The sequence below is a fragment of the Bos taurus genome, unplaced genomic scaffold (assembly GCF_002263795.3).
Source record: "Bos taurus isolate L1 Dominette 01449 registration number 42190680 breed Hereford unplaced genomic scaffold, ARS-UCD2.0 ScbfJmS_848_142, whole genome shotgun sequence".
NCBI classification, from domain to species: domain Eukaryota; kingdom Metazoa; phylum Chordata; class Mammalia; order Artiodactyla; family Bovidae; genus Bos; species Bos taurus.
The window spans coordinates 362,177-434,265 of record NW_020192290.1 but is presented as its reverse complement, the minus strand read 5'-3'; the positions used below and the strand labels follow the sequence as shown (position 1 = coordinate 434,265).

At 43.5% G+C, this 72,089-nt stretch overlaps 1 non-coding gene and 1 pseudogene across 1 annotated transcript in view; both read left to right on the top strand.

Annotated features, from left to right (window-relative positions):
• LOC786718 (LINE-1 retrotransposable element ORF2 protein) overlaps positions 1–1,583 on the top strand; it is a 4,711-nt gene extending 3,128 nt beyond the window's left edge. Inside the window, exon 2 of the transcript XR_009493772.1 lies at positions 1–1,583. This exon is cut by the window's left edge and continues 2,566 nt beyond it. This is a non-coding gene — a transcript (LINE-1 retrotransposable element ORF2 protein).
• Positions 1,584–27,946: 26,363 nt separating this feature from the next.
• Positions 27,947–29,406, top strand: LOC112445799 (transcriptional adapter 2-beta-like; annotated as a pseudogene).
• The last annotated feature ends 42,683 nt before the right edge of the window (positions 29,407–72,089 follow it).

Below are 72,089 nucleotides of genomic sequence, written 5' to 3'. Positions count from 1 at the left end.
GTGGGCCTTAGAGAGCATCACTACGAACCAATCTAGCGGAGGTGATGGAATTCTAGTTGAGCTATTTCAAATCCTGAAAGATGATGCTGTGAAAGTGCTGCTCTCAATATGCCAGCCAATTTGGAAAACTCAGCAGTGGCCACAGGACTGGAAAAGGTCCGTTTTCATTCCAATCCCAAAGAAAGGCAATGCCAAAGAAGGCTCAAACTACCGCACAATTGCACTCATCTCACATGCTAGTAAAGTAATGCTCAAAATTCTCCAAGCCAGGCTTCAGCAATACATGAACGATGAACTTCCTGATGTTCAAGCTGATTTTAGAAAAGGCAGAGGAACCAGAGATCAAATTGCCAACATCTGCTGGATCATGGAAAAAGCAAGAGAGTTCCAGCAAAACATCTATTTCTGCTTTATGGACTATGCCAAAGCCTTTGACTGTGTGGATCACAATCAACTGTGGAAAATTCTGAAAGAGATGGGCATACCAGACCACCTGATCTGCCTCTTGAGAAATCCGTATGCAGGTCAGGAAGCAACAGTTAGAACTGGACATGGAACAACAGACTGGTTCCAAATAGGAAAAGGAGTACGTCAAGGCTGTATATTGTCTCCCTGCTTATTTCACTTACATGCAGACTACATCATGAGAAACGCTGGACTGGAAGAAACACAAGCTGGAATCAAGATTGCCAGGAGAAATATCAATAACCTCAGATACACAGATGACACCACCCTTATGGCAGAAAGTGAAGAAGAACTAAAGAGCCTCTTGATGAAAGTGAAAGTGGAGAGTGAAAAAGTTGGCTTAAAGCTCAACATTCAGAAAACGAAGATCATGGCATCCGGTCTCACCACTTCATGGGAAATAGATGGGGAAACAGTGGAAACAAGTGTCAGACTTTATTTTTCTGGGCTCCAAAATCACTGCAGATGGTGACTGCAGCCATGAAATTAAAAGACGCGTACTCTTTGGAAGGAAAGTTATGACCAACCTAGATAGCATATTCAAAAGCAGAGATATTACTTTGCCAAAAAAGGTCCATCTAGTCAAGGCTATGGTTTTTCCTGTGGTCATGTATGGATGTGAGAGTTGGACTGTGAAGAAGACTGAGCGCCAAAGAATTGATGCTTTTGAACTGTGGTGTTGGAGAAGACTCTTGAGAGTCCCTTGGACTGCAAGGAGATCCAACCAGTCCATTCTGAAGGAGATCAGCCCTGGGATTTCTTTGGAAAGAATGATGCTGAAGCTGAAACTGAAACTCCAGTACTTTGGCTGCCTCATGCGAAGAGTTGACTCATTGGAAAAGACTCTGATGCTTGGAGGGATTGGGGGCAGGAGGAGAAGGGGACGACAGAGGATGAGATGGCTGGATGGCATCATTGACTCAATGGACGTGAGTCTGAGTGAACTCCGGGAGTTGGTGATGGACAGGGAGGCCTGGCGTGCTGCGATTCATGGGGTCGCAAAGAGTCGGACACGACTGAGCGACTGAACTGAACGGAACTGAACTGAACTATTATCTTCATTACCTCCACCATAGTTTGGCCTCAGGTCAAATAACTGGGAGGGAACACAGCCCAGCCCTTCAACATTTCTTACAAGTAGTACCCAAATCACAGGATTTCACAAGATTAGGAAATAAACCAATGAAAAGAACAGAGGATAATTCTTGCTTCTATTAATCTTTGTATCAGTGGTGGTTGTAGTGGTTTTGTTATTAGTATCATCACCAACAAAGCCACTATCAAGGCCACTACCATCATCATCATTTCCAGTAGGCTAACTGGAGAAGCCCCAACCAGTAATGCTGAAGAAGCTGAAGTTGAACGGTTCTATGAAGACCTACAAGACCTTTTAGAACTAACACCCAAAAAAGATGTCCTTTTCATTATAGGGGACTGGAATGCAAAAGTAGGAAGTCAAGAAACACCTGGGGTAACAAGCAAATTTGGCCTTGGAACAGGGTATGAAGCAGGACAAAGGCTAATAGTTTTGCCAAGAGAGTGCACTGGTCATAGCAAACACCCTCTTCCAACAACACAAGAGAAGACTCTACACATGGACATCACCAGATGGTCAACACCAAAACCAGACTGATTATATTCTTTGCAGCCAAAATGGAGAAGCTGTATACAGTCAGCAGAAACAAGACCGGGAGATGACTGTGGCTCAGATCATGAACTCCTTATTGCCAAGTTCAGACTTAAATTGAAGAAAGTAGGGGAAACCACTAGACCATTCAGGTATGACCTAAATCAAATCCCTTATGATTATACAGTGGAAGTGAGAAATAGATTTAAGGGCCTAGATCTGATAGCTAGAGTGCCTGATGAACTATGGATGGAGGTTCGTGACATTGTACAGGAGACGGGGATCAAGACCATCCCCATGGCAAAGAAATGCAAAAAAGCAAAATGGCTGTCTGGGGAGGCCTTACAAATAGCTGTGAAGAGAAGAGAAGTGAAAAGCAATGGAGAAAAGGAAAGATATAAGCATCTGAATGCAGAGTTCCAAAGAATAGCAAGAAGAGATAAGAAAGCCTTCTTCAGCAATCAATGCAAAGAAATAGAGGAAAACAACAGAATAAGAAAGACTAGGGATCTCTTCAAGAAAATCAGAGATACCAAAGGAACATTTCATGCAAAGATGAGCTCGATAAAGGACAGAAATGGTATGGACCTAACAGAAGCAGAAGATATTAAGAAGAGGTGGCTAGAATACACAGAACAACTGTACAAAAAAGATCTTCACGACCAAGATAATCACGATGGTGTGATCACTCATCTAGAGCCAGACATCCTGGAATGTGAAGTCAAGTGGGCCTTAGAAAGCATCACTATGAACAAAGCTAGTGGAGGTGATGGAATTCCAGTTGAGCTATTCCAAATCCTGAAAGATGATGCTGTGAAAGTGCTGCATTCAATATGCCAGCCAATTTGGAAAACTCAGCAGTGGCCACAGGACTGGAAAAGATCAGTTCTCATTCCAATCCCAAAGAAAGGCAATGCCAAAGGATGCTCAAACTATAGCACAATTGCACTCATCTTCACTATTTACTTTTATGCATTGGAGAAGGAAATGGAAACCCACCCCAGTGTTCTTGTCTGGAGAATCCCAGGGATGGGGGAGCCTGGTGGGCTGCCGTCTTGTGGTCGCACAGAGTCGGACACAACCGAAGTGACTTAGCAGTAGCAGCACATGGTAATAAAGTAATGCTCAAAATTCTCAAGCCAGGCTTCAGCAATACATGTATTGTGAACTTCCAGATGTTCAAGCTGGTTATAGAAAAGGCAGAGGAACCAGAGATCAAATTGCCAACATCTGCTGGATCATCAAAAAAGCAAGAGAGTTCCAGCAAAACATCTATTTCTGCTTTATTGACTAGTCCAAGGCCTTTGACTGTGTGGATCACAATAAACTGTGGAAAATTCTGAAAGAGATGGGAATACCAGAGCACCTGACCTGCCTCTTGAGAAACAGTTAGAAACTGGACATGGAACAACAGACTGGTTCCAAATAGGAAAAGGATTTCGTCAAGGCTGTATATTGTCTCACTGCTTATTTAACTTATATGCAGACTACATCATGAGAAACGCTGGGCTGGAAGAAACACAAGCTGGAATCAAGATTGCCGGGAGAAATATCAATCACCTCAGATATGCAGATGACATTACCCTTATGGCAGAAAGTGAAGCGGAACTCAAAAGCCTCTTGATGAAAGTGAAAGAGGAGAGTGAAAAAGTTGGCTTAAAGCTCAACATTCAGAAAACAAAGATTATGGCATCCAGTCCCATCACTTCATGGGAAATAGATGGGGAAACAGTGGAAACAGTGTCAGACTTTATTTTTGGGGGGCTCCAAAATCACTGCAGATAGTGATTGCAGCCATGAAATTAAAAGATGCCTACTGCTTGGAAGGAAAGTTATGACCAACCTAGATGGCATATTCAAAAGCAGAGGCATTACTTTGCCAACAAAGGTCCATCTAGTCAAAGAGTCAGACACGACTGAGCGACTGAACTGGTCTGAACTGGAGAAGGAAATAGCAACCCACTACAGTACTCTTGCCTGGAAGATCCCCTGGACTGAGGAGTCTGATAGTCTGTCCTACCATGGCAGGCAGTCCATGGGGTCACAAGAGTTGGACATGATGGATCGACTTCACTTTGCCATCCTGATAAAACTAGTGTTTGCATAGAATAGGAAAGCAGTATAAAAAAAGAAAGATATCCCATTTCAAAGGCCTTGCCTTCAAGTGCCCAATATCACCAATTTCTGTGTCACTCACATAAATCAGAGGCAAGCATGAGGTTGAATCAGATAACTTATTTGGAAGACCTTGTAGTATATTACCATTCCTAACTGAAAGAAAACATTCACTAAATACATGGCTCAGGATGGTATGTGACAAGGCAAGCCTAGGGATCAACACCTGGAATAGCACAGAGGAGCCAGGACACATCTGACCTATACTGAGTAGTGTCCCTTTCACTTTTTGAAGAGTATGCCAGTTCTTGAGCCTGCTGTCAATTGGCAAATACCCTTTTAGAAAGCTCTGCCTTGTGACTGCTTCCTACGATGAAAATAGTCAGCAGAAGTACCCATGAAATAATTCACTGAGGCCTTCCCCACAGCCCATCCAGTGAAGAGACTCAGGATGACTGCAATGTGATTGGCAACCTGCACTAGCCTGTGGGGAAAGGAGAGAAGGGGCCACCATAACTGTTAAGTTTCACTACTCTTTTGACTAGCAAATGAGCCAGGCTTGGTCACCATCATGTCTCTGCTGAAAGAACACAGACTAGGGAAAGCTTTCTCTTACTATTATATGTTTCAGTTTCTTACCACATAAGGAATCCACAATGACACCCATCATCCAAGGATTTGAAGTAACTATGAAGAAAGCTGAGCGCCAAAGAATTGATGCTTTTAAACTGTGGTATTGGAAAAGACTCTTGAGAGTCCCTTGGACTGCAAGGAGATCCAACCAGTCCACCCTAAAGGAAATCAGTCCTGAATATTCATTGGAAGGACTGATGCTGAAGCTCCAATACTTTGGCCACCTGATGCAAAGAACTGACTCATTGGAAAAGACCGTGATGCTGGTAAAGATTGAAGGCGGGAGGAGAAGGGGATGACAGAGGATGAGATGGCTGGATGGCATCACCGACTCGATGGACATGAGTTTGGGTGAACTCCGGGAGTTGGTGATGGACAGGGAGGCCTGGCATGCTGTGATTCATGTGGTTGCAAAGAGTCGGACACGACTGAGCGACTAAACTGAACTGAACCCATTACAGTTATAAACCAAAACAGTATGAATGTTAATGTGCTGGGAAAAGGTCACACACACTGGTTTCCCATCAACAAGGAAATGTGCAATTTGAATGTGGGTCAGTGAAATACACGTTCTATGATGCCAGCTTCTGACTGAAACTTGTACCACTAACAAAGCAGAGGAACCAGAGTTATCTATTGAGACTAAAAGTTAGAAGGCTCTTTGAGAACATTTTAAATAGTGTAAATTTCTGTTAAACACTTTCCCCTCCCCTTTCAGATGAGCAACTGACCTCACCTGAATGTTGATAAATTAATCACCACAAAGAAAAGTAGTAACATTATGTAGAAAGAGAGAGTAGAAACCTTTCTGGCACAGCCAGGTAACAGACACCATCTGGCCTGCACTGGGTTCACACCAGGAAAGTCCTCACAGCTGCAGAGAGAAAGCCATGTCAGCCTCCATGTGAGGTGTCCAAGTTGAGCAGAGCTGAATGTCGCTCCAAGCAAGGAAAAGCCTGGAGTCCCGGGCTGCCTCTTGCTTCACAACAGGACTAAAGACGTGGTTTGCAATGAGATGCTTGAGTAACTCCTGAGGTAACTTGGTGGCCCTGTGAAAGGAAACATGCATGTAGAAGAAATGATGCCAAAGTCTAAAGGGCTGGGGCAGGAAAAGGAAACAGTGGCCATAAAAGGAGTTGAACCAAATGCCATCCCTTTCTGTTCCAATAGGTGGATTCACAAAATGGGGGACTACATTCTTTGAGCACCACCTGTGACTTAAGTCCTTAACAAAGATTATCACACTTGATTCTCACAACATCCACGACAGCATATGAGATATCTCATTGTGCAAAGAAAGAGAGAATGGAGCTCAAAGATGATTGTAAGAGAGAGCCGAGAGACTTTCAGACTCAGATATTGGAGGCTGTTTGTGAATGAAACACTAGGTATGGTCCCAGCAATATCTACAAGCAAACACATGGCAAAGAATTACTGGAACAGTGAAAATTTCAAGGAGTATTGACTCCTGACCTGGTAGTTACTTCCACTGTATTCTCAGGATCCTTATCACGTGTGGAAGGTGTCTGGGAAACAATCATTTACCACCACCCACTTGGTCCACACATCCCATTTTACCGTTTTTTATAGACAGAAATGTTTTCAATTACCTTCAGATCCATATTGTCATATTAGGAAAAAAAGGTACCCAAGCAGCACAAATTCCAAATTCATGAGGTTTATTTTCAACAGGCCAATCCAGTCCATCTCGCTGCTGCCAGCTACTGCAAGAGTTTCCAGCCAGAATAAAAAGAAAGATCAACCCTTTGATGGTAAAGTGTCAAAATCAGTTGATTTTGAAAACTGACATTCTAAAAGTCAATGTGTCTGCAACACAGGCACCCACAATGAACAGAGGAACATGATTAAGGACTGGAAAAAGATACCACTGTCTTGTTTAATGATCTGATTCCATTAACAGTCTCTACCACAGAATTACCAAGCCGTGTCCAGGGAGACACCTTGACATTGTTCTCTTAGAGACCCAGAAAAGGCATTTTGACACCATCTTCAATTATGTTACGGGTGATGGGGAAGGAGTCCTACCCTATGAACAGCACCTGTGGCTACACATAACATAACCTTGATCTTACTTGTCTAGTCGATCAGGTCAGTTGGTTCCAGATCCACTCTTTACTTGACAGTACCCTAGGCTGAGCAGTACTGGGCTTATCCATCACAGGTCCGGAAAAAGATCTGCAAGAAGATTGCCAGTGGGTAGACTGACTAGTGTAACTGCTGGAAAATTAAGTAACCTGGAAATGCATATAGGTGGGTGTCTGTGGCAGATACTCCATTTCTCTTATTAGAGAAGCTTCCAAAATCATTGAACTCAGGAATGTAATCATGCTACCTCTGCCCATTAGACTAGGCCAAATGATATAAAAGGTAACATAAGGTAGAGACTGATCTTCAGAGGTATGGCTGCCCCTACAAAATGAACCACTGGTTCATCCTGCTTAAACAAAACATCACAGAGTAATTATGGAACATTACAGCAAAAGGCCATGACCCTTGTTTGAAGAAGGACAGTCTCAGAGAACACCATTTTCTTTTTACACAGCTTGGGCCAGTGTACAACTTGATGCCAGTCACTGTTGTTAAGCAAGGGTTAAATGCCAATTGGAAAACTTTTTCCTTATTTATGCCAAGAAGATAATTTAAAATGTTTACAGAGATCTTATGAAACAGCCCAGGACCCATATTCAACTGGCTTAAATGATATCCAATGTGTAATTCTTCAACAAGACAAAATCCTAAATTTTGTAAACAGGTGACATAGTCAGATGAAAGGAATTCAGTGTCATAACACTTCAAAAACAAAGTTACAAGATTATGTTCTGCATTTATAAATCAAGACTATTCCCCAGTGTTTATTCTCAAGGAGGTTTATGAACAGGGAACAATAGCAGAATATAAACAAAATAACTCTATCAAACAAGAAATTATAATACAAAATAAAGCATAATCAGAAGTGAAGTTCATTTCCTTTAAATTGAAATTTGCACAAAACCATTTAAAGAAAATTCTGGGGAACCACAGGAGCAAGTTTTTTTTTTTTTTTTTTTAGGAGCAAGCTTAATTGAATACAGTGAGATAAACATGTAAAAAAAAATGTTAAGAGCATTCAGTCTTGGCTGACAAGATGAGCTCATGCACATCAACAGTGACTGTGTAAACTCAAGCACCAAGCCAGTCAGTCCATTCAATTCAGAATATGCCAACTGACAATACGTTTATTTGAAGAGTAGTTGTCCAGTTGAGCTATTTCAAATCTTGGAAGATGATGCTGTGAAAGTGCTGCACTCAGTATGCCAGCAAATTTGGAAAACTCAGCTGTGTCCACAGGACAGGAAAAGGTCAGTTTTCATTTCAATCCCAAAGAAAGGCAATGCCAAAGGATGCTCAAACTACTGCACAATTGCATTCATCTCACACACTAGTAAAGTATGCTCAAAATTCTCAAGCCAGGCTTCAGCAATATGTGAACCGTGAACTTCCAGATGTTCAAGCTGGTTTTAGAAAAGGCAGAGGAACCAAAGATCAAAGTGCCAACATCCGCTGGATCATGGAAAAAGCAAGAGTTCCAGAAAAGCATCTATTTCTGCTTTATTGACTATGCCAAAGCCTTTGACTGTGTGGATCACAATCAACTGTGGAAAATTCTGAAAGAGATGGGCATACCAGACCACCTGACCTGCCTCTTGAGAAATCCGTATGCAGGTCAGGAAGCAACAGTTAGAACTGGACATGGAACAACAGACTGGTTCCAAATAGGAAAAGGAGTACATCAAGGCTGTATATTGTCACTGTGCTTATTTAACTTATATGCAGAGTACATCATGAGAAATGCTGGGCTGGAAGAAGCACAAGCTGGAATCAAGGTTGCGGAGAAATATCAATCACCTCAGATATGCAGATGACACCACCCTTATGACAGAAAGTGAAGAGGAACTAAAGAGTCTCTTGATGAAAGTGAAAGTGGAGGCTGAAAAAGTTGGCTTAAAGCTCAACATTCAGAAAACGAAGATCATGGCATCCAGTCCCATCACTTCATGGGAAATAGATGGGGAAACTGTGGAAACAGTGTCAGACTTTATTTTTCTGGGCTCCAAAATCACTGCAGATGGTGACTGCAGCCATGAAATTAAAAGACGCATACTCCTTGGAAGGAAAGTTATGACCAACCTAGATAGCATATTCAAAAGCAGAGACATTACTTTGCCAACAAAGGTCCGTATAGTCAAGGCTATGGTTTTTCCAGTGGTCATGTATGGATGTGAGAGTTGGACTGTGAAGAAAGCTGAGCGCCGAAGAATTGATGCTTTTGAACTGTGGTGTTGGAGAAGACTCTTGAGAGTCCCTTGGACTGCAAGGAGATCCAACCAGTCCATTCTAAAGGAGTTCAGTCCTGGGTGTTCATTGGAAGGACTGATGCTAAAGCTGAAATTCCAATACTTTGGCCACCTCATGCGAAGAGTTGACTCATTGGAAAAGACTCTGATGCTGGGAGGGATTGGGAGCAGGAGGAGAAGGGGACCACAGAGGATGAGATGGCTGGATGGCATCACCAACTCGATGGACATGGGTTTGTGTGAACTCCGGAAGTTGGTGATGGACAGGGAGGCCTGGTGTGCTGCGATTCATGGGGTCACAAAGAGTTGGACACGACTGAGCGACTGCACTGAGCTGAACTGTGAAACACAACTGAGATCACAATTATGCAAAATCAAATGATTGCAATGCCCTGAAAAGGCCCACACCTAATATAATGTATAATGAAAAGGAAAACACTGGGTGCTTGATTCCTTCCTGGGTTTGAAAGAAAACAACAGACAAAGATACTGCTGTTTTCTTATTTGTAACCTGCAAACATTACCAAATCTTTTAAGGGTTAGGGTTTTGCTTGAATAGAATAAACTTAAATACACACAAAATGCAAAACAGCCTTCAAAGGTGACTGAAGACCATATCCAGGTTCTGTGAATGAGCCCCGAGCCAAACAAGCCATCTGTTTACTCAATTTTCACATTAAAATTCTCAGAATTTGTGTTCTGTTTAAGGCAACACGTGAAGAAGACCATTCCAAAAGTTAACAAACAAATGATATTAAACTTAAAGCTATCAGTTCAGTTCAGTTGCTCAGTTGTGTCCGACTCTTTGCGACCCCATGAACCACAGCATGCCAGGCCACCCTGTCCATCACCAACTCTTGGAGTCTACCCAAACCCATGTCCATTGAATCAGTGATGCCATCCAACCATCTCATCTTCTGTCAGCCCCTTCTCCTTCCACCTTCAATCTTTGCCAGCATCAGGGTCTTTTCAAACGAGTCAGTTCCTCACATCAGGTGGCCAAGTATCGGAGTTTCAGCTTCAGCATCAGTCCTTCCAATGAACACCCAGGACTGAACTCCTTTAGAATGGACTGGTTGGATCTCCTTGTGTCCAAGGGACTCTCAAGAGTCTTCTCCAACACCACAGTTCAAAAGCATCAATTCTTCGGCGCTCAGCTTTCTTCACAGTCCAACTCTCACATCCATACATGACCACTGGAAAAACCGTAGCCTTGACTAGACGGACCTTTGTTGGCAAAGTAATGTCTCTGCTTTTGAATATGCTATCTAGGTTGGTCATAACTTTCCTTCCAAGCAGTACGTGTCTTTTATGGCTGCAATCACCATCTGCAGTGATTTTGGAGCCCCCCAAAATAAAGTCTGACACTGTTTCCACTGTTTCCCCATCTATTTCCCATGAAGTGATGGGACCGGATGTCATGATCTTCGTTTTCTAAATGTTGAACTTTAAGCCAACTTTTCACTCTCCTCTTTCACTTTCATCAAGAGGCTTTTGAGTTCCTCTTCACTTTCTGCCATAAGGGTGGTGTCTTCTGCATATCTGAAGTGATTGGTATTTCACCCGGCAATCTTGATTCCAGCTTGTGCTTCTTCCAGCCCAGCGTTTCTCATGATGTACTCTGCATAAAAGTTAAATAAGCAGGTTGACAATATACAGCCTTGACATATTCCTTTTCCTATTTGGAACCAGTCTGTTGTTCCATGTCCAGTTCTAACTGTTGCTTCCTGACCTGCATATAGGTTTCTCAAGAGGCAGGTCAGGTGGTCTGGTATGCCCATCTCTTTCAGAATTTTCCACAGTTGATTGTGATCCACACAGTCAAAGGCTTTGGCATAGTCAATAAAGCAGAAATAGATGCTTTTCTGGAACTCTTGTTTTTTCCATGATCCAGCGGATGTTGGCACTTTGATCTCTGGTTCCTCTCCCTTTGCTAAAACCAGCTTGAACATCAGGAATTTCATGGTTCACATATTGCTGAAGCCTGGCTTGGAGAATTTTGAGCATTACTTTACTAGCGTGTGAGATGAGTGCAATTGTGCGGTAGTTTGAGCATTCCTTGGCATTGCCTTTCTTTGGGATTGGAATGAAAACGGACCTTTTCCAGTCCTGTGGCCACTGCTGAGTTTTCCAAATTTGCTGGCATATTGAGAGCAGCACTTTCACAGCATCATCTTTTAGGATTTGAAATAGCTCAACTGGAATTCCATCACCTCCACTAGCTTTGTTTGTAGTGATGCTTTCTAAGGCCCACTTGGCTTCACATTCTCAAAACACCAAGGCAGCCAAGGGCTGTCAGCTCACATAATGTGGCACATGCTCCCTCAGAGACTCACTTTCTCGTTTCACAGGGAAAGTAACAGAAACATGCTCAATGGTTAAGAAAGGTCACAAAAATGGCCAAGATCAACATTTGAACCAATACCCAACAATGATATATCCAGCCCAAATGCCGTACAGTACAAGGCAGAATCAGCTCCATGGTGACCAACGGTCACCCAACTGTCCAGCACCCCCACACCATTCAGCCAACCACACGCACCCTTCCGTCACATTAAGCAGCAAGCACTACAAAACATTAAGGTCATTCATGGGAAGTGGGTCTCCAAGACCCACAATTAAACCAAGAAAATCTTCAAGGTTCATCAGGCTGTTACAATAAGCCCCAACACCAAACCCAGAAGTGCCTGAGAAACCTCTGCCATCCACGCAGGAGCCCCCGACATGTCTGTCAAGGTGTCCATTAGGACACACCATTTTCCGGACTCTCCAAATCACACCACAGACAGCCAAATATGAATAAAGTAACGAAAACTTATGCTTTTGAGATCTCAGGAAACGGGCCACCATGATAAATCCTAACCAAAGATTATGGTCGACAGAAGCCCCACAGGACAATCCAGCCAGGAACTTAGTCTCCCACTGGGTCTTTTGCTATGGCTTCTTCTGCAAGGTTTCTATAACTGTGCTTCCCAATGTCATCATGGGTGGGCCTGTGATGGTTTACAGGGAGATTGGCCATTTTTCTCAGGTAGTTCTACTGGTGGGAAACTGTCCTTTTCCCAAGGCCCAGCTCAAGTAATGGAATCTCTATGCCTTTCCATATCTGTCTCCATCCCTCAATGCCCACCTCTTCAACTTAGGTCTTTGCACAGATCTTTTCCTTTGTTTCTTGTCATCTTAGATTTTGGAAAGCATGAATATTCAGTTTACCCAGGCCTAGGTCAATTACATCCCTCTCCAGGAAGCCATCCAAGCTGAACTTCTTCCAGGCACAATATGAGTGCTTCATATTAGATATGGACATGGAGATATATCAGAGCAGAGTTGCAGAAGAACTGTTTATGAGCTCTGGGATCAGACAATACTGTGCTGGGCACTGTGTGCAGGAGCCAAGGTTTGCACTTGGAAATTTGGCAAGTCAGTTCAGGTTGCAGACATTTGGGAAGACCAGGGAACACTGACAACAAGCTAACTCATAGAAGCCTCCTTTGATTGGTACCACCCTTCTCAAGATTTTCATATCCTTTCCTGCTTTTCTATCTGTGAAAATATTGTCTTCCCTACAAGGCCCAGTCATAAATCTCTTCCTACATCTCTTCCTGTATTCATGTTCCCACCCCAACCACAAGAAGCCTTATTTCTCCTGTTGCTATAGGAAGAAACATATGAGGACTTCATATCTCTGCTGTAAATGTCACTAAACTTCATGGTTATTTAGAGTGAGACTGGAAGCCCACTTCTTTCCCTGGAGGCCTCCTGCTGAGAAATCTCTACACCTGCTCTCAATTTGTGAGTTCTACAAACAGGAAGGTGCAGCTCCCCTAGGCTTGACTACCTTGAGTGTTTAACTCATCTATGCTCTACAGGGTGTTTGGACCCCATAGCCCCTGGTTCTCTTAGCTGGACTACATGGTCACAAGTTGCACAGTGCTTCTAAGAAAGATGACCGAGTGTTAGCACTGTCCTTCACATGGGTTAGATCATTTAGGAGGGTGTTTGAGGCTTCATGGTGTGAACAGTGTTATGCTGTCCATGATGTTGCCCTATGCACTGTGATGGCCAATTTTATGTGCCAACTTGCTGGTCATGGAACATCCAAATAAATCATTATTTCTGGTTGTAACTGTGAGGGTATTTCTGGATGAGATGAGCATTTGAATTGGTGACTTAGTAGAATAGAAGGCCTTCCCCAATGTGGGTGGGCATCCTCCAATCTGTTGAAGGCCCAAATGGAACAGAAGGCAGAAAAGGAAAAATCCTCCCCTTTTTCCTATCTCATTGTTTCAGATAGAAACATTTCTCCTCATTTTCTACTTCTCCTCACTAGGATTCACACCATCAGAACCCCTGATTCACAGGCCTACAGACGGACAGACTTCAATCACTGGCTTTCCTAGCTTTACACATGTTAGACAGGAGATTGTGGAATTTCTCAGCCTCCATAAATAGGGAACTACATTCCTCAAGATAAACTTCTTCATATATATATATATATATATATAATATATATATATATAAACATATATAAAATATATACATTATATATATATACACACACAGAGAGATATAATGTACATATAAAATATCTCTTAATTGGGCTCTGTTTCTTTGAATAACTCTGACTGATAAAGCTGGATAATTGCAGACAGTTTCTTTTATTATATTTGGCTTCATAGTCCTCAAATAGAACTTAGAAGAACAGCAAAATCAAATACATGAAAATTAGTTCCAAACTACTGGTGAGGAAACTAAGAACACCAGAAACAGACAGCCAGATATTGGCCCAGAGGGGTTCCTTTTCCACCAGGATTAGCTGTTCTTGGCAAGTCCAGGGAAAGCTTACAGGTGAGCTCTTCCAAACCTGGGATTGTTGGGTGAGCCTTTGACAACTATCCTGAGGGCAGGAGAAGTTGTTGCAGGATGTGTCTAGTAATCCATAAATAATGATTAATCCACATGGGGAGGCACAACAAGGAAAATTGCAGCCATTTGATGTGAATCCTGTCTCGTGATATGTCAATGTCTTTCCCATGTGTGTACTAGGCCATCTCCTCTAGAGGGGCATCAGCAGCTTGTATATATATGTGACTGGGACCTCTCAAGACCTGGCATATGCTGATAGCGCAACTTACCCACACAGATCCTATCTTTCACGTACATCAGTATCTCTCCATCTGTGGCTCACTGTTCGTTTCATTTTTTTTTTTTTTGCATGTGTCCATCTGTGACAGCCTTTGTGGGCGCTGCTTTAGTTCTGCACCGAGGGGATCAACCCTGGGCCCAGCAGAGTCAAAAAGCACTGAGAATTTTAGCCACGTGGAGACCACCAGGAAAGTGCTGCACATTCAATTCTGTGTCTTATTTATACTTCATTCCTACCATTATGGCCCTGTCTGTAGACAATAATGACTTCTATTTACTGTGTACAGTACATGGGCTTGAGGTATGCTGTTTGGATTCATACCATAATTTACCATAATCCTACCAGGTGAATATCCTTCATTGGTTTTTTGTGCCTCAGTTTCCTCATCAGTTAGAGTGAGGAATATAATAAGAACTTATGTCATCAGGCTGCCATGGACCTTATCGAGTGCTCATGCAAAGCATTTAGAAGTACCTTACAGTCCTAAATGTTCATTGAAGGACTGATGCTGAAGCTGAAAACTCCAATACTTTAGCCCACCCTGATGCGACGTAATTACACACTAGAAAAGACCCTGATGCTGGGAAAGATTGAAAGTGGGAAGAGAAGGGGCCGACAGAGGAGATGGCTTTGGCATGGCATCAGTGACGTCATGGACATGAGTTTGGGTAAGCTTCAGGAGTTGGTGATGGACAGGGAAGCCTGGCTTGGCTGCAATCCCTGGGGTCGCAAAGAGTCAGACACAACTGAACGAGTGAAGTGAACTGAACTAACATACACTAAGCTTTCATGTAAAGTTAACTAGGACTGTGACTTTATCACCATGCATGTTTCTGGTCAAATACACTCTCCCTTTTGGAGACTTTATCATGCTAGCTTCACCAACAAGGGTCTAATTTCTCTAAGTAATTTTCTACTTACCATTCATGTAACATAATCCACATCTTAGTAACATGTAGGCCAGTTTGCCAGCTGTTTTGTTCCATAATTATTACTTTCATCTATGTTAATGTCTCTGTTGACTTATTAACTCTTGCACATGTCTTCACGTATATGTCTTGTTCTTATAAGTTTTACCACGAGTTCCCAATTCATCAGCTTAGTAGATAATTTTTCTCCTGATATAATATAGCTATATACAGCACAATACATATGAGGATTCAATAGTACATAAGAAGACAGTGAAATCTTACCTTTCATTAAGAGATCCCCAGTGATATTCCCCACTGAGAATGTCATAAACCCCATTGTCTCCTCATTGCTTTGGCAGAAGTCACAATGTGGGTGGTATCTGATACAGGAATTGGCAAAAAATGTACTGAAGATTTGGTTGACCATATCAGGGCCTGTCTGTCAAGAAAGATGCACAGCTGAAACGTGTGTTGCATGAGAGTTGCATGAGAGAAGACGTTTAAAGGATTAAGGAAGAGCAAGTGCACAGGAGCAGGACTGTGAAAGAACATGGTTTTCCTCAGTAAAGAACACATATTATGTCCTTGAGGGAAAAGACAGTTAACAATATAATCATGCAAACATGAAGGGAAATAGATAAGTGGTCCAAGGTGAAGAACCATGTATTGGATGTGGTAAACCCACTGAGATCCAATTCACTTTTCAATATACCATTTGGGTGTCAGTGCACAGAACAGATCAAAACAGAGGGTCAGCAGAAAAGGGAGACTGAGTACCCATGGGCCACTTCACTCCAATATCATGTCAGACTTGCGCATGGACGAGCACAGCATGTCTGCTGCCATGTGAAAACAGGGCCTGGCTATGGATGTGAGAGTGGAAGGCAAAGGAACCACAGTATCACCCGAGAAGCAGTATAAGCAACCATTCAAGCTCAAGTTAAAACAGGTCAAGCCTGTCAAGGACCATCTTGAGGAGAGGAATGACCCCCTCCTTGGCTGCCTGCAGTAGTGCTTGAATCCAAGTGTCAGATGCATTTTGAGTTCCAGCAGCTGCACACGGAGGCCGCAAGTGATTGCAGTCCCTACGTGGAGCCCCTCCAAGGACACCCCAGCCAAGCCTCTAACCTGCCTCCCTGAAACATGCTCTAGCTAAGCCCTCACCACCTGGCTGAGGGCTGGCCTCAGATGCCCTAGGGGGGTCTGTCTGCCTAGGCCATGCTTCTTTACTTCCGTTGGGGGCCTGGGATTAACCACCTCCTGGCATCCCTTCCTTGGGGTCAGGTGTGGGCCTGTTACTAATACTAACGTTGCAATGTGTGTCCAAATATTTAATGTTCCTTCTTCTGCCAAAGTGATGAATGTCCACACTGAAGCAGTCTGCATCGGGGCTTCCACACGTGCAGGCACCCACCCACACACACACACTGACAAAAGGTCATTCATATTCTCAACTTTATATAATATGTACAAACTTCCTACAAAGATGTCTCCCAAACTCGATCCACTCATGAATGGAATGAAAGTACCTGTTTCCCTGCATTCTGAATGTTAGATTTTCCAACCATCATTGTACATCTTATAGGGAAAAGGCGTGTCTCAAATTCTCTGGTTTGAATGTGTTTGAAAAATATTTGGGAACAGACTGAAAAACATTTGAATGAAAATTACACCAGATAGTCACTGCAGAGGGCAAACACATTGAAACCATACTCACAGAAAACTAGTCAATCTAATCACACTAGGACCACAGCCTTGTCTAACTCAATGAAACTAAGCCATGTCTGTGGGCAACCAAGATGGGGAGGTCATGGTGGAGAAATTCTGACAGAATTGGTCCACTGGAGAAGGGAATGGTAAACCACTTCAGTAGTTTTGCCCTTGAGAACCCCATGAACAGTATGAAAAGGCCAAAACGATAGGATAACTGGAGAGAAACTCCCCCAGGTCAGTAGATGCCCAATATGCTACTGGAGATCAGTGGAGAAACTACAGAAAGAATGAAGGGATGGAGCCAAAGCAAAAAAGAATACCCAGCTGTGGATGTGACTGGTGATAGAAGTAAGATCCGATGCTGTAAGAGCAATATTGCAATAGGAACCTGGAATGTCAGGTCCATGAATCAAGGCAAATTGGAAGTGGTCAAACAAGAGATGGCAAGAGTGAATAGTCGACATTCTAGGAATCAGCGGAACTGAAATGGACTGGAATGGGTGAATTTAACTCAGATGACCATATATCTACTACTGAGGGCAGGAATCCCTCAGAAGAAATGGAGTGGCCATCATGGTCAACAAAAGAGGCCGAAATGCAGTACTTGGATGCAATCTCCAAACGACAGAATGATCTCTCTGTTTCATTTCGCCGAGGGCAAACCATTCATATCACAGTAAGTCCAAGTTCTATGCCCCAACCAGTATGCCTGAAGAAGCTGAAGTTGAACGGGTTCTATGAAAGCCTACAAAGACCTTCTTAGAACTAACACCCCAAAAAGATGTCCTTGTTCATTTATAGGGGACCTGGGAATGGCAAAAGTAGTGAAGTCAATGAAACTACCTGGAGTAACACAGGCAAGGTTTGGCCTTGGAATATGGAATGAAGCAGGGCAAAGACTAATAGAGTTTGGCCAAGAAATGCACTGGTCATGAACAAACACCTCTTCCAACAAACACAAGAGAAGACTCTACACATGGACATCACCAGATGGTCAACATTGAAATCAGATTGATTATATTCTTGCAGCCAAAAGATGGAGAAGCTCTATACAGTCAGCAAAACAAGACCAGGAGCTGACTGTGGCTCAGACATGAACTCCTATTGCCAAATTCAGACTTAAATTGAAGAAAGTAGGGAAAACACTAGACCATTCAGGTTATGACCTAAATCAAATCCCTTATGATTATAACAGTGGAAGTGAGAAATAGATTTAAGGGCCTAGATCTGATAGATAGAGTGCCTGATGAACTATGGAATGAGGTTCGTGACATTGTACTAGGAGACGGGGATCAAGATACCATTCCCCACGGAAAAGAAATGCAGAAAAGCAAATGGCTGTCTGGGGAGGCCTTACAAATAGCTGTGAAAAGAAGAGAAGCAAAAAGCAAAGGAAGAAAAGGTAAGAATATAAACATCTGAATGCAGAGTTCCAAAGAATAGCAAGAAGAGATAAGAAAGCCTTCTTCAGCGATCAATGCAAAGAAAATAGAGGAAAACAACAGAATGGGAAAGACTAGGGATCTCCTCAAGAAAATCAGAGATACCAAAGGAACATTTCATGCAAAGATGAGCTCGATAAAGGACAGAAATGGTATGGACCTAACAGAAGCAGAAGATATTAAGAAGAGATGGCAAGAATACACAGAAGAACTGTACAAAAAAGATCTTCACGACCAAGATAATCACGATGGTGTGATCACTGACCTAGACCCAGACATCCTGGAATGTGAAGTCAAGTGGGCCTTAGAAAGCATCACTATGAACAAAGCTAGTGGAGGTGATGGAATTCCAGTTGAGGCTACTTCCAAATCCTGAAAGATGATGCTGTGAAAGTGCTGCATTCAATTATGCCAGCCAATTTGGAAAACTCAGCAGTGGCCACAGGACTGGAAAAGATCAGTTCTCATTCCAATCCCAAAGAAAGGCAATGCCAAAGAATGCTCAAACTACCACACAATTGCAACTCATCTCACAACGCTAGTAAAGTAAATGCTCAAAATTCCCCAAGCCAGGCTTCAGCAGTATGTGAACCGTGAACTTCCTGATGTTCAGCTGGTTTTAGAAAAGGCAGAGGAACCAGAGATCCAATTGCCAACATCCGCTGGATGCCATGGAAAAGCAAGAGAGTTCCAGCAAAACAATCTATTTCTGCTTTATTGACTATGCCAAAGCCTTTGACTGTGTGTATCACAAATCAACTGTGGAAAATTCTGAAAGATGATGGGAAATACCAGACCACCTGAATCTGCCTATTGAGAAATTTGTATGCAGGTCAGGAAGCAACAGTTAGAACTGGACATGGAACAACAGACTGGTTCCAAATAGGAAAAGGAGTCGTCAAGGCTGTATATTGTCACCCTGTTTATTTAACTTCTGTGCAGAGTACATCATGAGAAACGCTGGACTGGAAGAAACAGAAGCTGGAATCAAGATTGCCGGGAGAAATATCAATAACCTCAGATATGCAGATGACACCACCCTTATGGCAGAAAGTGAAGAGGAAGCTCAAAGCTTCTTGATGAAAGTAAAGTGGAGAGTGAAAAAGTTGGCTTAAAGCTCAACATTCAGAAAACGAAGATCATGACATCCGGTCCCATCACTTCATGGGAAATAGATGGGGAAACAGTGGAAACAGTGTCAGACTTTATTTTTGGTGGGCTCCAAAAATCACTGCAGATGGTTGACTGCAGCCATGAAATTAAACGATGCTTACCTCTTGGAAGAAAAAGTTATGACCAGCCTAGATAGCATATTCAAAAGCAGAGACATTACTTTGCAACAAAGTTCGTCTAGTCAAGGCTATGGTTTTTTCCTGTGGTCATGTATGGATATGAGAGTTGTACTGTGAAGAAGGCTGAGTGCCAAAGAATTGATGCTTTTGAACTGTGGTGTTGGAGAAGACTCTTGAGAGTCCCTTGGACTGCAAGGAGATCCAACCAGTCCATTCTGAAGGAGATCAGCCCTGGGATTTCTTTGGAGGAATGATGCTAAAGCTGAACTCCAGTACTTTGGCACCTCATGTAAGAGTTGGATCATTGGAAAAGCTCTGATGCTGGGAGGAACTGAGGGCAAGAGGAGAAGGGGATGACAGAGGATGAGATGGCTGGATGGCATCACTGACTCGATGGACGTGAGTCTGGGTGAACTCCGGGAGTTTGGTGATGGACAGGGAGGCCTGGCGTGCTGCGATTCATGGGGTCGCAAAGATTCGGACACCACTGAGCTACTGATCTGATCTGATCTGATTCATTACACTTCTGTAACTATCCTCTGTGGACTGCCTGATCAAGAACGTGGCCCATCTATCCGTTGGTCAGTGTGAAGGTGTCCCTGTAAACCCAGACTTGTGTCTGGTTTCTGTAGTGATGGCATTCCGGCTTAGGACTATGACCTTAACCTGTGAAGTTCAGTGTAAATGTGGATCGTTAGTGTCAGTGTTGCCCCTCCTCCTTCCCCTCAGGAGATGGGCTCCATGCTGCCACAACATAGGGCTGGACCAGGGTGTGCAACTTGTTGTGAATCTTCTGGGATTGGTTCAGTCACCCAGAGTAGATCTACATCTGAAAGAGTAATGACTGCCCCAAGTTGACCCACATCACTTGTCCAAATCAGCAGAGAAACTCAGACCACACATAGCAGGAAACAGACCTTCATATCTGTGCCACTGTGGCTGGAGACCAGGAAGAAATTGTAGTGTGTGTCCCTAGCCTGTGTGTCTGGGATATAGAGAGATAGAAAAATTAGATCGCTGGAGGGATAAAGAGACAGAAAGAAGAATAGGGAGGTGGAGGAAGGCTGAAGGACACCAGCGTTGGAAGTAAGGCACAGGACTAGGCCTGCATTTGCCTGTGTTTGGAGGAGACTTGTACCATAGGGGCTTTCCAAGATACTCACAGGCCTTTCCAGTCTGAGTCCATGCTTCATCCAAGCTTCACCAGAATCCCTCCTCCTGGAGATCCATCCGGAATGTCATGAGATGACCACCAGTCAGTCCCAAAGTCTTGGCAGAAAGGTGCACCGAGCCTTTCAAGTCCTGGCATCCCTGGGGCGGGGAAATGAATCGGAACAAAAAGCAGAAAAGGAACCCTAGAATGGGCAAGTCCCTACTCATCCTTTTTTCCTATAAGCTTCCTGTCACCCACTCATTTATCTCCAAGTTGAGACCAACATTCAAGTAAAAGGAGAGTAGAAGGATGCAGGGCGCCCTGCTCTCTGAATGTGTGTGTGTGTGTGTGTGGAAGGGGCAGGTGAGCCCTAGAAATTTACAAGATCCTTGACCTCCACCAGAATAACAGAGTTCTAAAGGTGCACACCAGGTCCAGGAGGTACGTGTCCTGCTACAAGAGTGTGACTGTGCAGCTGAGACGCCTACTTCTGAGTGCCAGGATATCCAGTGTTTCACATAGCTGCCCTGCATGATCAGGTTTATCCCACAGCAATAGTTATGAGGGAGACACATATAGCCTGGCCATAAAAAGCCCTCAATAAATGGAAAAAATTATGCACCTTCCTCTCAGGTCATCCCCAGGTTCAAAACTTCTTGGTCTCGTATAAAACAGAAAACATGGTCCATTGATTCATTATGTAATTAATACACACGGATCCATATTCAGAAGTATGGGTGAGAAGTAGACCACCACCCTCCAACATCCAAATCTCAGCAAGTTTCTCTCCTGCCTGATGAACTTGGACTTGCATAGCTAAGTCTGGTAGCTCACATCTTAATGGGTAAGTCATTCTTTAACACAAGTAGGTGATAATATTGAAACAAAGAAAGAAATGTATAGAAGACCTTTTTCAACCTCCACATACTGAGGAACCCCTCAGGCAGGAGATGACAAGTTGCAGCTTTGGGGATCCTTAGACCGTGATGGCAAGATGTGAGTTGCTGACACCTGCATTCTTGAACATCTTTATGAATAAATCAGGGAGAGACCTGAGCCCACCACCCAGCAGGCACATCTTCAATCAAGACAGACTGTGACAGTCTCGGCTTCTTTTCCCAGGAGAGCGGATTTCAATGAGCACAAGGTTTAATGAACCTCCCTAGCCCTCCCCTGATTCAGATCCTCTGTGCACCAAAGTTGTGTTGTCTCACTCCAAGCCACATGAGCCTTGCCCGTGCACAAGCCTGCCATGTGTGGTGGCCATGTGAAACAGGGCATGCCTGTGGATGTGCGCACGGAAAGGCAAGGATGATGGCTTCACCCGAGGAGCAGTATGGGCAGCCATCTACCCCATGTTGGACAAAGTCAACACCTGTCTGGACCACCTGGAGGACAGAAATAAGCACCTTCCTGGCTGCCTCCCAGAGTGCTTGAATCTTAACTGGTAGACACATCCTTGAGTTCCAGGAGCTGGTCAAGGAGGCCTAAAGCAATTGGCAGTCCCTAGTGGAGTCCTACAAGGGCCTGGAGCCTGGCCTCAATCCTGCCTCCCTGAGCCCAGGCTCTAGGCTGAGCCTTTCATGACCTGACTTGGGACTGGTACTGCAGATGTCCTGGGGGATTCTGCCTGCATAGGCCCTCTTTCTGGTACTTCCCTTCACCTGCCTGGCATACACCCCTCCCCCACCTGGCAATTCCCACCTGGGGCCAGGAATGCGCCTGTGACCCACCCAACTTGCCTGCCTGCGCAACTCCTGGATGTCCCCGCTCTGCTATGTTCATTAGCAGATTAAACAGTTAGCTTAAAATCCTCTGGAATCAACTATTCCTGAATCATGTTGGCCACTTGAACGAATATTTCACAAAATGTTGTCAGCATTCTCAGCTCTACAAAGGGTTTATAAATTTACTATTAGAAATTTTATGCAATGTGTGTAGAGTTTTGATTTTTTTTAAGCACTAGTCGAAGGCAATTGCTTCAGCCACTCAGTTACCTTTTCGATTCTTTTCATTTATACTCTGGTAATGATTGATATGTAGTGAATAATTCCTAATACTCAAAGGACTGGATTCTAATACAAATTGGAAAGGAGCTTTTTGTGTGCTTCCAGGTTTTTGTTTCCATGACTTCTGATGGTCTCCAGAACCATGCTGGGCCACTCCTTGTATTCTCACCCAAAGCAGGAATAGGAGATACACCCCCATGCACACACGATATCCAGGTATTCATCTGTCATCCTCATGAATAAGTGAAAAGGATCACTTCTCCTAGGAAGAATGTCAGATTATCTACCATCATTCTTACCTTAACAAGGGCAGAACTTCAGTTCTGGCCTCGAGACCCTTCCCCCTGCCACCCACCACCTGTATCAATGCCAAGATTACTGAGCCCAGAGTCCCACTCGGTACCTGGTGTGATTGCACGTGGGAGCCAACATCTTCACTGATGCTGCCTGGAGTCATCACAAAGAATGACATCTACAATGGGAGTTTTTCCAACATACATATTTTATTGAAAAAACAACATTTTAACAAATTGAAAATAGTTTAGACAGTCACCTGCTCCTCTTTGACATGAGTGGTATGGTATATCTTCCATTTGCCAAGACTGGTGAGATCAGCATAGCAACTGAAACCGTCTGTAAACAAGGCCTCTGGTTATATTTCCTACTGCAAAGGACCACAGAGAATTCACCTCAAGGACACAGATTTTGGTAAAAGATAAGCAAACTGAATGGTGAACAGTGGCTTCTACTTATTCCTCTTGCATGAGGTGCCATTGGCACAAGTTCCACTGAAGGAAATTCCCTGTGGCCTGAGTTTGGCCCAGGGTATGGCAATCACAATTTGTGGGAGGCAGACACCTCCGGGGACCTGGTATCTTATGTTAGGGTACTGCAGGGAAAATATAAAGTTACATAAGACACAAAGTTTTAATTTTCCCCATTGAAAACTGACAGCAGGCCTTCACCCCTCCCTTTGCTTTAGAGGGTTAACTTTGCAAAACGTGTCAGTTCTTTCTCTGCCTCTTTATATGAGTGGAAATCATTAAAAAAGCTCAATAAGCCTCTTGCCAATTTGAATGCTCCTTTAAGGACCTGGCAGGAAAATCCTTGCAAAAGGGGAGAGCTAGGTAAGGAAAGAAAAACGTAAGCAGTTGAAACCAAAAACTGCTAGACCTTCTGGACACTCAGAGAAAGAAATGACCATCAAAGCAGTGCACAAGAATCAATAAAAGTGCAGGAGAAGATCATAAAAAGGTTTGGCAAGGCAGCATCTTAAGAGGATTACAGCATCCACAGAAGCAGGAGATGTTCCTTCTCAGAACTTCCTCAGGTTATGTTATTATGCAACAGTATAAAACATTATAAAGAACATTAAACATTGCACAGAACGAGCAGTGGTAGCAAAATCATCTCCTGGCAGAGAGGCCTACAGTTCACTAGGAAAATGAAATGTGAAGACCTGATCCCAGTATTAATGCCTGAATGTCAGTACAGGTCCACATTCACTCACTTCACAGCTATCCATTTGCTTTACCATTGTCTATATCACAGTTATGGCCACCCAATGGTAGTGAGAGGGAAAAGGGCTACTAGACAGGAGACAGAGCCCTGAACCCATAATGTCTGCCACATGTTTCACGCCAAAGATCCTTGTCATCTCCACTGTCAGTCTTTACTTATACTCTCAGAAGCTCCTCCTCATACCCCTGCTGGGCTCAAATTTAGCTATCAAGAGGAAGCCTTAAATGGGGGAACCACTGGACCCTTTCCCTCCCCAAACTGATCTCCCCTTTCCTCTCATCCTTCCTGTAGTGCAACATCACAAAAAAATGCAAAGCTGCCACTCCACTGTTGTACTAAAAAAACTTCTTCCTAGAGAGTGCAGTGGGTTCCCCTGAGGCAATGTCACCCTCACCAACAAGAAGACCCAAATGGAAGAGAAGCCACCACCAAGCAGAAAGGCTTTCTAGCAGATAAACAGATGGAGAGACAGCTACAGCCTGGGGGTGTAGCCCTCTCCAGCAAGAGGAAAACAAGGTCTTCATCCTCCAGTCCTCACAAATGACTCAGTCATTTCCTGGTCACCCAGACTCATCAGCACATACTGCCAAGGAAACAATGGCCAGAATAAAGGACGGCTCCTTGACAAGACCGACCTGACCTCATTTCTCCAACCAGTGTGCATAGTGTGCTCAGCGGAAAAGTGCCAAAAGAGATCACAGAAAGTTCAAACCACATACCCCCACATAGAGCTGAGACACTTCATGATTCACAGTATGGCCTTGCTCTGCACAATGGCACAGACTTTTGACAACAGACGACTCTCTTCTGCTCCAGAGCCTACATTACCCATGGCATTTGTGGCACAGAAGTCTGATTCAGACCAGAGGTACCTTACCATCCAAACACAACATTTTCCATAACCCTTGCTTTAGAGAAGTCTGACTCAAGCCAGGGCCAGCTCACACCAAGAACCCCTCGTTTCGAATGCCCTTTGTGGCATTGAAGTCTGGCTCAGAAGAACTAACTTACCATCGGGATCCAACATTTCCCATGACTCTTGGTGTTAAAGAAGTCTGACTCAGGCCAGAATCAATTTATGCTCTGAACCCCACATTTCCTATGCCATTTGAGACACAAAGTATGACTCAGGCCAGAGCTAATTTACCACCCAGACCCAACATTTTCCATGTCCCTTGTGGCACAGAAGTTTGACTCAGGCCGGAAGTAACTTACGCCCCTGACCCAACATTTCTCATGTTCCTTGAAGCAGAGAAGTCTGACTAGGGCAAGAGCCTATTTGCCACCTAGACCCAACATTTCCCATGACCCCTCACTTTAGTGAAGTCTGACTCAGGCCAGAGTTGACTTACTACCCTGACCAAACATTTCTAATGCCCTTTGTGGCACAGAAGTTTGACTTAGGCCAGAGCACACTTACCACCTGGATCCAACATTTCTATAACTCTTGCTTTAGAGAAGTCTGACTCAGGACAGAGCCATTTGATGCTCAGGACCAAACATTTTCCATGCCCCTTGGTGACACAAAGGTATGCCTCAAGCTAGAGCCAACTTTCTTCCCAGACCCAATATTTCCCATGACCCTCTGTGACAGAATAGTCTGATCCATGGCTAGTGCCAACTTACCACCCAGACCCAAATTTCCCCAAGCCCCATGGGACACAGAATTCTGACAACAGGCCTCAGCCAATTTTTGCCCTGGAGCCAACATTCACCATGCCTACATGCTACCATTGCCACTCTGGGCCTTCTTTAGGATTTTGCAAGCCACCTGTGATGTGTGAGCTTTGAAGGAAGTAGTGTCTGGCTGGTATATCAGTAGAACATACCAAGAATAGCCCGTGAATTTCAGCTGTCTCTTTACAGCACACAGGGACATCTCAACAGGAAAGCTGAGCTGAACCAAGTACAGTCAAGATCAGTGGGCACCTCCCAGGAGACTCCTCAGATTACTCTTCTAGGCCACAGTATAGGAGGGGCAATGGCCACCTTCCCTGAGCTGCTTTTCAGAGCCTAAGGCAGTGCACACACTGAAGCAGGAACACAAGAACTTCTCTAACAGTGGCATATAGAAGTCTGAGGAATGCTGTAAAGTAGGGTAAAACACCCATTATAAAAGTCACCTGTGCCAGAAGGCAATCTATTCTCATATCTCACTCAAGGATGTGCATCAGTATTGTTGGTCCCCATGCTCTGCTTATCCTAGGCAGTGACATGGATGTTGAAGGGGAAGAAAACAATTCTTTGAATACAAGAAGCTTCTCGTATCTTTCACACCACAGTTCCTTGTCCTTAATCATTATGAGCAGCTGCATCCAGTGCTGCTCTTCCCCACCTTTGCCCATCTGCAACCATCAGGCCTCAGAAGGAAGGACCATGGTCTATATGCCATTCCATCTTTTCTGATCAGAAAGGCTCCAGCCCTGGTATGACTCTGTAACATCTATAAGCCTCTCTGTAAAAGAAGAGACAATCAAACTGGCTGGCCAATCAGCCATGAAATCCATTTAGTTCAACATGTATTCTCCCCAATTTGAGGAGCATTTTACTTCCAGTTATTTCTACCACTGTGAAAACACACTGTGTCACCCCCAGATAGCCATACTGACTGGAAATGAAGAGGAGATGCGGGTGTTGGTAACCCCCAACTTTTCAAGCAAGAAAATGTTAGTTAAGAAAGCTTCTCGAAGCTTAGTAATTAACATCACAAGATATGGGGCCCACTAAACCCAACACTAACACCCTTCTACACCATTTGTTGAGAGTGAAGGGCTCTGTCACCATGGCAATGTAAGAATCCATTCTATACTACAAATGTCCCTTGCAAAAGAGAGCATTTTCTATTTCTTACAAGTAGTACACAAATCAGAGGAATTGAGAAGATTATTAAATAACCAGTGAAAAGAACTGAGGATAGTTCTTGCTTCTGTTAATCTTCATATAATTGGTGGTTGTGGTGGTTTTCTTATTAGCATAATCACCACGAAAACCACTATCATGGCCACCACCATCATCATCACTTCCAGTAGGCTAACATGCCTCTCAAAATGACTGCTGCTATCCTGATGAACCTAGAGTCTGTATATTACAGGAAAGCAGGATTAAAAGAAAGATACCTCATTTCAAAGGCCATGCCTTCAAATGCCCAATATTACCCATTTCTCTGCAACCACATAAGTCAGGGGAAAGCGTGAGCTTCATACAGATAACATATTTGGAAGACCTTGTAGTACATTACCATTTCCACCCGAGAGAAAGCATTCATCCATTGAGCTTGACAGAGATAACTTGGTACATTCCTTCAGCTTGATGCATATAATGATGCATTCATCGATTGAGCTTGATACAGATAACTTAGATTGAAGACATTACCATTGCCACCGGAGAGAAAACAATCATCGAATACATGCCTCAGAAGGCTAAGTGACAAGGCAGGCCTAGGGATCAACGCCTGGAATAGCACAGAGGAGCCAGGTCACATCTGACCTGTATTGAGTAGTGTCCCTTTCTCTTGCTCAAGAGTGCGAGTTCTTGGAGGCCGGGCCGGCCCGAGGGCGCCTGCGCGCTGAGGCGGGGTGAGCTTCCCAGCAGGCCGGCTGCAGAGGGCGCTAGGGGCAGACGCGGCGGTTTAGCTGGAGCGCAGGACGCCGGGCCCCAGCAGCAGAATATGGCGGCGCTCAGCAAGAAGTGCTGTGTGTACTGCCTAGCCGAGGTAAGCCCGCTGTGCTTTCGCTGCACCGAGTGCCAGGACATCGAGCTGTGCCCCGAGTGCTTCTCCGCCGGCGCCGAGATCGGCCACCACCGCCGCTACCATGGCTACCAGCTGGTGGACGACGGGCACTTCACGCTCTGGGGGCCCGAGGTCGAGGGCGGCTGGACCTGCCGCGAGGAGCAGCTGCTGCTGGATGCCATCGAGCAGTTCGGCTTCGGGAACTGGGAGGACATGGCAGCTCACGTCGGCACTTCCAGGACCCCCCAGGAAGTGATGGAGCATTACATAATCATGTACATCCACGGAAACCTGGGGAAGGCCTGCATCCCCGACTCCATCCCCAACCGGGTGACTGACCACACCTGCCCCAGTGGGGGGCCCCCTCTCTCCCAGCCTCACCACCCCCTTGCCTCCCCTAGACATCTCGGTGGCCGAGCAGCCGCAGCTGGGCTACATGCTGCTGCGGGACGAGTATGACATTGAGTATGACCAGGACGCCGAGACGCTCATCACTGGGCTCTCGGTCAACTATGACGAGGAGGACGTGGAGATTGAGCTGAAGCGTGCGCACGTGGACATGTACGTGCGCAAGCTCCGCGAGCGGCAGCGGCGCAAGAACATCGCACAGGACTACAACCTGGCACCCGCCTTTCTGGCAAGGACAAGAAGGAGGAGGAGTGGGCGGCGCAGCGCAAGGTCACCAAGGAGGAGAAGGAGCTGCGGCTGAAGCTGCGGCCGCTCTACCAGCTCATGTCGTGCAAGGAGTTCGACGACCTGTTCGACACAATGTACAAGGAGAAGATGCTGCGCGCCAAGATCCGCGAGCTGCAGCGCTACCGGCACAATGGCATCACGAAGATGCAGGAGTCGGTGGAGTATGAGGTGGCCCGGCACAAGCGCGAAAAGTGCAAGGAGAACAAGGCTGTGGCGGCAGCGGCGGCGGGGGGCGGCAAGGAGGACGGCCGGGATGGTGAGTTTGCGGCCATCGAGCACCTGCCGGGCTTCGAGCTCCTGTCGCACCGCGAGAAGGTGCTGTGCAGCTCGCTGAACCTGAGCCCCGTGCGCTACGTGACCTTGAAGACCATCTTCATCAAGGACCACCTGAAGAAGCGCCAGGGCATCCCCTCCAAGAGCCGCCTGCCCAGCTACCTGGACAAAGTCCTCATGAAGAGGATCCTGAACTTCCTCACCGAGAGCGGATGGATATCCAGGGACGCCTCCTGAAGCCCGCCGCCCGGAGCGCCTGGGACTGACGGACGGACGGATGGCTTGATGGTCGCCGCGAGAGCCGCACAGACAGCGAAAGGGGCGGGGGAAGCTTTGTGAGCCAAAACCAAATGGGTTGGGCGGGAGGGGGAGAGGAAACGCTTTTCCGCCCCCGCCCTCCCACCCACCCATTGTTGCTCTTTAAAAAAAATAATAAAAGGAGTTCTTTTTTTAGGGTATCAATTCTTTTTACGATCCTCTGAAGAAACAATAGCAACAGTCTGATCAAGGGGAAGACAAAACCTGTGTATATTTTAACTGAATCCCTAAACGTAGTACTTTAAGATGACGATTTGCCTTTAAGTGTTCAGTGTGGAGCCTCTGATGATGAGATCGGGAAATTGCCTTTTTTTGTTGATGCTTCCCAGTGGTACAGGACTGTGAGATGGGCAGAGAGGAGCCCTTCCCTGCTGGCCACCAGCGCACCCCCGTGACCTGAGCTCTGCTGCGGCCACCCTCGGTGTTGGGCAGGTGGCACTTTAGGCAGAGGGCGCCAGGCCTGGCAGGAGAAGATGCCAGGGACTCGCCAGGAGGAATCTGGTGTTGAATGGTTTGGTCAAACTGAGCTTCCCTGCAACGGCTGGAGGGGACACGGTCTACGTCGAGGAGAGGCGGAGACGGTGCTACGTCCTCCCAGGGGTTCTTAGCCAGGGTTCCTGGAGCAGCAGCACAGCGTCCCCAGGGGAACCTGCTGGCCCTTAAGGGACTTGGGCCTGCCCAGGCCTCGGATGCATGGGGCAGGACTTCGCAGGTCACTGGGACCCGTGCTGAAGTCTAAGAACTGTGGGCTTTAGCTGCTCCAGTGTCACTGATTTTCTACATCAGCTTCCTAGTTTGGTGAGGTTTTAAATTTAAGTCTTATTTTATATACATGATTGCCAGACTTTCACTAAGCTTGAGAAACAAAAGCTCCCTGTAAAATGTGTGTGGCCCTGGCCAAGAGCTGTCAAATGAGTTCTGTGCTTAAGTAAGTTGTAAGTGTGTGTGTCTCTTCTCGATGGTATGACGAATTTATTTAGGCTTGACTGTTTTTAAACACCATAATAAATGTATAATTTATGTTAAAAGTGTGAACCCTTTGTTACAAGGGAAAAATAATTTTATGATTGATTGACTCTTGCCCCATCAACTCCAGCTATTACTGTCGCATTAGTCCCGCCCCTGCTATTTGCTCGGAGTCTTTAAATTTCTATATTTAATTCTTAATAATAAATGAGTCACCATAATCCCATGGAATTAGATATTTTCAAAACTGAAACTCGAGTCACAGAAGATAATCAGCTGTTCAGAATGATGCTCTGGAAGGCCAGCATCCTGAGAATGTATTCAGACTGAAACTCTGCCTACCACCTCTTTTTTCCCCTTTTACACATTAAACAGGTTGAGAACCAAAAAAAAAAAAGAGTGCAAGTTCTTGAGACTGCTGCCAATTGGAAAAACACCCTTTTCGAATGCTCTGCCTTGTGACTGCTTCCTAAGATGCTAATAGTCAGCAGAAGAACCCATGAAACAATTCACTGAGGCCTTCCCCACAGCCCCTCCAACAAAGAGAATCAGGAAGACTGTGATGTGATGGGCAGCCAGCACAAGCCTGTGTGGAAAGGAGAGAATGGGCCACAGTTATGGTTAAGTTTCACAACTCTTTTCACTAGCAAATGAGCCAGTCTTGGACACAATCATGTCTCGGTGAAGGAACACTACTTAGGAGAAAGCTTTCTCTTAGTATTATATGTTTCAGTTTGTCACCACATGAGGAATCCACAATGACACCCATCATCCAAGGATTTAATGTAATTTAACTTACTACAGGCGTAAACCAAAAGACGATGAATGTCAATGTGCTGGAAAAGGCCACACACTCTAGTTTCCCATCAAAAGGAATGTGCAATTTGAATGTGGGTAGGTGAAATTCAGGTTCTGTGATGCCAGCTTCTGACTGAATCTTGTATCACTAATAAAGCAGAGGAACCATAGTTATCTACTGAGACTGAAGGTTAAAAGGCTCTCTGAGAGTGTGTGTGCTCAGTCATGTTTGAGTCTTAACAACCCCATGGATTATAGCCTGCCAGGCTTCTCTGTCCATGGGGTTTCCCAGGCAAGAATATTGGAGTCAGTTGCCAATTCCTCCAAGGAGTCTTCCAAACCAAGGATTGAACCCCGGTCTCCTGAATCCCCTGCATTGACAGGCAGATTCTTTATCATTCAGTTCAGTTCAGTTCAGTTCAGTCACTCAGTCGTGTCCGACTCTTTGCGACCTCATGAATTGCAGCACGCCAGGCCTCCCTGTCCATCACCAACTCCCGGAGTTCACACAATCTCATGTCCATCCAGTCGGTGATGCCATCCAGCCATCTCATTTTCTGTGTCCCATTATCCTCCTGCCCCCAATCTTTCCCCAGCATCAGGGTCTTTTCCAATGAGTCAACTCTTCGCATGAGATGGCCAAAGTATTGGAGTTTCAGCTTTAGCATCAGTCCTTCCAATGAACACTCAGGACTGATCTCCTTTAGAATGGACTGGTTGGATCTCCTTGTGTCCAAGGGACTCTCAAGAGTCTTCTCCCACACCACAGTTCAAAAGCATCAATTCTTGGGTGCTCAGCTTTCTTCACAGTCCAACTCTCACATCCATACATGACCACTGGAAAAATCATAGCCTTGACTAGACGGACCTTTTTTGGCAAAGTAATGTCTCTGTTTTTGAATGTGCTATCTAGGTTGGCCACATTTCCAAGCAGTGAAAGTGAAAAAAAGTGAAGTCACTCAGTTGTGTCCGACTCTTTGTGACCCCATGGACTGTAGCCCACCAGGCTCCTCTGTCTGTGGGATTCTCCAGGCAAGAATACTGGAGTGGGTTGCCATTTCCTTCTCCATTCCAAGGAGTAAGCGTCTTTTAATTTCATGGCTGCAATCACCATCTGCAGTGATTCTGGAGCCCAGAAAAATAAAGTCTGACACTGTTTCCACTGTTTCCCCATCTACTTCCCATGAAGTGATGGGACCAGATGCCATGATCTTAGTTTTCTGAATGTTGAGCTTTAAGCCAACTTTTTTCACTCTCCACTTTCACTTTCATCAAGAGGCTTTGTAGTTCCTCTTCACTTTCTGCCATAAGGGTGGTGTCATCTGCATATCTGAGGTTATTGATATTTCTCCCGGCAATCTTGATTCCAGCTTGTGCTTCTTCCAGCCCAGCGTTTCTCATGATGTACTCTGCATAGAAGTTAAATTAGCAGGGTGACAAGATACAGCCTTGACGTACTCCTTTTCCTATTTGGAACCAGTCTGTTGTTCCATGTCCAGTTCTAACTGTTGCTTCCTGACCTGCATATAGGTTTCTCAAGAGGCAGGTCAGGTGGTCTGGTATTCCCATCTCTTGCAGAATTTCCCACAGTTTATTGTGATCCACACAGTCAAAGGCTTTGGCATAGTCAGTAAAGCAGAAATAGATGTTTTGCTGGAACTCTCTTGCTTTTTCCATGATCCATTGGATGTTGGCGATTTGATCTCTGGTTCCTCTGCCTTTTCTAAAACCAGCTTGAACATCAGGAAGTTCACGGTTCACGTATTGCTGAAGCCTGGCTTGGAGAATTTTGAGCATTACTTTACTAGCGTGTGAGATGAGTGCAATTGTGTGGTAGTTTGAACATTCTTTGGCATTGCCTTTTTTGGGATTGGAATGAGAACTGATCTTTTCCAGTCCTGTGGCCACTGCTGAGTTTTCCAAATTTGCTGGCATATTGAGTGCAGCACATTCACAGCATCATCTTTCAGGATTTGAAATAGCTCAACTGGAATTCCATCACCTCCACTAGCTTTGTTCGTAGTGATGCTTTCTAAGGCCCACTTGACTTCACATTCCAGGATGTCTGGCTCTAGGTGAGTGATCACACCATCGTGATTATCTTGGTCGTGAAGATCTTTTTTGTACAGTTCTTCTGTGTATTCTTGCCACCTCTTCTTAATATCTTCTGCTTCTGTTAGGTCCATACCATTTCTGTCCTTTATCGAGCCCATCTTTGCATGAAATGTTCCCTTGGCATCTCTAATTTTCTTGGAGAGATCTCTAGTCTTTCCCATTCTGTTGTTTTTCTCTATTTCTTTGCATTGATCACTGAGGAAGGCTTTCTTATTTCTCCTTGCTATTCTTTGGAACTCTGTATTCAGATGCCTATATCTTTCCTTTTCTCCTTTGCTTTTTGCTTCTCTTCTTTTCACAGCTATTTGTAAGGCCTCCCCAGACAGCCATTTTGCTTTTTTGCATTTCTTTACCATTGCACCACCTTAAAAGCACCTTGTTAATGATGTTATGAGCTAAATCAAGGGAAATTGAGTAATGGTCTAAAAAGTTAAAGTTAGATCAGTTTGCTTTTTTAAATCTCTTGCAATTTTAAAGTACTTGGCCTACACTTAATTTTTTTTCTAAAATAGAGCATATTTTAAAGAAAATATTTTTATATGAATTTGTAATTCAGTATAAATAGTATTTGTCAAAGAGTGGTTTTCCTACGTATGGCCCATTGAAAAGGTATCAGAATGGTTTGTGTGTTGTAACTTTCTCTACAGAGAAGTAAATTGGTTTGATTTTTTTTAATGACTGATTTTTTTCTTAGATTATTTAAAGTGTGTAGTATGTGTAAATATAAATATATTACATCTGGATTTATATACCAAATATGTAAAACCAAAATATACCAAATTTTGGAATGCAGCCTATACATTTTGAAAATATGTTTCATGACATTGAAGAAGGAATTCATAGGACCTGGACTCCATCTTAGGCCTGTTCATGCTGATCATGCTCGGCCACCTTTCCAATGGACTCTGAACTCTGTGTTTAGTGCCTATAAAAACAACAAGAGAAGGATAAGACCCCCTCCAGACAGGGGAACCTGGAAGATCGTATCTAGGTTACTCATCGCCTAAGAGAAAACATACACTAATCACCCCTTCCTCCAGACAGGCCATAAATTTTTCTGTATCTATCAGAGTGTAACCTCGGGTTTATTGATTATTGGCTAACTGTTTGACTGTTTGAGCACATGAGCACATAGCACGTGAATGATGGGGTTACTGGGATTGTATTTTCCTTGGTTTATGTAAGTCTCAAGGAATTTGGAGTGGTGGGTTCAGACACGTACACATGGGGTATAAAAGATTTTCACAAATGCTGGTTGGGGTCCTTGGCTAAGAGGAGACTCTGCCTTGGGCCCGCTGGTGTAATAAACTGCACTCCACTGTCTGCACTGTCCTTCTGAGTGAGTTTGTTTCCTGGAACTCATGGCTACAACAACATCAGTTAAATACTTGGAATTTGGTACTTGAGAAACTGTGTGTAGATTTTTTGTAGGTAGTTATTTTATTCAAACAGAGGAACAAATGTATGTTAGTTTGTTGTATTTCTTAATTTAAATAAAATATTTAATATGCTATTAAAAATAAAGGCTCTCTGAGAATATTTTAAATAGTGGAGGGTGTCAAGCTCAAAGATGATAGTAAGAGAGAGCCAAGAGACTTTCAGACTCAGACACTGGAGGCAGTTTGTGGATGAAACACGAGGTATGGTCTCAGTAATGTCTGCAAGCAAACATATAGCCACGAATTACTGGAAGCGTGAAAATTTCAAGGAGCACTCCTGACTTGACAATTACTTCCACTATATTCCCAGGATCCTTATCACGTGTGGAACTGATCTGGGATACCACCATTGACCACAACCCACTTGGTCCACAAGTCCCATTTTACCCTTTTTAATAGACAGAAATGTTTTCAATTAACTTCAGATCCATATTATCATACTAGGAAAAAAGGCACCCAAGCAGCACACATTCCAAATTCATGAGGTTTATTTTCAACAGGCCAATCCAGTTCATCTCACTGCTGCCAGCTACTGCAAGAGTTTCCAACGAGAATAAAAAGAGAGATCAACCCTTTGATGGTAAACTGTCAAAATCAGGTGATTTTGAAAACAGACATCCTAAAAGTCAATGTGTCTGCAACAGAGGCACCCACAAGGAACAGAGGAACATGGTTAAGGACTGGAAAAAGATACCACTGTCTTGTTTAATGAACTGATTCCATTAACAGTTTCTACCACAGAATTAGAAAGCCCTGTCCAGGGAGAGACCTTGACATTGTTCTTTTAGAGACCCAGGAAAGGCATTTTGATGCCATCTTCAATTATGGTTCACGTGACAGGGAAAAAGTCCTACCTTCTGCCCAGCACATTTGGCCCCACATAACATAAGCTTGCTCTTACTTTTCTAGTCAGTCAGGTCAGTTGGTTCCAGATCCACTCTTCACTTGACAGTCCCCTAAGCTGACCAGCACTGGACTTTTCCATCATAGGTCCTAAAGGAGATCTGCAACAAGATTGCCTGTTGGTAGACAGACTAGCACAACTGCAGGAAAATTATGTAACTTGGAACTGTATAAACTTGGGGGCCTGTGACCAAAACCCTGTTTCCCTTATGTAGTGAAGCTCCTCAAAACACTGAGCCCAGGAAACCCATGATACTGCTTATGCCCATTAGACTAGGCCAAATGTTATGAAAGGTAACATAAGACAGATACTGATCTTCAGAGGTATGGCCGCCCTTCAAAATGAACCAATGGTTCGTCCTGCTTTAAACAAACATCACACAGTAATTATGTAACATTACAGTGAAAGGCTATGACATTTATTTATTAGAGCCATCTCAGGGAACACCTTTTTCTCTTTCTTTTTTCAGAGCTTTGGCCAGTAGACAGGTTAACGCCAGTCACTGTTGGTAAAAAAGGGTTAAAAAGCCAATGGGAGCAATTTTTTCCTTATTTCTGCAAAGGAGATAAAGAAAAACCTTTACAGAAATCTTATGAAACAGCCCAAGACCCATATTCAACTGGGCTAAATGATATCCAGTGTGTAATTTTTCAGCAAAACAAAATCCTAAATTTTGTACCTGGAGGACATAGTCAGATGAAATGCATTCTGTGTCATAACACATCAAAGCAAAATCACATGACTACGTCCTGCATTTAAAAATCAAGACTATTCCCCAATATTTATTCTTAAGGAGGTTTATGAAGAGGGAACAATACCAGAATATAAACAAAGTAACTCTATCAAAAAAGAAATTATAATGCAAAATAAAGCAAAATCAGAGGTGAAGTTCATTTCCTATAAATTGAAATTTGCACAAAACCATTTTTAAAAAAATTCTGGGGAGCCTCAGGTACAAACTTAATTGAATAAAGCGGGATGAACATGTAAAATTAAAATGTTAAGAGTGTCCAGTTTTGGCCGACAAGAAGGGCTCAAGCATATTCACCAAGACTGTGCAAACTCAAGCACCCAGCCAGTCCATTCAATTCAGAATATGCCCATTGAAAATACGTCTATTCGAAGAGTAGTTGTGAAACATGACCAAGATCACAATTAAGCAAAGTAAAATGATTGCAATGCCCTGAAAAGGCACACACCATTATAATGTACAATAAAAGGAAGAGGAAAAAGAACACTGGGTGCTTGATTGCCTTCTGGGTTTGAAAGAAAGCAACAGCCCAAGAGACGGCTGTTTTCTAATTTGTAACCTGCAAACATCACCAAATCTTTTAAGGGACATTTGTGCTTGAATATAACAATCTTAAACATACACAAAATGCAAAACAGTCTTCCAAGGTGACTGAAGACCATGTCCAGGGTCTGTGAATGAGCCACGAGCCAATCAAGCCATCTGTTTACTCAATTTTCACATTAAAATTCTCAGGATTTGTGTTCTAAGGCAACACGTGAAGAACAGCATTCCAAAAGTTAACCAACAAATGATATTAAACTTAAAGCCATGTTGTTAAATAAAACACAAAACACCAAGGCAGCGAAGGGCTGTCAGCTAACATAACACTGCACACGCTCACTCAGAGACTTACTTTCTCGTTTCACGTGGAAAATAACAAAAACACCCTCAATAGTTAAGAAAGGTCGCAAAAATGGAGATCAACATTTGAACCAACCCAGCAATGATATATCCACCCCAAACATGCAAGGCAAAATACAAGGCAGAATCAGCTCCATGGCGACCAAAGGTCACCCAACTGTGTGGCACCCCCACACCACCCAGCCACCTACACCTGCCCTTTCCTCACAGTAATCCACAAACACTACAAAACATTAAGACCATTAATGGGAAGGGGGTATCCAAGACCCACAATTAAACAAAGAAAATCTTCTCCAAGTTCCATCAGGCTGTTACAATAACGCTAAATACCAAACCCGGAAGTGACTGAGAGACCTTCTCTGCCATCCATCCAGAAGCCAACCGAAACGTCTGTCAAGATGTCCATTAAGACACATCATCTACCGGACTCTCCAAATCACACCGCAGACAGCCAAATATGAATAAAGTAAATAAAACGTACACTTTTGAGATCTCGGGAAAGGAAGCCGCCATGTCAAATCCTAACTGAGGAGAACGGTGGATAGAAACCCCACAGGACAATTCAGAAAGTCAGGAGGTCAGTCTGGCGCTTATTCACACACTAAGGCTTCTTCTGAAACTTTTCCACGGCCCCGCCTCCCAACATCCTCATTGGTAGGCCTCCGATAATTGATGGGGGTTGGCCACTCCTCTCACTTAGGTCTTCTGGTGGGAAATTGTCCGTTTCTCAAGGCCCAGCTGAAGTAATGAAATCTCTGCTCCTAGTCCTCTTTCTATATGTGTGTCCATCCCTCAGTGCCTAGCTCTACTTCTTGGCTCTTTATCCAGATCTTTTTCTTTGTTTCTTGTCACCTTAGACTTTGGTAAGCGTGTGCTTTCAGTTTACAAAGAAAATTGTAAACAGGCCTAGGACAATTAACTCCCCTTCCAGGAAGCCATCCAAGCTTTACTCCTTCCAGGCATACTGTGAGATCTTCATATTACTGATGGACATGGAGATATACCAGAGCAGAGTTCCAGGGCAATTGTTTATGAACTCTGGGATCAGATAGTAGTGGGCTGGGCACAGTATGAAGGAACCAAAGTTTGCACTTGGAAATTTGGCAAGTCAGTTCAAGTTGCAGACATTTTGGGAAGACCATGGAACACTGACAACAAGCTGACACACAGAAGCCTCCTAGGATTAGTACCACCCGTCTCAAGATTTTCATATCGTTTCCTGCTTTTCTGTCTGTGAAAATGTTGTCCTCCCTACAATGCCCAGGCAAAAATCACTTCCCTACCCCTTTTCCTGAATTCATGTTCCCAGCCCAACCACAAGAAGCGTTATTTATCCTGTTGTTATAGGAAGAAATATATGAGGAATTCATATCTCTGCTACAAAGGTTGCTAAATTTCACAGATATTCAGAGTGGGACTGGAAGCCCACTGCTTCCCCTGGAGGCCTCCTGAGAGATTTAGGAACCTGCCCTCCATTTGTGGGTCATACAAACAAGAAGGTGCGGCTCCACTAGGCTTGACTACCTTGAGTGTTTAACTCATCTACCCTCTACAGGGTGTGTGGGCCACATAACCCCTGGATCCCTTAACTGGATTGCATGCTCATAAGTTTCACAGGGCTCCTAGGAAAGATGGTCTAATGGTAGCACTGTCCTTCCCATGGGAAAGATCATTTAGGAGGGTGTTTGAGACCTCATGGTGTGAACAGTGTTATGCAGCAGTCCATGATGTTGCCCTACTCACTATGATGGCTAATTTTATGTGCCAACTTGGCTGGTCATGGAATGTCCCAATTAAACACTATTTCTGGTTGTATCTGTGAGGGTGTTTCTGGATGTGATGAGCATTTCAATTGGTGACTCAGTAAAATAGAAGGCCTTCCCAAATGTGGGTGAGCATCATATATCCTGCTGAGGGCCGAAATGGAACAAAAAGCAGCGAAAGGAAGAATTCTTCCCCTTTTTCCTAACTCGTTGCTTGAGACAGAACATTTCTCATTTTCCCATTCCCTTCAACTAGGATCCACACCACCAGACCCCGTGGTTCACAGGCCTACAGACTGGGACTAAATTATATCACTGGCTTTCCTGGATTTACAGAAGATTGTAGAATTTCTAAGTCTCCATAAATAGGGAACTAAATGCCTCAAGATAAAACTTTTTCATATATGTGTATATATATGTATAGAAATACATATATATATATATATATATATATATATTTGTAACTAGAAATACCTATACACACACAAACACACACACACACACACGATGGTGTGATCACTCACCTAGAGCCAGACATCCTGGAATGTGAAGTCAAGAGGGCCTTAGGAAGCATCACTACGAACGAAGCTAGTGGAGGTGATGGAATTCCAGTTGAGCTATTTCAAATCCTAAAAGATCATGCTGTGAAAGTGCTGCACTAGATATGTCAGCAACTTTGGAAAACTCAGCAGTGGCCACAGGACTGGAAAATGTCCGTTTTCATTCCAATCCCAAAGAAAGGAAATGACAAAGAATGCTCAAATTACTACTGCACAATAGCACTCATCTCACATGCTAGTAAAGTGATGCTTAAAATTCTCCAAGCCAGGCTTCAGTAATATGTGAACTGTGAACTTCCAGATGTTCAAGCTGGTTTTAGAAAAGGCAGAGGAACCAAAGATCAAATTGCCAACATCCGCTGGATCATCAAAAAAGCAAGACAGTTCCAGAAAATCATCTATTTCTGCTTTATTGACTATGCCAAAGCCTTTGACTGTGTGGATCACAATAAACGGTGGGAAATTCTGAAAGAGATGGGAATACCAGACCACCTGACCTGCCTCTTGAGAAACCTATATGCAGGTCAGGAAGTAACAGTTAGAATAAATGCTGGAGAGGGTGTGGAGAAAAGGGAACCCTCTTACACTGTTGGTGGGAATGCAAACTAGTACAGCCACTATGGAGAACAGTGTGGAGATTCCTTAAAAAACTGGAAATAGAACTGCCTTATGACCCAGCAATCCCACTGCTGGGCATACACACCAAGGAATCAAGAAATGAAAGCAACACGTGTACCCCAGTGTTCATCGCAGCACTGTTTATAATAGCCAGGACATGGAAGCAACCTAGATGTCCATCAGCAGACGAATGGATAAGAAAGCTGTGGTACATATACACAATGGAGTATTACTCAGCCATTAAAAAGAATACATTTGAATCAGTTCTAATGAGGTGGATGAAACTGGAGCCTATTATACAGAGTGAAGTAAGCCAGAAAGAAAAACATGAATACAGTATACTAACGCATATATATGGAATTTAGAAAGATGGTAACAATAACCCTGTATACGAGACAGCAAAAGAGACACTGATGTATAGAACAGTCTTTTGGACTCTGTGGGAGAGGGAGAGGGAGAGGGTGGGATGATTTGGGAGAATGGCATTGAAACATGTATAATATCATGTATGAAATGAGTCACCAGTCCAGGTTCGATGCACGGTACTGGGTGCTTGGAGCTGGTGCACTGGGATGACCCAGAGGGATGGTATAGGGAGGGAGGAGGGAGGAGGGTTCAGGATGGGGAACATGTGTATACCTGTGGTGGACCATGTTGATATATGGCAAAACCAATACAATACTGTAAAGTTAAAAAATAAAATTTAAAAAAATGGAAAAAAAGAAAAGAAAACTGGACATGGAACAAGAGACTGGTTCCAAATAGGAAAAGGAGTACATCAAGGCTGTATATTGTCACCCTGCTTATTTAACTTATATGCAGAATACATCATGAGAAACCCTGGGCTGGAAGAAGCACAAGCTGGAATCAAGATTGCCAAGAGAAACATCAATAACCTCAGATATGCAAATGACACCACCCTTATGACAGAAAGTGAAGAGGAACTAAAAAGCCTCTTGATGAAAGTGAAAGAGGAGAGTGAAAAAGTTGGCTTAAAGCTCAACATTCAGAAAACTAGGATCATGGCATCTGGTCCCATCACTTCATGGCAAATAGATGGAGAAACAGTGGAAACAGTGTCAGACTTTATTTTTCTGGAATCTAAAATCGCTGCAGATGGTGATTGCAGCCATGAAATTAAAAGACACTTACTCCTTGGAAGGAAAGTTATGAACAACCTAGACATCATATTAAAAACCAGAAACATTACTTTGCCAACAAAGGTCTGTCTAGTCAAGGCTATGGTTGAACTATAAAGAAAGCTGAGCACAGAAGAACTGATGCTTTTTTAAAATATAGATTTATTTATTTTAATTGGAGGCTAATTACTTTACAATATTGCATTGGTTTTTCCATATATCATCATGAATTCGCCATGGGTGTACACGTGTTCCCATCCTGAACCCCCCTCCCACCTCCCTCCCCATCCCATCCCTTGGGTCATCCCGGTGCACCAGCCCCGAGCCCACCAGGCTCCCCCGTCCCTGGGATTCACCAGGCAAGAACACTGGAGTGGGTTGCCATTTCCTTCTCCAATGCATGAAAGTGAAAACTGAAAGTGAAGTTGCTCAGTCGTGTCCGACTCTTAGTGACCTCATGGACTGTAGCCTACCAGGCTCCTCCGTCCATGGGATTTTCCAGGCAAGAGTACTGGAGTGGGGTGCCATTGCCTGCTTCCCCTCTGGGGACAGGCAAACGGCCCTTCTTTGGGCGATGCTCACGCTTCTGCAGCGAGAATTCAGGCGCCCTTAGGCTAAGTCAGGCGCATCTAGGGGAGAGGGAAACCTCCACTCCGCGGGGGGCACCCCACGACCCCGCCTTCCCGGGCCCCTCTTCTGCCTAGGCCGGCACAAGGGCTCCACTCCCGGCACCTCCCCAACTTCCAGATGCCCGCCTTGGCCGCGCCGGGGGGTGGGCGCGGGCTCCACGCGCGCCTCCCAGGCCCACTCGGCCGCGCAGGACCCGGCCACTCAACCGGCCCACAGCTGCACCGCGCTTCCTCCACAGGGTGAGCCCGCTCCGCAGCGACGCCGGCAGGTTCTGCAGCCACGGCCATGGAGGCACCTGCAGCTGCTCGTGCCCTCGCTCCCGCGTGCTGGGGCTGTGGCATAGGGCGCTGTCCGCCGCCGCCATGGCCGCCACGGCCGCCACCGTGGCCAGTGCCGGGATCTCGCACAATGGCTGCATCTTGATGGAGCCCCAGGCCGTTCTCATGCCCTGACGGCGGCTGTGGCACTGGAGGCTCTTCCCCGCGTTCACCTCCGTGCGCTGTCAGCGCCTTCACCATGCAGCAGGAGAGTGCGACAGCGGATCAGGCGCGGGGCGCCCTGCCAGCCACTGTCCATTGGCGCACGCCTCTCCCCAGTCCAGTTGCGCCCGGACCCGCCCCCGCCCCTGCCACACCATGGTCCAGCCCCCTGGCCCCACACCACCTGGCCCTGCCACACCACGCTCCATCCCACACCACCCCGCCCCGCCCTCACCACTGCACACCTCTGCCTGTGGACTGGGCCTATCCCCCTACTCCCTTTAGGCTAAAAAGTCCCGCTTCACCCCCTTTTCCTGTATGCCAGGCTGGACCTGAACTTCGACCAAGTGAGATAGGAAGTGGGGAACACCACCCCGCCCGGGAGCACAAGGTGGTTTTGTTTTGTTTTCTTCCCTTTACAGCCTGGCCCCAAACCGTAATCACTATTCCCAGAAATGGTTTTCGTCGAAAAACTTCAAAATAGGCTCTGTATTCTGCTACAAGTCAAACACCACTGAACTAGAATTGCCCCACACTGTCCTCTCTTTGGCACATTCATCATTAAAGTCTAAAACTTCTGTTCATTATGATAGGTGCTGGGCAAAATAGATGCAAATCTGGTGACCTGGAGGTGATTCTCTGTAAACAAGTTGAAACCTGACCTTCCCTGAAAGCCTGATGCATGTGATGAATGTGCTTGGTAAAGTGTAAAGGCCTACCGTGGTGTGAATCATTGTTCACACGATTCCAGGAGGCAGGAATAGTGGAGCCCTGCCAGTGAGACTCTTCCAATAGGGCCTTAACGTCCAGATGGCTGTGAACCTTCATCGCCCAGATCAATCTGTCTTCAGCAAGAGGCAGCCAGTGATTTTACTCTATCAGTAGGATGCAAGGCCCCTGTCTTTGCCTAAGACCTGCAAGAACTGAATAAGCTTACTCACAATAGAAAAAAATAAAGTTGACAACCAAGGATTACAGGGGATCGGGGCCCTTTGTTGGTTTACTACTGTACTCTTAGCCCTCATATGGCAGATGTTTGGCAAATATATGGAAATATTGCCATGCAAGGAAAAAAGAAGAATGACCTGTGACCTCTGCCTTCAAGGATCTTAAGACTTGTGGTTGTTGTTCAGTAGCTAAGTTGCACCTGACTCTGTGACCCCATGGACGGCAGCACACCAGGCTTCCCTGTCCTTCACCATCTCCCAGAGTTTGCTCAAACATAAGACTTGACCCAGGATTAGATACACATATAAAAAAGCAATGATATTTTGTTGTAGTCTTGATAATTGCCAAGTGTGAATAATGAGCACTGCAGCTCACAGGAGCAGGGAAATGCTTCTGGCCTGAGATGGGCAAAGAAAAGTTGATGGGAGGGAGTTTGAGCTGTGCCCTCAAGCTGAGTGGAGAAGATTCAATCAGGCAGAAAACAGGATGTGGGTCCTTCAAGTAAGAATGAAAAACATGAGAAAAACACCAGTGTCATAGGACATAGAACCTATTGGGCCCTGAATGTGTCCTATTGGTGGGATAGGGAGATCATGTGATGGAGGAGGAGGAGAAAATATCAGAATAGATGCTGGTGACATATTGGATGCCTTACATCCTGTCACCGAAAGTTGTGTGTGTTTACTGGAAAGGACCCTGCAATAAACTATCAGACATTACAATTTCCAAATACATATTACATATATTTATTCAAGGCTGAAATTCCACTTGTATGGACCATGTAAGAGTGTGTTGGCTTATATAATGTTCAAATGCCTCTGCTGCCACTGGTAATTAGGCATTGCTTTGAGCCCCAGTGTCATGGGTTTCCCTCTTAGCTCAGTCGGTAAAGAATCTGCCTGCAATGCAGGAGACCCTGGCTCAGTTCCTGGGTCAGGAAGATCCCCTGGAGAAGAAAATGGCAACTCACTCCAGTATTCTTACCTGGAGAATCCCATGGACAAAGGATTATCCCTGGCAGGCTATAGCACGTGGGGTCGCAAGAGTCAGACACAACTTAGCAACTAAAAAAAAAAAAAACATTCTCCATACTCCAGATTTTCTTCTGAAATACCAACTAAAAGTCCACTAGACCTTTGATTCTGGTCCAGTAAAGGCACCCCAGGGCACTTGTGGCCAACAATCTCTCTGATGAGTGGAAGCTTGTGCCATGTCACCCCTTAAAACACCCTGTGAATCATACCATGAACCTACTCTGCTCTAAAACAGAACACACATGTTCTGACTCCTGGTCCAGATCCTTAGACTTCATGCTCTTTCACAGAGTTTCTCAATGCAAGACCAGGGAGTTTTGGACTTGACCCCATAGATTCTATGGCATTGACCAAAGGTATAAAACTTAATATCAACAAAGGCCTTTGGAAAGTTGGCTTGGGGTAAGGTGCTAAATGACAACTGCCATATAGCTATGGTATAAGACAGAGAGTAGGGCATAGTAGAAATGTGTGAGCAGAAGAGCAGTGCCACTGTCTAGCTCATACCAAGCAATGTCCCACATACCCCAGGACCTTTGCACTTGCTGTCCCCTCTTCATGGAATACCCCACCTCTGAAATGCTGTCCAGAAAGAACTCCCTGTAATGGTAGAAATGTTCCATATCTGCTTTGTAGCCACTAGTTATAGGCGAGTTTTCAGCACTGGAAATGTGGCCACTGTGCCTGAAAAATGGCATTTTTAAATTTTATTTAATTTTAATTAATACAAATTAAGATAGCCACATATGGTTGTGGGCTACTCTACTGGAAAGCAAAGTTCTGGAATTCCATGTTACCCTTCTTCTATGCCTTAAGTGTTTTAACTGAAATGTCTCCATTTCAGTGAGGTCATTTATGACCATGTGATTTGAAATTGTAGCCCTTCCCATCTGCCCCCTGCCCTGTCTGCTTTCTAGCCCCCCAATGTTGCCATTCATCAGTCTATCTATGTTATTTATCCATTTTCCCTATTGTCCATTAAATCCTGCAAGAGCCTGAAAGTCTTTTCCCTTTTGTTCAGTATCTAGAACATATTAGTCAAAGAATTCAATGTTTCTACATATGAAGACCTAGTTTTTCAAAAGGAGATTCATCTGGATCTCCTGATTTTGCAATGTTGAAAGTTAAAAAAAAAAAGAAAATCCTATATATGCTAACTTTGTACAGGTCACACAAAACCACTGGGGATATCAGATCTGATTTTTACTTAGGAGAATGACATCATTAAAGCTAAAGTTTATGTAAACGCCAATGTTAAGAAAGTTTCATTGGCTATTTGCAGTGAAGGAAAGTGGGATACCAGGAAGGTAACTCTGGCAAACACCAGTTAGGTAACTCTTAACTAACTACAAAAGGATGCAGGTTTGAATGAGTGGGGTTGGTGGAAACAGGGAGAGGTCAGACGTTAGACATTATAAAAGAAAGCTCCTCAGGCCTTGGGCATGTGTTTAGAAGGAGTAGAAAGGTACTTCAGATGGTGATACAGATTTGTATTTTACTAAGATGACCAACACAGTGTCTCCTAACCTCAAGATCTTCTGCAATACAATCTTGCATCTCTCCCATGAAGAAAACAGGTTTCTTTCTTTATCTCCTTGAACCTGGGCTAGCCCTGAGTCCACTTTGGCCAACAGAATTCAGCAGACCTAACAGTGCCAGTTCTGTAAGTTGCCCTTCATTGACCTGGTAACTTTAACTTCCTGCTCTCTTGGGATATTCCCACTCAGAGACCAGCTTCTTGTGAGAAGCCTAGTCTATACAGAGGTGCTCTGGCAACTGAGCTCCCATCCAACAACCAGCTTAAGTGCCAGCCATTTTGAAGCTGTTTGGAACCTCCCATCCAGTCAAGCCTTCCCATGACCCCTGTACTAGCCCACGTCTGACCATAACCACAATGAGAAGCCAAAGCAAGAACCACACAGCTGAGCCCAATCAACCACCAAACTATAAGAGTTATCAACAAATTGTTTTAAGCAACTCAGTTTAGAAATATTTGTTACATACAGATGCAGGTTCAATCCCTGGGTCAGGAAGATCCCCTGCAGGAGGGCATGGCAACCCATTCCAGTATTCTTGCCTGGAGAATCCCATGGACAGAGGAGCCTGACAGGCTACAGTAGATACGATTGCAAAGAGTTGGACATGACAAGTGACTTAGCATGCATGCACATTACATACTAATAAATGACCAAAACACATGGTTCAGAAAACTGAAAATTATACTCCTTTATGAATTAAAATAAAAAAAAGAAATTTATATTTCTATTTGCATGTGTGTGAAGAAACATGAAGTTTCTTGCAAGTGGTCAGAATTGGCTACATGAGGAAAGGAAAGAAGGGAGAATTTTTTCAAGTATAACTTCTTAAAAAAATATGAAAACACACTACTTATTCAAAAAATTGTTTAAAAAATGTCTCTGAATTTAGAAAAGTTAGGAGGTAGGGGGAGCTGATTTGAGTTTTGTTTACACAACTCACTAAACTAGAAGCTCCCCACCCCCACCCCACCCAGTGAAAATCTGACCAGCAAGAACAGAGGATGGGCTGGAGCCCAAGAGAAAGGACAGGAGAGATGGTGATGCTGGGGTCCAAATATCTGATTGTAAAGGATGGAACTGGGCTGGAGTGCTCAGAGGACAGAGAGGAGCAGAAACAGTCCACCCCTTGCTACACTGGGCCCTTGGAGCACACAGAGCGTGTGACTTTCCAGTCCGTGTTGTATGGAATTTGAAGCAAGGACTCACCTTGCTTTTCCTCCTTTCATTTTAGTGGTCTATATGATTATCCAGAATGCCAAGGAAAGGATCTATCAGCTGGGTTTTCCCTTGTATTTTCCCCCTCCCTGTATACCTACTTATCTTCCCATAAATGTACACACTATGTGTGTTATACTCTATGAGTCTCCTAACCCCACAGCTACCAGGACTTTGATGAGTCCTCCTTGGTGCCCATCCTTTCCCAACATCCCTTGTTTTAATTTTTCCTCCATTTAAGATGTTTTGCATTTCTTTACCAGCTATTGGAAATAGAAAATCTAAATACAGTTTTGCCTCTCTAGTCAAGTCTGCTAACACTTTAATATATGAGAGCAAGATGCATTGAATGGGACCTTCCCAAGGAGTAAGGCTGAAGTGGGAGATCAGTGGCAGAGCTTGCACTTGAAACCCAGTACTGCCCACCCTGCCACTGCTGAGAATGCCACACAGAAGTGTGTGATTGATACTAATACTATTTTTTGTCTTTTCTTATGAAATGAATATGCAATTGAGATCAAAGTCACAAAATAATGAAACATGTTTCAAACCTAAAATTGTTAAGCCTTACTCATTTTATTTTAGTCTTCAAAAATCACAAATAGGACTATCTGCCATCAGAGGGTTCATGACAAACCTGTGTGATGCTGTGCTGTTATTGTGTAGTATATCATGTGCTATGCATCATGCAAATATTCCCCCTCAGTGATGACACATTTTTTTCTTACACTATTTACATTGGTGGCTCCAACCAGAGATCAGCTGATAAGGGTGGGTTCCCTTCCTTGTAAGTTTGTCTTCTATTTTTTACACTCATAATCTTGAAACAAAATCTGTCTGTTCATGCCGTTTCATATGCCATTGACTGTTATCATGCTGGAAATTTCCTTTTTTAGGTCAGGTGTGCACGTTTACCAGGCCCTTGAGTATTTAGGACACTGGGTTAAAAAAAAAATCTTTGTGGTCAAATGCCCAAGAAGACACAAGGAGAAGGCAATAGGAGACTTAAGTTGAACAACAGACAGCAAGGAAGCTGAGCCAGTCTTGTCCCATCTCCCCATTCTGCTTACGAAATCTACTTGTCCTTGCACAGATTCAACAGTACCCCTCCTGGAGGTCTTGCATGCTCTGCCCATTGGGATTAATTCTTCCTCAGGTAAACCTCAGAGTTTACCTATAGCTGTGAATCTACTTTCACCACCTCTCTTATCACAGTTAGTTTTGTATTTGAATTGTGTGTTTGCATGAGTGCTAAGTCACTTCAGTCATATCCAACTCTTTGCGACCCCATGGACTGTAGCCCACCAGGCTCCTCTGTCCATGTGATTCTCTAGGCAAGGATACTGGAGTGTGTCACCATGCCCTTCCCCAGGGGATCGTCCCAGCCCAGGGATCAAACCCATGTCTTTTATGTCTCCTGAACTGGCATACAGGTACTTTACCACTAGAGCCACTTGTGCATATAAGACCTAGATAAGGTTATAAAACCTTGGAGGGCAGAGATGACTTATTTTGTATTCCCCTCTACTCTCTATTGCAGTGCCTAGCACATCATAGATGCTATGTTACAAAATGGCATACATGAATGAAAGCTGGATGAATGAACAAATGAATGAACAAAACTCTGATTAGCCAAACACTGTCATCCTAGCTTGAGGAAAGTCAGTCAGAGGTCTTAGCAGATGCAGAGTCTTAAGATCTCAGGAAAATACATTACTCCAAGAGTGTTGGAGGCTATAAATGGACTCCAGATGGTGGCATGTTCAGATCAGCAGGGAAGAAAGATGACTTTAGCATCAGTACGTAGAGTGCTTTATAATAGGGAGACCCTGAAAGCTGGGCAGCCAACAAAGCAGGTTACAAAATCCCAGGCATGAAGTATTAGCATGGTAATCCATAAAATCAGGTTAATGGAAACTTCTGTGTTTTCCTTATACTACTCACATCTGTGGATTCTGTTCGTAGAACAGTATTGTATACAATCAACAGTCCTCTGCAACAGCACAGATCAAAAATATCAGTCCTTTAGCACTCAGATTTCTTTATAGTCCAACTCTCACATCCATACATGACTACTGGAAAAGCCATAGCTTTAACGAGATGGACCTTTGTTGGCAAAGTAATGTCTCTGCTTTTTAATATGCTGTCTAGGTTGGTCATAACTTTTCATCCAAGGAGCAAGCGTCTTTTCATTTCATGGCTGCAGTCACCATCTGCTGTGATTTTGGAGCCCAAGAAAATAAAGTTTCTCACTGTTTCCCCAACTATTGGCCATGAAGAGATGGGACTGGATGGCATGATCTTCATTTTTTGAATGTTGAGTTTTAAGCCAGCTTTTTCACTCCACACATGATAAAGATACTGGGAATATAGTGGAAGTAATTGTCAAGTCAGGAGTCAATACTATGTCAAATTTTTCGCCCTTTCAGTAGTTCATGGCCGTGTGTTTGCTTGCAGACATTTCTGGGACCATACCTCGTGTTTCATCCACAAATAGCCTCCAGTATCTGAGTCTGAAAAATCTCTCGGCTCTCTCTTACTATATCATCTTGGAGCTTGACTCAGTCCTCCTATGCACAATGGGATTTCTGGCATGCTATCTTGGATGTTGTGAGAATCAAGTGTGATAAACTTGTTAAGGACTTAGGGCACAGATGGTATACACAGATGACTGTGATATTGAATGGTTTGCCTTGGAAACAAACAGAGAATTATTCTGTTGTTTTGACACTGCAACCAAGTACTGCATTTTGGAGTGTTTTGTTGACTCTGATGGCTTACTCCACTTCTTCTGAGGGATTCTTGCCCACAGTAGGATATATAATGGTCATCTGAGTTAAATTCACCCACTGCAGTCCATTTTAGTTCGCTGATTCCTAAAAATGTTGATGCTTACTCTTGCCATCTCCTGTTTGACCACTGCCAATTTGCCTTGATTCATGGACATAACAGTCCAGCTTCCTATGCAATGTTGCTCTTTACAGCATCTGACTTTACTTCCATCTGCGGTCACATCTACAACTAGGTGTTGTTTTTGCTTTTTCTCCGTCTCTTCATTCTTTATGGAGTTTAGTTCTCCACTGATCTTCAGTAGCATATTGGGCACCCACCTACCTGAGGAGTTCATCTTTCAGTATGCTATCTCTGTGCCTTTTCTACCGTTCATTGGGGTTCTCAAGGCAAGAATACTGAAGTGGTTTGCCATTACCTTCTCCAGTGGACCACAATTTGTCAGAACTTTCCACCAGGACCCATCCATCTTGGGTGGCCCTACAAGGCATGGCTCATAGTTTTATTGAGTTAGACGAGGCTGTGGTCCATGTGGACAGATTGGTTGGTTTTCTGTGATTGTGGTGTTCAGTCTGTTTGCCCTCTGATGGGAGAAGGATAAGAGGCTTATGGAAGCTTCCTGATGGAGAGATGCCTGAGGGGGAATCTTGGTCTTATTCTGAAAGGCCCAGGCCAGTCTCAGTAAATCTTTACTTTCTGGAATTTTCTGTTGATGGCAGGGCTGTTTCCCTCCTTGCATGGGCCTTTTGAAGGAGGTCCCCATTATCTTCATTACCTCCACCATAGTTAGGCCTCAGGTCAAATGACAGGGAGGGAACACAGAACCGCCCTTCAACATTTCTTACAAGTAGAACTCAAATCACAGGATTTGAGAAGATTAGGAAATAAACCAATGAAAAGAACTGAGGATGTTCTTGCTTCTATTAATCTTCCTATCAGTGGAGGTTGTGGTGGTTTTCTTATTAGCATCATCACCACCAAAACCACTAAAATGGCCACCAACATCATCATCATTTCTAGGAGGCTAACATGTGTCTCAAAATGACTGCTGCTGTTTTGATGAATCTAGTGTCTGCATAGACAGTAAAGCAGTGTAAAAAAGAAAGATACACCATTTCAAAGGCCTTGCATTCAAGTGCCCACAATTACCCATTTCTCTGTCACACACATAAATCAAGGGCAAGTGTGAGCTAGATACACACAATTTAATTGGAAGACACTGTAGTACATTACCATTCCCATTTGAGAGAAAACATTCATCAAATACATGCCTCAGGAGGCTAAGTGACAAGGCAGGCCCAGGGATCAACACCTGGAATACCACAGAAGAGCCAAATCAAATCTGACCTATACTGTGTAGTGTCCCCTTCTCTTGCTCAAGACTGGCAGTTTTGAGACTGCTGCCAATCGCAAAACACAATTTTTCAAATGCTTTGCCTTGTGACTGCTTCCTAAAATGCCAATAGTCAGAAGAAGTACACTTGAAACAATTCACTGAGGCCTTCCCCACAGCCCCCTCCAACATAGAGAGGACAACTGCGATGCGATGGGCAGCCGGCAGAAGCCTGTGTGGAAAGGAGAGAAAGAGCCACCATTATTGTTCAGTTTCATAACTATTTCAACTAGCAGATGAGCCAGGCTTAGTCACCAGCATGTCTCTTGGTGAAGGAACACAGCTTATGGGAAAGCTTTCTCTCAGTATTATATGTCTCAGTTTGTCACCACATAAGGAAAGCACAATAAACACCCATTATCCAAGGATTTAAAGTAATTTAAGCCATTAGGTATAAACCAAAACACTATGAATGTCAATGTGCTGGGAAAAGGCCACACACACTCGTTTCCCATCAACAACAAAATGTGCAATTTGAATGTGTGTGGGTGAAATTCAGGTTTTGTGATGCCAGTTTGTGACTGAAACTTGTACCAGTAATAAAACAGGGGAACCAAAGTTATCTATTGAGAGTAAATGTTAGAAGGCTTTTTGAGAATATTTTAAATAGTGCACATTTCTATTGAACATTCTCTTCTCCCTTTTGAGATGAGCAATTGACCTCACCTGAATGTTGATAAATTAATCACCACACAGAAAAGTAGTAACATTATGTAGAAAGAGAAAGAGTAGAGACCTTTCTGGCACTGCCAGGTCTAACTGGCACTGCCAGAACTAACTCCTCCTTCAAAAGGTCCCATGCAAGGAGGGAAAGGAGGGTGCAGGGCACCCTCTGGCCTGCACATGGTTCTCAGCCTGGATATGAAGATATCAAGACTGCAGTATGAAGATACTGCTGCAGATATGCTGCAGATATGAAGCCATGTCAGCCCCCCGAGAGATGTCCGAGTTGACCAGAGAAGAACGTCACTCCCAGCATGGAAAAGCCTGGAGTCCCGGGCTGCCTCTTGCTTCACAGCAGGACTAAAGACATGTGGTGTGCAGTGAGATGCTTGAGTAACTCCTGAGGTAACTCGCTGGCCCTGAGAAAGGAAACAAGCATATAAATGAAATGATGCCAAAGTCTAAAGAGCCGGGGCAGGAAAAGGAAACAGTGCCAAGAAAAGGAGTTGAACCAAATACCACCGCTTTCTGCTCCAAAAGGTGGAATCATGAAATAGGGGGCTACATTCCTTGAGCACCACCTGTGCCCTAAGTCCTTAACAAAGATTATCACACTTGATTCTCACAACATCCAAGACAGCATGCCAGAAGTCCCATAGCACAAAGGAGGAGGGAGTCAAGCTCAAAGATGATAGTAAGAGAGAGCCGAGAGACTTTCAGACTCAGATACTGGGAGCTGTTTATGGATGAAACACGAGGTATGGTCCCAGCAATATCTGCAAGCAAACACACGGCCAAGAATTACTGGAAGGGTGAAAATTTGAAGGAGCATTGACTCCTGACTTGACAATTACTTCCACTGTATTCCCGGGATCCTTATCACATGTGGAAAGGGTCTGGGAAACCACCATTCACCACCACCTACTTGGTCCACAGGTCCCATATTACCCTTTTTCATAGACAAAAATGTTTTCAATTACCTTCAGATCCATGTTGTCATACTAGGAAAAAAAGACACCCAAGCAGCACAAATTTCACATTCATGAGGTTTATTTTCAACAGACCAATCCAGTCCATCTTGCTGCTGCCAGCTACTGCAAGTGTTTCCAACGAGAATAAAAAGACAGGTCAACCTTTTGATGGGAAACTGTCAAAATCAGTTGATTTTGAAAACTGACATTCTAAAAGTCGACATGTCGACAATAGAGGTATCCACAATGAACAGAGGAACATGATTAAGAACTGGAGAAAATAATACTGTCTTGGTTAAGGAACTAATTCCATTAATAGTTTCTATTACAGAAATAGCAAGCCATGTCCAGGGAGACACTTTGACAATGTTTTCTTAGAGACCCATGAAAGGCATTTTGATGCCATCTTCAATTATGCTACAGGTGACAGGGAAGGATTCCTACCCTCTGTTCAGCACCTGTGGCCCCACATAACATAAGTTGGCTCTTACTTGTCTGTGAATCAGGCCAATTGCTTCCAGATCCACTCTACACTTGCCAGTCCCCTAGGGTGACTACTACTGCACTTTTCCATCACAGGTCCTGAGGGTGATTTGCAAGAAGATTGCCTGCGGGTAAACAAACACACACAAGTGCAGGAAAATTAAGTAACTTGGAAACGCATATAGGTGGGTGTCTGAGGCAAACACGCCATTTCCCTTATGTAGAAAAGTTTCCAAAAACATTGAACTCATGAATCCAATCATGCTACCTCTGCCCATTAGACTGGGCCAAATGTTATGAAAGGTAACATAAGACAGAGACTGATCTTCAGAGGTATGGTTGCCCTTTTACAATGAACCACCGGTTCATCATGCTTAATCCAAACATCGCAGAGTAATTATGGAACATTACAGTGAAAGGCCATGACTCTTATCTGAAGAAGGACAGTCTCAGAGAACATCTTTTTCTTTTCCTCTTTTCAGTGACAGCTTGACGCCAGTCACTGTTGTTAAACAAGGGTTAAAAAGCCTATGAGAACAATTTTTTCCTTACTAATGCAAAAAAGATAATGAAAAACAGTTACAGAAATCTTATGAAACAGCCCAGGACCCACATTCAACTGGGTTAAATGATACCAAACACATAAATTTTTAGCAAAAGAAGATCCCAAACTCTGTCAATGCCAGACAGTCAGATCAAACGCAATCAGTGTCATAATACATCAAAGACAAAGTCACATGATTATGTTCTGCATTTAAAAATCAAGACTATTCCCTAATGTTTATTCTCAAGGAGGTTTATGAAGAGGGAACAATTCCAAAATATAAACAAAATAACTCTATCAAACAAGAAATTACAATAAAAATAGAGCATAATCAGAGGTGAAGTTCATTTCTTGTAATTTGATATTTACACAAAACCCTTTAAAGAAAGTTCTGGGGAGGCCCAGGAACAAACTTAATTGAATACAGTGGGATGAACATATAAAATTAAAATGTTAAAAGCATCCAGTCTTGACAGACAAGAAGCGCTCATGTACATCCACCATGACTATGCAAACTCAAGCACCCAGCCAGTCCATTCAGTTCAGAATATGCCCATTGAAAATATGTTTATTTGAAGAGTACTTGTGAAACACGAGCAAGGTCACCATTAAGCAAATCAAATGATTACGATGCCCTGAAAAGGCCCACACAATTATAATGTATAATAAAAACACTGGGTGCCTGATTCCCTTCTAGGTTTGAAAGAAAACAACATCCCAAGAGACGGCTGTTTTCTTATTTGCAACCTGCAAACATCACCAAATATTTTATGGGCCTTTTGTGCTTAAATACGATGATCTTAAACACACACAAAATGCAAAACACCCTTTCAAGTTGACTGAAGACCATATCCAGGGTCCGTGAACGAGCCCCGAGCCAATCAAACCATCTGTTTACTCAATTTTCATGTTAAAATTTTCAGAATATGTGTTCCATTTTAAGGCAACACGTCAAGAAGACCATTCAGAAAATTAATCAGCAAATGATACTAAGCTTAAAGCCATGTTGTTAAATAAAACACAAAACACTAAGGCAGCCAAGGGCTGTAAGCTGACGTAACACTACACATGCTCCCACAGAGACTTACTTTTTCCTTTCACGTGGAAAATAACAAAAACACCCTCAATGGTTAAGAAAGGTCACAAAAATGGCCACAATCAACACTGGAACTAACCAGGCAACGACATATCCACCACAAACGTGCAACAACCTATTATACAGAGTGAAGTAAGCCAGAAGGAAAAACACCAATACAGTATACTAACGCATATATATGGAATTTAGAAAGATGATAACAATAACCCTGTGTACGAGACAGCAAAAGAGACACTGATGTATGGAACAGTCTTATGCACTCTGTGGGAGAGGGAGAGGGTGGGAAGATTTGGGAGAATGGCATGGAAACATGTAAAATATCATGTATGAAACAAGATGCCAGTCCAGGTTCGATGCACGATGCTGGATGCTTGGGGCTGGTGCACTGGGACGACCCAGAGGGATGGTGTGGGGAGGGAGGAGGGAGGAGGGTTCAGGATGGGGAGCACATGTATACCTATGATGGAATCATTTTGACATTTGGCAAAACTAATACAATTATGTAAAGTTTAAAAATAAAATAAAATTTAAAAAATAAAAATAAAAAAAATAAAATAACCAGTAAGAAAAACTGAAGCAATTATAATGTAAATTGTTCATCATTAAAATAAAATGAAAGCTAATGCATAAGATAAAAAAAATAAATAAATAAAGGGCAGAAGCAGCTCCATGGTGAACAATGGTGACACGACAGTCTGGCACCCCACACCACCCAGCCAACCACACCCAAACTTTCCTCACATTAAGCCACAAACTTAAAATATAGGATACTGAGGAAGATAGGACACACAAAGATGAACTCCCCAGGTTGGTAGGTGCCTAATATACCAGTGGAGATAAGTGGAGAAGTAACTGCAGAAAGAATGAAAGGATGGACCAAGAGCAAAAACAACACCCAGTTGTGGATGTGACTGGTGATAGAAGCAAGGTCCGATGCTGTGAAGAGCAATATTGCATAGGAACCTGGAATGTCAGGTCCATGAATCAAGGCAAATTGGAAGTGGTCAAACAGGAGATGGCAAGAGTGAACATCGACATTCTAGGAATCAGCGAACTAAAATGGACTGGAATGGGTGAATTTAACTCAGATGACCATTACATCTACTACTGTGGGCAGGAATCCCTTAGAAGAAATGGAGTAGACATCACGGTCAACAAAAGAGTCTGAAACGCAGTATTTGGATGCAATCTCAAAAACGACAGAATGATCTCTGTTTGTTTCCAAGGCAAACCATTCAATATCATGGTAATCCAAGTTTATGCCCCAACCAGTAACGCTGAAGAAGCCGAAGTTGAATGGTTCTATGAAGACCTATAAGACCATTAAGAACTAACACCCAGAAAAGATGTCTTTTTCATTAGAGGGGCCTGGAATGCAAAAGTAGGAAGTCAAGAAACACCTGGAGTAACAGGCAAATTTGGCCTTGGAGTGCATAATGAAGCAGGGCAAAGACTAATACAGTTTTGTCAAGAGAACTCACTAGTCATAGCAAACACCCTCTTCCAACAACACAAGAGAAGACTCTACACATGGATATAACCAGATGGCCAACACTCAAATCAGATTGATTATATTCTTTGCAGCCAAAGATGGAGAAGCTCTATATAGTCAGCAAAAACAAGGCCAGGAGCTGACTGTGGCTCAAATCATGAACTCCTTATTGCCAAATTCAGAATTAAATAGAAGAAAGTGGGGAAGACCACTAGGCCATTCAGATATGACCTAAATCAAATCCCTTATGATTATACAGTGGAAGTGAGAAGTAGATTTAAGGGACTAGATCAGATAGACAGAGTGCCTGATGAACTATGGACAGAGGTTCGTGACATTGTACAGGAGACAGGGAACAAGACCATCCCCAAGAATAAGAAATGCAAAAAAGCAAAACAGCGGTCTGGGAAGGCCTTACAAATAGCTGTGAAAAGAAGGGAAGCGAAAAGCAAAGGAGAAAATATACCATTTGAATGCAGAGTTCCAAAGAATAGTAAGGAGAGATAAGAAAGCCTTCCTAAGTGATCAGTGCAAAGAAATAGTGGAAAATAATAGAATGGAAAAGACTAGAGATCTCTTCAAGAAAATTAGAGATACCAAGGGAACATTTCATGCAAGGATGTGCTCAATAAAGGACAGAAATGGTATGGACCTAACAGAAGCAGAAGATATTAAGAAGAGGAAGCAAGAATACACAGAAGAACTGTACAAAAAAGATCTTCACTACCCAGATAATCACGATGGTATGATCACTCACCTAGAGCCAGACATCCTCGAATGTGAAGTCAAGTGGGCCTTAGGAAGCATCACTAGGGAAAAAGCTAGTGGAGGTGATGGAATTTCAGTTGAGCTATTTCAAATCCTAAAAGATGATGCTGTGAAAGTGCTGCCAGCAAATTTGGAAAACTCAGCACTGGCGACAGGACTGGAAAAGGTCAGTTTTCATTTTAATCACAAATAAAGGCAATGCCAAAGAATGCTCAAACTACCACATAATTGCACTCATCCTACATGCTAGCAACATAATGCTCAAAATTCTCCAAGCCAGGCTTCAGCAATACATGAACCGTGAACTTCCAGATGTTCAAGCTGGTTTAAGAAAAGGCAGAGGAAAAAAAAATAAAGAAAAGGCAGAGGAACCAGAGATCAAATTGCCAACATCTGCTGGATCATTGAAAAAGCAAGAGAGTTCCAGAAAGCATCAATTTCTCCTTTATTGACTATGCCAAAGCCTTTGACTATTGACTATGCCAAAGGCTTTGATCACAATAAACTGCAGAAAATTCTGAAAGAGATGGGAATACCAGACCACCTGACCTGTCTCTTGAGAAATCTGTATGCAGATCAGGAAGCAACAGTTAGAACTGGACATGGAATAACAGACTGGTTCCAATAGGAAAAGGAGTACGTCAAGGCTGTATATTGCCACCCTGCTTATTTAACTTATATGCAGAGGACATCATGAGAAATTCTGGGCTGGATGAAGCACAAGCTGGAATCAAGATTGCTGGGAGAAATGTAACTAACCTCAGATATGCAGATGACACCATCTTTATAGCACAAAGTGATCAAGAACTAAAGAGCCTCTTGATGAAATAAGATGGGAGGTGTTGCGAGAGGGCATCAGAGGGCAGACACACTGAAACCATAATCACAGAAAACTAGTCAGTCTGATCACATGGACCACAGCCTTGTCTAACTCACTGAAACTAAACCATGCAGTGTGGGGCCACCCAAGATGGACGGGTCATGGTGGAGAGGTCTGACAGAATATGGTCCACTGGAGAAGGGTATGGCAAACCACTTCAGTATTCTTGCCTTGAGAACCCCATGAACAGTATGAAAAGGTAAAATGATAGGATACTGAAAGAGGAACTCCCCAGGTTGGTATGTGCCCAATATGCTACTGGAGATCAGTGGAGAAATAACTCCAGAAAGAATGAAGGGATGGAGACAAAGCAAAAACAATACCCAGTTGTGGATGTGACTGGTGATAGAAGCAAGGTCTGATGCTGTAAAGAGCAATATTGCATAGGACCCTGGAATGTTAGGTCCATGAATCAAGGCAAATTGGAAGTGGTCAAACAGGAGATGGCAAGAGTGAACGTCAACATTCTAGGAATCAGTGAACTAAAATGGACTGGAATGGGTGAATTTAACTCAGATGACCTTTATATCTACTACTGTGGGCAAAAATCCCTTAGAAGAAATGGAGTAGCCATCGTGGTGAACAAGAGAGTCTGAAATGCAGTACTTGGATGCAATCTCAAAAATGACAGAATGATCTCTGTTCGTTTCTGAGGCAAACCATTCCATATCCCAGTAATCCAAGCCTATGCCCCAACCAGTAACACTGAAGAAGCTGAAATTGAACGGTTCTATGAAAACCTACAAGACATTTTAGAACTAACACCCAAAAAAGATGTCCTTTTCATTATAGGGGACTGGAATGCAAAAGTAGGAAGTCAAGAAACACCTGCAGTAACAGGAAAATTTGGCCTTGGAATACAGAATGAAGCAGGGCAAAGACTAATACAGTTTTGCCAAGAAAATGCACTGGTCATAGCAAACACACAAGAGAAGACTCTACATATGGACATCACCAGATGGTCAACACCAAAATCAGACTGATTATATTCTTTGCAGACAAAGATGGAGAAGCTCTATACAGTCAACAAAAACAAGACCAGGAGCTGACTGTGGCTCAGATCATGAACTGCTTATTGCCAAATTCAGACTTAAATTGAAGAAAGTAGGGAAAACCACTAGACCATTCAGGTATGACCTAAATCAAATCCCTTATGATTATACAGTGGAAGTGAGAAATAGATTTAAGGGACTAGATCTGATAGAGTGCCTGATGAACTATGGGCAGAGGTTCGTGACATTGTACAGGAGACAGGGAACAAGACCATCCCCAAGGAAAAGAAATTCAAAAAAGCAAAATGGCTGTCTGGGGAGGCCTTACAAATAGCTGTGAAAAGAAGAGAAGAGAAAACCAAAGGAGAAAAGGAAAGATATAAGCATCTGAATGCAGAGTTCCAAAGAATAGCAAGGAGAGATAAGAAAGCCTTTTTCAGCGATCAATGCAAAGAAATAGAGGAAAACAACAGAATGGGAAAGACTAGGGATCTCCTCAAGAAAATTAGAGATACCAAGGGAACATTTCATGCAAAGATGGGTTCAATAAAGAACTGAAATGGTATGGACCTAACAGAAGCAGAAGATATTAAGAAGAGGAAGCAAGAATACACAGAAGAACTGTACAAAAAAGTTTTTCATGACCCAGATAATCAAGATGGTGTGATAACTCACCTAGAGCCAGACATCGTGGAATGTGAAGTCAAATAAAGCATCACTACGAACAAAGCTAGCGGAGGTGATGGAATTCCAGTTGAGCTATTTCAAATCCTGAAAGATGATGCTGTGAAAGGGCTGCACTCAATATGCCAGCAAATTTGGAAAACTCAGCAGTGGCCACAGGACTGGAAAAGGTCAGTTTTCATTCCAATCCCAAAGAAAGGCAATGCCAAAGAATGCTCAAACTACCTCACAATTGCACTCATCTCACACGATCGTAAAGTAATGCTCAAAATTCTCCAAGCCAGGCTTCAGCAATACGTGAACCGTGAACTTCCTGATGTTCAAGCTGGTTTTAGAAAAGGCAAAGGAACTAGAGATCAAATTGCCAACATCCGCTGGATCATGGAAAAAGCAAGAGAGTTCCAGAAAAACATCTATTTCTGCTTTACTGACTATGCCAAAGCCTTTGACTGTGTGGATCACAATAAACTGTGGAAAATTCTGAAAGAGATGAGAATACCAGACCACCTGACCTGCCTCTTGAGAAACCTATATGCAGGTTAGGAAGCAACAGTTAGAACTGGACATGGAACAATAGACTGGTTCCAAATAGGAAAAGGAGTACGTCAAGGCTGTATCTTGTCACCCTGCTAATTTAACTTCTATGCAGAGTACATCATGAGAAACGCTGGGCTGGAAGAAGCACAAGCTGGAATCAAGATTGCTGGGAGAAATATCAATAACCTCAGTTATGCAGATGACACCACCCTTATGGCAGAAAGTGAAGAGGTACTACAAAGCCTCTTGATGCAAGTGAAAGAGGAGAGTGAAAGGTTGGCTTTACTATCTTGAGAAAGAAGAATGGAACTGGAGGAATCAACCTACCTGACTTCAGGCTCTACTACAAAGCCACAGTTATCAAGACAATATGGTACTGGCACAAAGACAGAAACATAGATCAGTGGAACAAAATAGAAAGCCCAGAGATAAATCCACGCACATATGGACACCTTATCTTTGACAAAGGAGGCAAGAATATACAATGGATTAAAGACAATCTCTTTAACAAGTGGTGCTGGGAAACCTGGTCAACCACTTGTAAAAGAATGAAACTAGAACACTTTCTAACACCATACACAAAAATAAACTCAAAATGGATTAAAGATCTCAACGTAAGACCAGAAACTATAAAACTCCTAGAGGAGAACATAGGCAAAACACTCTCTGACATACATCACAGCAGGATCCTCTATGACCCACCTCCCAGAATATTGGAAATAAAAGACAAAATAAACAAATGGGACCTAATTAAACTTAAAAGCTTCTGCACATCAAAGGACACTATTAGCAAGGTGAAAAGGCAGCCTTCAGAATGGGAGAAAATAATAGCAAATGAAGCAACAAACAACTAATCTCAAAAATATACAAGCAACTCCTACAGCTCAACTCCAGAAAAATAAATGACCCAATCAAAAAATGGGCCAAAGAACTAAATAGACATTTCTCCAAAGAAGACATACAGATGGCTTACAAACATATGAAAAGATGCTCAACATCACTCATTATCAGAGAAATGCAAATCAAAACCACTATGAGGTACCATTTCACGCCAGTCAGAATGGCTGCGATCCAAAAGTCTACAAGCAATAAATGCTGGAGAGGGTGTGGAGAAAAGGGAACCCTCTTGCACTGTTGGTGGGAATGCAAACTAGTACAGCCACTATGGAGAACAGTGTGGAGATTCCTTAAAAAAACTGGACATAGAACTGCCTTATGATCCAGCAATCCCGCTGCTGGGCATACACACTGAGGAAACCAGAAGGGATAGAGACACATGTACCCCAATGTTCATCGCAGCACTGTTTATAATAGCCAGGACATGGAAGCAACCTAGATGTCCATCAGCAGATGAATGGATAAGAAAGCTGTGGTACATATACACAATGGAGTATTACTCAACCATTAAAAAGAATACATTTGAATCAGTTCTAATGAGGTGGATGAAACTGGAGCTTATTATACAGAGTGAAGTAAGCCAGAAAGAAAAACACCAGTACAGTATACTAACGCATATATATGGAATTTAGAAAGATGGTAACAATAACCCTGTATACGAGACAGCAAAAGAGACACTGATGTATAGAACAGTCTTATGGACTCTGTGGGAGAGGGAGAGGGTGGGAAGATTTGGGAGAATGGCATTGAAACATGTATAATATCATGTATGAAATGAGTCACCAGTCCAGGTTCAATGCACGATACTGGATGCTTGGGGCTGGTGCACTGGGACGACCCAGAGGGAGGGTATAGGGAGGGAGGAGGGAGGAGGGTTCAGGATGGGGAACACATGTATACCTGTGGCGGATTCATTTCGATATTTGGCAAAACTAATACAATTTTGTAAAGTTTAAAAATAAAATTAAATTTAAAAAAAAAGGAAAGGAAAGAAGAAATAAAGGAAATATTTGTAAAGATTTAAGTTAGCTCTCTAGAAGAATATCCTGGGTTAACAAAGGCAACAGATCCTCATCCGGCAAATTTTCGTGAACCAGAAAAATCCTTGATTTTAAGGATTGCTCAAGTGAACTCTCCCCCTGAAGGTGAAGGGTGTGAGTCAGAGAGGCTGTATCCAAGATCCTATCTCCATGATTCTTCCTAAAAAATTTTTTTTTCTGTTGAAAAAATGACATAAAATTTACCATTTAAAAGTGTACATTTCAGTGTCATTAAATACATTCATATTGTTGTATAACCAAAAAAAAAAGAAAGAAAGAAAGAAAGAAAGGTTGGCTTTAAGCTCAACATTCAGAAAATTAAAATCATGGCATCTGGTCCCATCACTCCATGGGAAGTAGATGGGGAAACAGTGGAAGCAGTGTCAGACTATTTTTTCTGGTCTCCAAAATCACTGCAGATGGTGATTGCAGCCATGAAATTAAAAGACACTTACTCCTTGGAAGGAAAGTTATGACCAACCTAGACAGCATATTAAAAAGCAGAGACATACTTTGCCAACAAAAGTCTGTCTAGTCAAGGCTACAGTTTTTACAGTAGTCAGGTAAGGATGTGAGAGTTGGACTATATAGAAAGCTGAGCACTGAAGAATTGATGCTTTTCACCTGTGGTGTTGGAGAAGACTCTTGAGAGTCCCTTGGACTGCAAGGAGGTCCAACCAGTCCTTCCTAAAGGAGATCAGTCCTGAGTGTTCATTGAAAGGGGAAGAAAAAGGGGATGACAGAGAATGAGATGATTGGATGGCATCACCAACTCAATGTACATGAGTTTGGGTAGACTCTGGGAGTTGGTGATGGACAGGGAGGCCTGGCATGCTGCAGTCCATGGGGTCACAAAGAGTTGGACATGACTGAGCAACTAAACTGAACTGAAGCCACTACAAAACATTAAGTTCATGAATGGGAAGGGGGTTTCCAAGACCCAAAATTATTTTATTTTATTTTTATTATTATTATTTTTTACTCTACAATATTGTATTGGTTTTGCCATACATTGACATGAATCCTCCACAGGTGTACACGTTTTCCCCATCCTGAACCCCCCTCCCACCTCCCTCCCCATACCATCTCTCTGGGTCATCCCAGTGCACCAGCCCTGAGCATCCTGTCTCATGCATTGAACCTAGACTGGCGATTCATTTCACATATGATACTATACATGTTTCAATGCCATTCTCCAAAATCATCCCACCCTCACCCTCTCCCACAAAGTCCAAAAGACTGTTCTATACATCTGTGTCTCTTTTGCTGATGAGACCCAAAATTAAAGAAAATTTTCTCAAAGTTTCATCAGGCTATTACAGTAACACCCAACACCAAACCCGGAAGTGGCTGCGAGACCTTCTCTGCCATCCACCCAGGAGCCGATGGACATGTCTGTCAAAGTGTCCATTAGGACACACCATCTACCCAACTCTCCAAATCACACCACAAACAGCCAAATACAAAGAAAGTAACAAAAACGTATGCTTTTGAGAACTTGGGAAAGGGGCCACCACGTTAAATCCTAACCAAGGTCAATGGTTGACGGAGGGCCCACAGGATAATCCAGACAATCAGGAGGTTAGGCTCATGCTTACTTTCAAGCTAGGGCTTATTCCACAAGGTTTCCATGGCCCAGCCTCCCAACATCATTATTGGTGGGCTTGCCATGACTGAAGGGGAGATTGGCCATTCCTCTTAGGTAGGTCAACTGGTGGGAAACTGTCTGTTTCAGAAGGCCCAGCTGAAGTAATGAAATCTCTGCTCCTATTCCTATGTCTTTCTATATCTTTGTCCATCCTTCAATCCCTAACTCTGCTTCTTAGGTCTTTGCATATACTTTTTCTTTGTTTTCTTGACATATTATATTTTGGAAAGTTGCATATTCAGTTAACCCAGGCCTAGGTCAGTTAATTGCCGGGAGAAATATCATTAACCTCAGATATACAGATAACACCACCCTTATGGCAGAAAGTGAAGAGGAACTCAAAAGCCTCTTGATGAAAGTGAAAGAGGAGAGTGAAAAAGTTGGCTTAAAGCTCAACATTCAGAAAATTAAGATCATGGCATCTGGTCCCATCACTTCATGGGAAATAGATGGGGAAACAGTGGAAACAGCAACAGACTTTATTTTTCTGGGCTCCAAAATCACTGAGATGGTGACTACAGCCATGAAATTAAAAGACGCTTACTCCTTGCAAGGAAAGTTATGACCAACCTAGATAGCATATTCAAAAGCAGAGATATTACTTTGCCAACAAAGGTCTGTCTAGTCAAAGCTATGATTTTTCCATTGGTCATGTATGGATGTGAAAGTTGGACTGTGAAGAAAGCTGAGCACCGAAGAACTGATGCTTTTGAACTGTGGTTTTGGAGAAGACTCTTGAGAGTCCCTTGGACTGCAAGGAGATCCAACCAGTACATTCTGAAGGAGATCAGCCCTGGGATTTCTTTGGAAGGAATGATGCTAAAGCTGAAACTCCAGTACTTTGGCCACCTCATGGGAAGAGTTGACTCATTGGAAAAGACTCTGATGCTGGGAGGGGTTGGGGGCAGAAGGAGAAGGGGACGACAGAGGATGAGATGGCTGGATGGCATCACCGACTCAATGGACGTGAGTTTGAGTGAACTCCAGGAGTTGGTGATGGACAGGGAGGCCTGGCGTGCTGTGATTCATGGGGTTACAAAGAGTCGGACACGACTGAGCAACTGAACTGAACTGAATGAGTGATATGTAGTGAATAATTCCTAATACTCAAAGGACTGGATTCTAAGACAAATTGGACCAGGAGCTTATTGTGTGCTTCCAGGTTTTTGTTCTTGGCTACCAATGTTCTCCAGAACCATGCCGGGCCACTCCTCGTATCCTCACCCTTAGCAGGAATATGATAATCACCCCACAACGTGCACACTGTATCCAGGTATGCATCTGTCATCCTCATGAATAGGTGACAAGGATCACTTCTCCTAGGAAGATGTCAGATTACCTACCATCCTTCTTACCTTAACAAGGGAAGAACTTCAGTTCTGGCCTCAAGACCCCTACCCCTGCCACCCACCACCTCTCATCAATGCCCAGATTACTGAGCCCAGAGTCCCACTAGGTACATGGTGTGATGCACACACAGATCCACATCTTCATCGATGGTGCCTGGAGTCATAACAAAGAATAACATCTACAACGTGAGTTTTTCCATCATACATACTTTATTGAAAAACATTTTACAAATTGAAAATATTTTACACAAACATCTGTAGCTCTCTGACATGAGTGGTACAGTATATCTTCCATTTGCCAAGACTGGTGAGATCAGCAGAGCAACTGAAACTCTCTGTAAACAAGGTCTCTGGTGATATTCCCTACTGCAAAGGACCACAGAGAACTCACCACAAGGAAACAGATTTTGGTAAAATATAATTGAACTGGAGGTTGAAAAATGACTCCTACATACTCCTCTTCCTTGAGGTACCTTGGCACAAGTTCTACTGAAGGAAGTTCCCTTGGCCTGAGTTTGGCCCAGGTTGTGGCAATCACAATCTGTGGTGGACAGACACCTGCAAGAACCTGGTTTCTCATGTTAGGATATTGCAGGGCAGATATAAAGTTACATAAGAAAAAAAGTTTAACTTTCCACATTGAAAACTGACAGCATCCTTTACCCCTCCCTTTGTTTTAGAGGGTTACCTTTGAAAAACGTGTCAGTTCTTTCTCTGCTTGTTTATATGTGTGGAAATCATTTAAAAGGCTCAATTAAGCCTATGGCCAATTTGACAACTCAGGAATGTTCCTTTAAGGACCTGGTAGGAAAATCGTTGCAAAGAGGGAAGGGGGAGGCTATGTAAGGAGAGAGCAACTTAAGCAGTTGAAACCAGAAACTGCTAGAGCTTCTGGACACTCAGAGAAAGAAATGACCATCAAAGCAGTGCACAAGAATCAATAAAAGTGCAGGAGAAGATCATAAAAAGGTGAGGGAAGGATCTCAGGAGGATTACAGCATCCACAGAAGCAGGAGATGTTCCTTCTCAGAACTTCCTCAGGTTATGTTATTATGCAACAGTATAAAACATTATAAAGAACATTAAACATTGCACAGAATGAGCAGTGGTAGCAAAATCATCTCCTGGCAGAGAGGCCCACAGTTCACTAGGAAAATGAAATGCGAAGACCTGATCCCAGTATTAATGCCTGAATGTCAGTACAGGTCCACATTCACTCACTTCACAGCTATCCATTTGCTTTACTATTGTCTATATCACAGTTATGGCCACCCAATGGTAGTGAGAGGGAACAGGGCTATGAGACAGGAGACAGAGCCCTGAACCCATAATGTCTGCCACATGTTTCAGGCCAAAGATCCTTGTCATCTCCACTGTCAGTCTTTCCTTATACTCTCAGAGCCGTCTCCTCATACTGCTGCTGGGCCCAAATTTACCTAATCAAGAGGAAGAAAAAGCCTTAAATGGGGGAACCACTGTACCCTGTCCCTCCCCAAAATGAGTTCCCCTTTCCTCTCACCACCTCTTGCAGCACAACACAACAAACATTGCATAACTGCCCCTCCACTGTGGTACTAAAAACACCTTCTTCCTTGAGATTGCAGAGAAGGTCTCCTTGAGGCAATGTCACCCCCACCAACAGGAAGACCCATATAAAAGGGAAGCCACCACCAAGCAGAAAGTCTTTCTAGCAGATACACATGGGGGGCGGGGGGAGACAGCTACAGCCTGGTGGTGTAACCCTCTCCAGCAAAAGGAAAACAAGGTCTTCATCCTCCCAGTCAGCACACTTGACTCGGGAGTTTCCCAGTCATTCAAGTTCATCAGTGCATGACCAGAAGGAAACAAACAGCCCGATTCAAGGACGGCTCATTGACAAGACCCACCTGACCTGATTTTTTCAACCAATGTGCAAGTGTGCTCAGTGGAATAGTGCCAAAAGCAAACATGGAAAGTTCTAAAAACATACACACACAGTGATGAGACACCCAACGATTCACTCTATGCCCTTGCTCTGCACAATGGCACAGAATTCTGACAACAGGTGATTGTCAGCTCTGCCCCAGAGCTTACATTACCCATGGCCTTTGCAGTACAGATGTCTGATTCAGGCTAGAGGTACCTTACCATCCAGACCCAACAATTCCCATAACCCTTGCTTTAGAGTACTCTGACAGAAGCCAGAGCCAACTTACACCCAGAACCCCTCATTTTGAATGCCCCTTGCAGCATTGAAGTCTGACTCACCACAGCTAATTTACCATCTGGCTCCAACATTTCCTATGACCCTTACTTTAGAGAAGTCTGACTCAGGCCAGAGCCAGCTGATGCCCTGAATGACAAGTTTCCTATGACCTTTGTGGCACAGAAATCTGAATCAGGTCAAAGGGAACTTAACATCTGAACCCAACATTTCCCGTGACCCTTGCTTTAGAGAATTCTGACTAAGGCCATTGCCAACTTACACTCTGAACCCCACATTTTCTATGTCCCTTTGAGAGTGTAACAGGCGTGAAGGCAAAGGATCTGCAAGTGGATGAAATAGCCTGCAAGTGTTAGACATTTTTTCTCTCTCCCTTAAGTAGCAGAAGGAAACAAACTACAATGTCAGATATTTTTCCCTTCTCTAAACAAATTCAAAAGGGGGATTCTTTTAAAATTCTGTTTTGCCATGATGAAACCTGGCTCCAACTGAACTTAACTTTTCTCAAACCCTGAGCTAACCAATGTGTTTTTCTTATGGAAGTGTTTTTCTTAAACTATTTTAATGAACTACGTATTTAACCTAGATTCTTTCTTCAAGTTGGTTCTGCCTAAGACTCAGAAGGGACTTGACAAGCCAGTATGTTTTACTCATGCAAATGTTCTGTTAAGCTATGTTTCAAGGGGACTATGTCTTTGCTTGGAAACCTGCTTTTCCTCAAGAGTCATGTCAATGGTTTTATGTCCCAGGACAAGTTACCTTGTGCCAATGCTATCTCAAAATGCATGGTGTGGGTGAGGAGCCTGGTGTCAGTCTCTGAGTTTTGAGACATTTCCTTTCTCTAATTAGCAGCATGCTGGTAGCGATATAACTTCCCACTAAAGACTAGCATGGGGACACTCTTTCTGCGCCCTTCTTATGTCTACATCAGAAGCTTACACTATCTCTTTCATCTTTTATAAAACTTTATTACACAAAAGCTCGAGTGATCAGGCCTCATCACTGGCCCCGACTTGAATTCCTCTCCTCCAGAGGCCAAGAAACCTGCATTCTTTCCTGGCTCAACAACAACCTTGCACCTTGGGGCACACAAGTCTGACACAGGCAAGTGCTACCTTACGACCTAGACCCAATATTTCCCATGACCCATGCTTTACAGAAGTCTGACTTGGGCCAGAGTCAATTTATGCTCTGAACCCCACATTTCCTATGCTATTTGTGACACAACATATGACTCAGGCCAGAGCTAATGTACCACCAAGACCCAACATTTTCCATGTTCCTTGTGGTACAGAAGTTTGACTCAGGCCAGAGGTAACTTACACCCTGACCCACTATTTCTCATGCTCCTTGCAGCAGAGAATTCTGACTTGGGCAAGAGCCTATTTCACACCCAGACCCAACATTTCCCATGACCCTTGCTTTAGAGAAATCTGACTCAGGGCAGAGCCACCTTTAGCCTGGAACCACACATTTCCTATGCTATTCAGAACACAGAAGTCTGACTCAGGCCAGAGTTAACTTACCACCTAGACCCAACATTTCACATGTCCTTTGGCACAGGAAAGTCTGACTCAAACCAGAGGCATTTAATGCTCAGGACCCAACATTTCCCATGCCCCTTTGCAAGACAAACATCTGCCTCAGGCTAGAGCTAACTTTCTCCCCAGACCCAATATTTCCCATGACTTTCCTGTGACACAGAAGTCTAACTCAGGCCAGTGCCAACTTACCACCCAGACCCAACTTTCCACAATCCCCATGGGACACAGAATTCTGACAACAGGCCAAAGCAAATTTTTGCCCTGGAGCCAACATTCACCGTGCCTACATGCTGCCATTGCCACTCTGGGACTTCTTTAGGACTTTCGTAAGGCACGTGTGATGTCTGAGCTATGAAGGAAGTAGTGTCTGGATGGTATATCAGTAGAACATACCAAGAATAGCTGGTGACTTTTAGCTGCACCTTTACAGCACACAAGGACATCTCAATAGGAGATCTGAGCTCAAACAAGTACAGTCAACATCAGTAGGTGCCTCCAAGGAGACTCTCTCGGATTACTCCTCTATGCCACAGTAATAGGAGGGGCAGTGGCCACCTTCCTCACTCTCTGCCCACCTGCAACCAGCAGGCCTCTGAAGGAGGGACCATGGTCTATATGTCATTTCATTTTTCCTGATCAGAGACGCTCCTGCCCTTCTATGACGCTGTAACATCTATAAAACTCTCTGTAAGAGAACAGATAATGAAACTGGTTGGCCAATCAGCCATGAAATCCATTTAGTTCAACATGTATTCTCCCCTGATTGGAGAGCATTTACCTTACCAGTTATTTCTACTACTGTAAAAATACACACTGTCTTACCCCCAGATATCCATGTTGACAGGAAATGAAGTGGAGATGGAGGTGTGGGTAACCACGGACTTTTCAAGCAAATTGTTATTTAAGAAGGCTTCTCATAGCTTCATAATTAATATAACAAGATATGGGGCAAGCTAAATCCAACTCTAAGACCTCTTTACACCATATGTGGGAGGCCAGGGCCTCTGTTACCATAGCAATGTACTGATCCATTCTGTATAACGAATGTCCCCTGCAAAACAAAGCTTGATCTATTTCTTACAAATAGTACTGAAATCACAGGATTTGAGATTAGGAAATAAACCAATGAAAATTACTGAGGATATTCTTGCTTCTATTAATCTTCCAAAAAGTGGTGGGTGTGTTCCATTTATTAGCATCATCACCACCAAAACCACTATCATGGACACCACCATCATCATTTCCAGTAGGCTAACATGCCTCTCAAAATGACTACTGCTATCCTGATGAACTTAGTTTATGCACATAACAGTAAATCAGAATAAAAAAGAAAGATACCCGATTGCAAAGGCTTTGTCTTCAAGTGCCAAATATTTCCCATTTCTCTGTCACCCACATAAATCAGGGGCAAGCATGAGCTTGATATAGATAACTTAGACTTTAGACCTTAGACTGAAGACATTACCATTCCCAGCCAAGAGAAAACATTCAGCTATTGAGCTTGATACAGATAACCTGACACAGATAACTTCATACAGATAACTTGATACATTCATAGATTGAGCTTGATTAAGATAATGTAGATTGAAGACCTTAGATTGAAGACATTACCATTCCCACCCAAGAGAAAATATTCATCAAATACATGCCTCAGGAGGCTAAGTGACAACGCAGGCCTAGGGATCAACACCTTGAATAGCACAGAGGAGCCAGGTCACATCTGACCTATACTGAGTAGTGTCCCCTTCTCTTAAGAGTGCCAGTTCTTGAGACTGCCACTAATTGGCAAAACAATCTTTCGAAAGCTCTGCCTTATGACTGCTACCTAAGATGCTAATAGTAAGCATAAGTTCCCATGAAACAATTCACTGAGGCCTTCCCCACAGCCCCCTCCAATGAGGAGACTCAGGACGACTGCTATGTGATGGGCAGCCAGCACAAGCCTGTGTGGAAAGGAGAGAAGGGCCCACCATAATTGTTAAGTTTCACAACTCTTTTGACTAGCAAATGAGCCAGGGTTGTTCACCATCATGTCTCTTGTTGAAGGAACACAAGTTAGAAGAAAGCTTTCTCTCAGTATTATATGTTTCAGTTTGTCACCGCATGATGAAATCCACAATGACACCCATCGTCCAAAAATTTAAAGTAATTTAACCCACTACAGGTATAAACCAAGAGTATGAACGTCAATGTTCTGGGAAAAGGCCACACAGTCTAGTTTCCCATCAAAAAGGAAATGTGAAATTTAAACATGGGTGGGTGAAATTCAGTTTCTGTGATGCCACCTTGCAACTTAAACTTCTACCAGTGATAAAGAGGAAACATAGTTATCTATTGAAACTGAAGGTTAGAAGGCTTTTTGAGAACATTTTAAATAGTGAACATTTCTATTGAACATTTTCTCCTCCCTTTACAAATGAGCAAATGACCTCACTTGAATGTTGATAAACTAATCACCATGAAGAAAACAAGTAAATATGTATTAGATCAGATCAGATCAGATCAGATCAGTCGCTCAGTCGTGTCCGACTCTTTGTGACCCCATGAATCGCAGCACACCAGGCCTCCCTGTCCATCACCAACTCCCGGAGTTCACTGAGACTCACGTCCATCGAGTCAATGATGCCATCCAGCCATCTCATCCTCTGTCGTCCCCTTCTCCTCCTGCCCCCAATCCCTCCCAGCATCAGAGTCTTTTCCAATGAGTCAATTCTTCCCATGAGGTGGCCAAAGTACTGGAGTTTCAGCTTTAGCATCATTCCTTCCAAAGAAATCCCAGGGCTGATCTCCTTCAGAATGGACTGGTTGGATCTCCTTGCAGTCCAAGGGACTCTCAAGAGTCCCTTAATAACACAATTAAGCAAAGTCAAAGGATTTCAATGCCCTCAAAAGGCTCACACCATTATAATGTACAAT